We start from the raw sequence: 72089 nt of genomic DNA, 5'->3' as shown, positions 1-72089 counted from the left end.
CAAGAGGAAGAAGAAGAAGAAGAAGAAAATATCAATTCATTTCCTCAAGGCCCTAAAAGGCTGGAACCCATCAAACCTAGATTACCAAGAGACCACCAACTAAGCTTGCATGGAGCGTCAATACAAACACAGTGGTGAAGACCAAACAAATGAAGCATTGCATTTATTAAGAATCCACTTTACAGATAAATAAACTAAGTGAAACTGATTATGTGCTACACTGAATTATTAAAAAGAAAGAGGAGGGCATACAAGGGAACCAATCAGATTCCATAATCTGTAAATAAATACAAGGTGAATGTCTAACCAGATAGATGGCGAAGTCCACTACTTCCAACTTCAGTATCAGACAACTCCAAGCATTTGAGATGCCGAAGGCCTAAAATCAAAGCAATTTATATGCATATTTAAGCATTATTTATGATAAGGTGGGAAAATAAGAAAAGCAGGAAAGAGGGAAAAAGAAAAGAAAAGGGAACAACTAGAATAATATATCCAAATGAACATATAAAAGAGTACATATCCTAGACTACTCCTAACTTTAAATTCTTCTATAAAGCGATGAAAAAGCTTTCTTATGATTGCAACTCATCAGTTGGTATATACTGAGTGAAACTAGGATTCTGATGCAAAATACGGCTCTCATGTCTATAAAAACCAGAACCACACCATCAAGCTATGCTAAAAATGATATAAATTAGAGCTTGCCCTCAGATTGCCACACTCTTTCTGTGCTTCCCTGAAGAAAAGTTAATAATTTGATTCCATAAATTTACTCATGCTAACTGGATGAAAAGATGAATCCACAACCTCAACTAAATTAGGACCTTTTGTAACAGGATTTTTTTTTTTTAACATGAGTAATGAAATCTGATAAAGGGGTGCAATCCAAGTACAGAGGAAGAGCATAATAGACACCCCAAGCAAAATAGTGAGAGAGTTACAAGTTAAATCCTAGAATTAACAAAAGCATTAAAAAGATAAATCTTATATATATAGCACTTAAAAATAACATCATCTGTAAACCCTATAAAGAAGGGAGAAATATTTACAGAGCAGATGTGAAAATTGTAACAAAATGAATTTCTCACATTAATTTCCATAATAAAATCCCATTTTTCATTGAGGGAAACACAAGAGATACTAACAATTAGTGACCCAAACTCAACATGCTGATTTTTTTCCCTGATTTTAGCAAGCCACTAGAGAATAACCCCAAATCAATTTTCATAGAACTTAGGCTAGTTTATATTCTGTGTTGGTTAGTTTTTTAAAATTTCATCAAAACGATGTTCTGATTTCATTGCCTCTAATGAATTAGAACTATCATGTGTAATATAAAATTTCACAACATAAAATATTTGTTACATGGAACAAACCATATGTGCTCAAAAGAAAACCCTCATTACTAGGACTGCTTACTTCAACTCAAAAAAGTTGCAACCATAGCCAGCTGAGCAGCTCTGGTATTAGGTCACATGGCAAACACGAAAGCTGCCATTATACCATTTCCAGAGGGAAATGACAGAAATACAAAGAATCAAATATTTGTTGTTGTTATCTGAAAAGCTTTTCTCATAAATATGATCTCTAGTACTAGAAGACACCTTTCTACTAAACCTCTTTGATTAGAACAGAAACATTGCAAATCAATACACAGATTTAGAATTAAAACAGAAAATTAGGGAAACCATTTTAACACCAACCTGTCAAGTTAACCAGCCCTTCATCACCAATCCTACATGAGTCCAAGTTCAAGCTTTCCAAATTTGTAAGACCTGCTTGAAGCAAGATCAAAATTTATGTAAGAAATATATTGTTCAAAATGTAACACAAACACATGAAGATATACCAAGACATTAGTAACTTGTTCAGGATATCTCACATATCTTTTAAAAAATATTTACTTATACGGAAACTTGTTAAGTTATAAACTCCATGAACTAGCCATAGAAGCCCTCAGCTCAAAGCAGTCGCACATGTAAATACTTTAGGTAGCAATGACACAATTACTTGTACAGAAAAGTCACATTGCTGAAGCTTAGTTGTTGACAAGAAATTTTTTTTTTTGATAAGTAGTTGTTGACAAGAAAATTAATACATCTATATAATAAATACAAAATGAAAGCATTTGGTTTTTTGGGTGACCCTTTCATATGTTGCCACATAAGCTTTTGAAAGTCCACACTTTTCCACATCAACATTATAAATATAGTTTGTTTTGTGTCACATTAATTAGAACCTATTAGAACTCATAAGTTATAGAATAATCAACCCAACACTAAACAAGATTTGATTAAATTACGTTTGGTCTGCTTTAATTTAATTATAATTTAACTAAAATGCATATTTTCTACCTATCAAAAAAGAAAAATGCATATTTCCTACAAATTAACTGATTTGGCTTTTTTTTATTACTGGATAGATATTTAAGTATGCATTACTTACAAATATTTTTCCATAAAAATTTTCCTATGCATCACACAGGTTTGCAACTAGTTATTGATAAACACACAGAAAATCAAGCTAAGTTGTGCTCAAAGGAATGTGGAAGATCTCAAACCCCAACTACCTATACAAACACAGTGTATTCTGTACATATTTAACAGACACAGATTGCTTCCTACATTCTATAAGGTTCAACTCTTTATCCTTGAACCATTTTCCATTGTTGCAAAGGGAAAACAAAACAGAAATTGTAAATCAAAATTTTGAACTTGTGTAGATATGAGAGTGAAAGACACCCACCTTTCAAGTGCACCAAGCATGCATCTGTGATCTCATTGAACCCTAAATTTAATACTTTTAAGTTCCTAAATCCTGCAGAAACCAAGATATATGCAATAAGTTCAACACAAGGTTCTTCCAATAAAATAAAATATATAAAAAAAAAAAAAGTAAACCCCAGAAGCATTACAGTAGAAATATAGTCGATTACAACAGACCAAGTAATGTATTTATGCCAAATGCAACTTACTGGAAAAGTTCTTGCATCCATCATCAGGCAGATTACATCTGTTAAGATTTAAATATAACAAGGTAGCAAGAGCTGGCACAAAAACAACGCGAGTTAGATTTCAAGCCAAACAAAAGTATTGAACAACACATTGAGTACATGTAATTTGAAAAGTGAAGGAAATTTTATTTTTCCTACTTTTAATAGATAAGTGTACAATTCATCAAGAATTAAATTTTGTTTTAATCTTCACTCCAAATGTCATCAACAAAATATCAATGCATATATCATGTGGAGTTTCCACTACACACGAATAGAAACCCAAGTGGCCATAAAATCCCTGAGTTACCCAGCAAAAAATAAAAAATAAAAAATTCAATTCTAGAAGCATAACAGAAATTAGCTGTAGAGCCATAACTGTTTGTACAATCTAAAACCACCAATTTTGCACGTGCGCGTGCACAAAGATTGAGAAAAGACATTTGTCATTAGTATCTATTAGCCATGGTGCACACAATTAATGTGCACATAAATATAACAAATATTACCAATGAAAATGAGTGGTTTTGATGCCAACATCTTATCCTGTATTACATAGTTGACATCCGTAGTGCAAAATTAGGGATGAAGAGCTTATTTAGGTAATTTCTGTTAATATATTCCCAATGGAAATGAGTGGGTTTGCTTTAATACATGGATTTATATATGCAAAACATGAAAATGTTGCAGACAGATCTGCAAATATATCATATAAACAACTTTAGAAAAAAAATCATTCATGGTAAATTTTTATGAAAAATCTAATGAACCATTATGTAGTACAGGCCTGATCCTAATGGGAATGAGAATATAATAATTGGACGAAAAGCCAAGACTTGAAGAGAATCAAAACCTGAAAGAGAGTCCAAGCATGCAGCAGTAACTCGGCATCCCTCCAAGTTCAACAGAGAGAGTTTGTGCAGCCCTGAGACAAAGAAGTAATATGCACATAAATCAACATAGAGGGAAAAGAAGGAAACTGACTAGGAAAAGAGATGAAATCCAAAATCTTTGATTAAAAGTTGTTTAGAAGAGTCACCATTCAGAATATGCTGAAATAAAACAAAACAATATCAGAATCAGTAAAGGTGGAACCTAATGATTAAAGTATTGCTATCATTTTCTTCATTAAGTTCAGCCAAATAACCAAAGAAATCCTAGAGAAGATCAAAATAAATAAATAAATGAAAGGCTCAGCCAGGAGGGCTTTCCTAAAATCAATGATAAATTGCATGAATTAAATAGCTACTCCGACTTCACTGCATACACCCTGAAGTTGGAGTGCAACCAGATTCACAATATCCAATATAGTAGAGGAGATGAGTTCTTTCTTTGTTTATGGGTATTGACATTACAAAGAATTGCTGATATGTAGATTTAAAAACATTGTTGGGGTTCTTTTTTTTTTTTTTACTGGTAAGAATAACAATATTGTTTATTAACAATCACTCTTTCTGAAATGTAATTAATAAAATACCAATTTTGTTTTTGCTTTTTTAAAATGGTTCTAGGACCAAATAGCATTTCCTCACCCCACAAAGAGGAGAGCAAGGACAAGATCCAAAACGTTATGTGGATGCATGAGCCTTCAGCTACCAAAAGTTTGACTTGAAACTTCCAAAACTACTGAGCTTTACCCTAACCCAGTTGGATCCCCACACACAAAAACGTCAGCAGGATTAAAGGAATAGGTGGAACAGCAATTTTTTTAATCTGCTTCGAATGAGAGAATGATGGTCCAGATAACTTTCTTTTTAATTTTTGCTAGCCCTGGTTCAGCCAACAGTGTCATACCTCGTGTTAAATAGATACTGAACCTCCCACTTTATTTTTCTTTTTCTTGATTTATCCTTATAACAACAAAGATGGAAAACAAAGTAACACTAGAAATAGAAATAGAAAATATAGATTACCTTTTAGAAAAAAATTACCTTTCAAGAAAGTAGTGCCATCAACAATGGAAACAGATTAACAACAAAAATAGAAATCTTAGATTACTTGCTAGAAAATAAAGTACCTTTCAAGAAAGTAATGCCAAAATCTGTAACCCTGCTGCATGAAATTTGTAAAGCCTTCAAGTTTGTAAGCCCTGAAATTTTATTGAACATGTAATTCCTCACAATTTTCTATACCACACAATTGCAACTAAACAGTAATCACAACTTAAATAACATGCCAAGACATACATATGCTCAAAGGAACAAATCAAAATGATTTTGCGGTTTGTGGTCTATGTGACATCAAACTCCTAACCTGTTTTCCAGTCCAGCATGACGAGCACAACTGGACAAAGATTTACTTCTATTTTCCATAAAACCTTAATTCTTTAATTCTTTTATATGTAAAAACTAATATTTTTTATAAGGAAACAAATGGAAAATGTCTTCTTGGGTACTTTATCCAAGTACCTTACATTCTTAAGAGAGCTTTTTTATTTTTATTTATAAATTCAATAGCTACCATGGGGGAGTGGGGATTTGAATCCTGTACATCTCTATTGGAAACAGAATGTGTCAATTGAGCTACAAGGCTCTTGGCAAGTTCTTAAGAGAACTTGTAAGCCAAAAGCTAAAATTTATTGATAACAGTTAGTAAAATTGTCACAATGGCTTACTAGGCTTCAAATTATAAGAAGAAAAACCCTTAACAAATGTAACCATGGCCCTTATTTTAAGCTAACCCTATCCATGCCTTTCATCAGCTTAAACAAAAAGACAAAAATATCAATAAAAACCTTAGCTATACTAGCACAAACATCACTGTCAAAAGACTGTTAGTCAGCTACAGTGCTTGTGAACAGAACACCACTTTATCCCTGTACCCTTTTTTTCCAGCAAATTTTTCCCTGAATTCATGAATCCCATTTTTAGTATCTCCTAACAAATAATTATTCAATGAGAAATTAAGAGCATGGATTTTCTGCAAGTAGAACTACCTAGAAGGCATCCTTAATGTTCCAAAATTAACAATATTTTAATGTTCAAAAAATTCCAGAATAAAGGATGCACTCATGAAAAAATTCATCACCAGGTGCAAATGAAAAAGGAAGAATGAATTCTGAATATTTATACAACTAGCAAATACAGAGTGCATGTTGTAGAGAGAGAGAGAGAGTAGACATACAATTTCAACAAAAAAGAAAACCATGCTTGAAATTTTGAACCATCATTGGGAGAAAAAATAAATAAAAGCACAGAAAGATGTAAATTACCAGAGAGAGGCTTCATGTCATCATCCGTAATGCAATTACAGCACTTGAGATTGAGAGACTCCAATTTTGATAAACCTGAAAAAAGAAATATGCTACATCAATGGTGAGCAGAGTTACTTGCCTACTCCATGCAATGTTCATGTTGTTTTATCTTCATTATTCAATGGGAAGACTGGAGCTACTGCAAGTCCCATTCCTTGGTAAATATATGTTGGTTTGCATTTTCCAATTATACCCCCACTACAAAGTACTCCTTTTGTTAAAAACCCGCTATTTTTATAAATATTACCATCACATTTCTATTAAATACCTAATATAACAACCACAATGCACACCTTAGTTTAAGCATATAATTTGACATAGGTCATCTATCAATTTACAAATTTTTTGCCACGTAAAGTTTTCATATGTAATTTTGCTAAAATTACATGCAATGAATACAAAAAGGTAGTGGAAATGTCTATGGAAAAGGAAAAAGGAAATGTATATGGTATTCTAAAATTTAAATTATCATTAGGGAAATCCTTCCTACAGTTGTTAATATTTATCAAGTGCAGCCCACAAGGGGATAAATTATAAGGTTCCTTGTTGGTTAAGAAATCCAATTTTAGAAGAGTGACATGGAGGTGCAAGAATTCCTAATAGGAGAATTAGTCCCACGTTGCTAAGAAGAGAAGTACGGAAGTGTGATAGTTCCTACAAAAATATTGGTAGGTAGCTGTAAAAGTGAAAGCAACCCTTTGGGCACATTGAGGAGTTAGGATAGTTTATGTTTGTGAGTGTTTGAGATAGTAGATTTTGGTTGGCATTACAAGCTGATGTACGCATCAGGTTTGTCAAACCACATTAATTTGTGTTTTGCGGTGTTTGCCTTAAATTGTTTGGAGTGTTTTTCACAACAATTTCAATTTCTTAAGTAGCCTTAGCAGGTTGTATGTCTATATTTCAAAAACTAATGAGTTAAAGAAGTGCAGTAATACTGAATTTTTTTTTTTTTTTTTTTTTTAAATTCCCTCCAACGGTTCACTAAACAATAAAATCTTGAGAAGTGCCCTGTGCCCCACTGCCTCAATAACCAAATATTAGATTAAAATTGTATCCCCCACCTTGGTTCACATCTCAGGTGTATCCTCAGCTATTTCTGTGTTCAGCCAATAAGGAGGCCTATATTTCGGAGGTGTTAAGCCCTCCTATGAATGATAATGACAGAGTGTGGAGTTTAAGATTTTATAGGGAATTCAATGATTGGGAGTTAGCGGCTTCCTACTCCCTTCTTCGTTTCATTCAAACCCGAACTCCTAGGGGTGGAGGGTGTGATAGGCTTAGTTGGGATCTTAATGAAAGTGGGAAGTTTGATACTTGGTCTTTTTATCATAAGATTCGAAATGTAGCTCCTTCCACTTTTCCTTGGAAGGGCATTTGGAAAGTTAAAATTCCTAAAAGGGTGGCTTTTTTCATGTGGACAGCAGCTCATGGTCAGATTCTAACCTTGGATAACCTTATGTTTCGTGGTCGTCATTTGGCGAATCGTTGTTGTATGTGCTGTTGTAATGCGGAATCTGTGAACCACCTGTTACTTTTTTGCCCGATAGCTCATTCTTTGTGGATGTATATGCTTCGGTTGTTTGGGATTGTTTGGGTCATGCCTGGTTCAATTGTGGACTTATTATTTAGTTGGAATCATTGGCTTGGGAAGAATAGTTCTGATATTTGGAATTTGGTCCCAGGTTGTTTAATGTGGACTATTTGGACTGAACGGAATCTGCGGTCTTTTGAGGATGAGGGGAAAACGGTGGTTCAGTTATTAGAGTCTTGCCAGCAGACCCTCTTCGATTGGTCTCGATGTTGGGGTTTCTCGGATTGTTCTACCCTTGTGGATTTTCTTTCTTCTATCAGAATAAATTAGGGGCTGCTTAAGTCTTTTTGTTTCCTTTTTCCTCTGTTCACTACCGTGAACTCTTTGTATTGTTCTCGCTATTCGCATATTAATAATATTCTCATCTTTACTTATCAAAAAAAAGGTGTATCACAACTGATATATGTGGTATTCCATAATCTACTTGACCTCTAAGGCTGCGTTTGTTTGGACTGAAAACAGTTTCAGGAAATCATTTTACGCGTTTCCTTCTGTTTGGCAGCCACGGAAAATTCGGTCAACGGAAAATCGTTTCCAGTTTGACTGGAAAATCAGCCCTTTCTAACGGAAAATCGTTTCCACTTTGATTTTACCTTCAAACGATTTCCGGAAATCACACCTGAAGAGAGAGAGCTCAGCACACTCCTCACACAGTCCAAAACTCATCTCCAAGCTCACCTCAGCCAAACTCCGGCCAGCCCAGCCAAGCTCCAGCCAGCCCAAACGCCGCGCAATCTCGCCGTCCGAGCCGTGCCTCGCACCGCCGATCAAGCAAAGATCGATCCAACGCCGCACGATCAAGCAAAGATCGATCCCCACCGCGCGATCAAGCAGAGATCGAAGCCTCCACCGCGCGATCGAACCTTCGCCGTCCACCGCGCGATCTCGCCTTCGCCGTCCATCGCGCGATCGAAGCCTCTGCCGCCGTCCATCGCGCGATCGAAGCCTCCGCCGCCGTCGATCGCGCGATCGAAGCCTCAGCCGCGCGACGATCGCGCGATCGAAGCCTCCGCCGCGCGACGATCGCGCGATCGAAGCCTCCGCCGCGCGACGATCGCGCGATCGAAGCCTCCGCCGCGCGATCGAATCCTTCGATCGCACGATCTCTCCTCTCTCTCTCTTCCTTCTTCTCTCCCAAAGTTGATGATTTTTTTTTTTTGGCTTTGATTGTTCTGTGTTTATCTGAGAAAAGATTTTTATATATTGATTGGAAGCTAAGAAAATGTGAGAAAATGTGAGCAACAAATACAAAATGCATTTTCTATAATATTTTCAAGATGACAACCAAACATCTGAAAAAAAATTTCAAAGTATTTTTTCAAATGTTACCAAACACCTAAAAATATTTTCTTTTCCCGAAAATGTTTTCAGCTGAAATCATTTTACACCCGGAAACTATTTACTGCCGAAACAAACGCATCCTAAAAGAAAATCTCCACACTAAAAATATTTTACTTAACTAAATCAGAACTCACAGTACTCCATATTTTACCTGGATCTTTTTTACCAAAAGAATTTTGGCAAGCAAAAGATATTTTACTTAAATAAATCTTAACTCACAACATATAAGTACGTCACAAACTGCCAATCTATAATTTTCTATTATATTAAAATTAGTGTAGCTGGGTAGCACCTCTCCCTTTAGTCAAGGGAGATCTTGAATTTTTAACCTTACAGGAGGAAATGTATTTGGTAAGGGAGAGGCTACGCCCAATATTTAGACTCCTATCGCCATTAATTAAAAAGATAATAATAATAATAAAAACAACAACGAATGAGCTAACAATATCATTTATTTAATAAATCCCTAATCATAATTCATAAAGGCCTTTGTAATCTTTTTCTTGGGCAAATTTATTTCTAAACCCTAAATTTGGGGTTGGTTTCTAATTGAACCCTAAATTTTAAAAAGCTTCAATTGAGACATTGATTTTTTTTTTAAAGAACATTTCAGTCCATCTCCTACACCTATCTTTTTCTTTAATACCGTTTACTAAGCACGTGTGCCTAAAGGGGAAAAATCCTTCTTTCCTCTCAAAAATTCACTCCCAACTCTCTCTCTCTCTCTCTCTCTCTCTCTCTCTCTCTCTAACACACACATCAAGTTTCTAATGACATGTTAGAAGGCAGCCATGGGGGGAGAGAGCACAAATAATGTGCTGCTGAGGAGGAAAGGTTAAGCCTATGAAGAAAAATAGTGGTAGAATTACAAAGATTAGGGATGGAGGAGGATGGTTATTGGAAAATCATCCTTTATACGGCTGAGTGAAATTAAAATGACAACAATTCAAAAATCAGAGGAGAAGAAATAGAGGGGGTAAACAGAGGGTTAATGTGAAGAGAAGCGGAGGGAGGAAGGGTAAAGTGGAGTAGGGAAAGTGAAATTTGGTGAAGGTTTATTGGAGGTGGAGATTGAGAATGGTGAAGGAAGTGGTGGTTTTGTTTCTTTGAAAAATAGAGAGAGAAGTGGGGGTGAAGAGGGTGAATTACATTGGATAGAATGTGATGGTGATGATTGGAAGTTTTATTGAAGAAGTGTGGGAGGAACTGTTATGGTAGTCTCAACTTGGAAGTTTGAGCGAGTCAAGTCCAGTGGCGCCTTTTTGTGGTCCATGAAGTGTGTCAAATTTTTTAATATGCCAGCATTTTGCCCCAGACATTGTCTAGATGGCATTAGCAAGAGCTGTCAAAGGGGCAAACTGAAACGATTTCAAAAATTCAAGGTTTTAATTTAAGATTTTTGAAGTTCAGGGTTTAATTTGAAATTGACCCCAAACTTTAGGGCTTAAAATGTAATTTTCCCCCTTTTTTTTTTTTTCTTTTTTTGGGGGGAGGGGGGGGGTTGTGTTCAAGATGAAAGTACATGTAGAGAATACGTACCTTCAAGATTAACTAGCCCACCATGAATCTCAGGACATCTCTCCAGGTCCAACTTAACCAAGTTAACTAAATTGGCAAAGGCACTCATTCCCTTAGCAGTAATTGCATTGTTTCTTCTAAAACTCAAACTTGTCAAGTTCAAGAGGCCTGAAACATTCATAATGGTCATACAATATCCATATAAGAACTGCTTCAAGAAAACCAAGGACCGACCAATGCCAATTCACATCAATCTCAAGTATGAGGAAAAGATTGAGCATTAACGACACTAAAAGAATAATAAAATAGAATACGCCCAAAAATGAATAACTTACTGGAATCTAACAGAATTATTTTATAATAAAAAAAAAAAGTCCTTGCAGGCACATAAAGTAGACAAACTCCAAATTTATGTCCAGCAAACTATTTTAAAAATTCAATGCGCCAAAGAGAACAAAAAATTAACATGAAAACAATCTCATATGATTAGGAGTATCTGTTGTCCTCGGCTCTCTCAACCATGTGGAGGTTGAGCATATAGTTTAGTCTTCAGAGAGCCCCTATGACTCTGAGAATCTATGATGATTTCCGAAATGCCTGTCTTAACTTTTTGGGAATAAAAATACTCACTTGTATCATGAGATCATCATTAATTTTAAGTCTCCTTTTCAACCCCCACCACCCCCCCCCCCCATCATTTTTGTTTTCTCTTGCTTCCAATTTTTGTTCTTTTTGGAGACATAAATCCTCCCCTTATTTGTCCCTATTTAATATTTTTTCCTATTAAAGTAGCAGTTTTTCATTTAAAAAGGAATTAAATAATTAATTGAAAATAGTAAATGACAAGAAGCAACATTGTAATTGAACAGGCATAAGAAAGACTACCACTTATGAGTTCCAGCCCACGGTCAGAAATTTGGTCACAATAATCAAAATTTAAGGCTAGAAGATTTGTGCAATCTTTGAGATGAAGCAGTCCTGTATCAGTAACTTCAGAGCCCGATAGATCAACAGAGAGTAAAGATGACCCCTGTGAAGAGATTACATCCATCCAACTATCATTCACCCCAGGGTATTCTCCCAAGTAAAGATCCTGTCAAACACATGACACGAACCTTAAAGAAGAGCATGACAGATTGAAAACAAATGAGAAACATACACCAACAAAGAAAGTAAAGCCAACTTTTTATATCATTCATGATGATACCTGGATAGCACAATCTCGGAAGGCTTTGAGAGAAACATCAGTTAGACGTTGGGAATATACCAATTCATTAAAGATCTGCTGGCTAATATCCCTCGGGAGCATAGAAAAGGTGTTATATCTATCAATGTCCTGTTACAAAAAGGAGGAAAAGTGATAATCCGAGATACAAAAAAGGCAGGCTCTTTACCTAAGTATGATATAGCATACAAAATACCTCGCATATTTTACGTATGCACAAGTCCATAAGTGGTGGGCAATTCCCTCTTCCTAGTTGAATATCTATAGCAGGTCTAGAAAATGAGGTTGCCAACCACTTAGAACTCCCACTTTTACAATACTTTCCAGATACCCCTCTGTGCAAAATGTCTTCATTGTCGCGTTGGTCACTCTTCCTAGAACAAGCTCCCCCCATCGAGGAAATATCTTGTAATCAATAAATTGCACAAAAACTGCACCAGAACGCTACTTAATCCATTGAATTACCACAAAATGAGAATATGCATTCTACTTCAACCTGCAAAAATGAACAGAAAGAGCATGGTAGAATAAGTATTCATCACAAGCAATCAGTTGATCATCTAGAAAGTGTCTAATGTCTTGCAAAGCATTTTTTTTTTTTTTCTATTTTGACATATTTGGCAAAAGCATACAACCAGATTTGTTGGTTTCAACACTATGGAAGGTAGGCACCAAAAAGTGAAATGTACCCATATCATGTGGCAGCTGTCACAAGCCAGCTGCCACATGATATGTTTAAAGCAGCTAAACTTGGCAAATCCAGAAAGAAAATGAGATAAAGAGTAGGAAAGAAGAAGAATATACGGTGGCTATTGTTTTGCATAAGATTGAGAGATAGAGAGAACTAATGAGGGTTAAGGTGTATAAAATCTTCCATAACATTGGGAATCTTTGTAGTTATATAATCAAATAGGGACACTTTTACTCTGCCACATTGCCATCTCAAGGAATAAGCAACACCAACTGCGATCTATGAATCTCTAAATATTTATTTTCACATATTTTTCCTCACTTTTCTCTTTAAGAAAAAAATTTTCTTGACAATATAAAGACTATAGTAGGAAACTAGATATGCCAAATCACATTAAAAAAAAATTTCATGACTCTAGGTATTGTCAAAAATTCCCACTATGCGCAGACTGCACATATATACAACTATAGAGTGCTTGTGTATCAGTTGGATTTTATAGTATTTCATCTCTGGATTAATCAGATATAATTTACAGCAAATAAGAGCCCTCAATCATCGATACCAGACAAACAACAAATGGCCATGCAAACACTTGTTAATCAAATCCACCGACTCGACATGACTGACACAGTAAATGACAGAATCACAATAAAAAGTTCATATAAATACTAAAATAATTAAATAAATGTACGTAGTTGTTCTGCTAAATTATGCAGTCCACCAAAATAAACTCAATCTGGCTTCCATGTAAAATTGACACAAAACCCATGTCCAAATTCTTTTAAATTAAACAACCCAATAATTTTTTTTTTTAAACATTTATTAAACAAACCGTTTTTATTTTTTTTATAATTATTCTAAAGAGAGACACATACAAAACAGAGGTACAGTAATACATACGAAACAATTCAACTTTTTTGACAAAATAATAATTTATAATAAAAATAAAAAACAAATATTTATTTCTGAAACCTATGAATTTTTAATTTCGAGTTCCCTAGTGGGAAAAACTCACCAAGAAAAAGTTGTGTTTTTACTTTTTTTTTTCTTCCCCACAGCCACAAGACAAGAACAATAACCGTTGCTAATTGTTTTTTTTTTTTTTTAAAGATCGAAACCATTTTCTTTCCTAAACTTTCTCAGCAACCAAACAGAGACCAATCATAACATAATAGATGAAAAACAAAAGGCCACAAAACTGACGCAAAAAAATCACAAAGAATTCACCATTTCCTAACCGCTTAACCTTTCGGTACCAGATCAAACGAAACAAGATGACAAACCACGATCGCATAGCACACAACCCACAACACCGTTCATTTCCCGAGAAAACTTGCACCGCCGAAATTTTCCCGAGAAAATTTTAAAAAAAATAACCGTAAGAAGAAAACTTTCATTTCTCGACATGAAAAAGCGACAAACTTACTCGATATATCAATTCACATGAAGAGACCTTCATATAAAGAGTCATCATTTTCCAACCAAAAAACTTTCCAGGAAAACAATTTCCAAGGAAACAAACAAGTACGAAACCAGAAAAAAGAAACAGAGAAACCGTTGGACATAGATATACCTCATCATCATCATCATCACGATCAACGACCGGTGATGGAAAAAAATCTGTCAGTGAATTTTCTAGAGAGAGAGAGAAAGAGAGGGGGTTTTAGAGAGAGAGAGAGAGAGGCAGAAGCTAGAGAATGAGTGGGGAGGGGACTGAAAAAGTGAAAGGTGGCGTAAAGCCGAGCCTGAGTCCGAGCCTACGGATGGGCGACACGTGGAGAATGATTGTGTTGGCTCGGACGTTAGGTTTGTCTGGTTTAGGATAAGAAATGTGAATGTGGGTCCTTTGATTATATTGAGGCTTTTCTTGTCTCTGAGTTTATCCACTGGATTTATTTCGGGACCCACTCGGTGGCTTTGGGAGTTTGTGCACGCAATGTTCTTTGCTTTTCTCTAATCTTTTAATTATTTTTTACTTTACTTTAATCATTACATTCATTTGCCATTAACTACCCCAATTATTTTATTATTATTATCATTGCTGTGGTAGGTAATGTTGATCTTTTCGGCTGCAATAGATTGTGAGAATTAATTTCATTAGATTTTAATTAGTACAGATAGCGGTTTTGAACTTGATTAAAAATATATATAAGAATTTTTTAATTCATTGGAAAATAATAATAATAGTAATAATAATAATAATCAATTGTACTTTAATGGATCAAATTGAGTTTTGATAGGTCTTTTTAAATATATATCACTGTTAGTTTCTTTAAATTGAATTCAAACTACTTAACATTCTAAAAAAATAAATAAATAAATAAATTTTAGCCTTTTAGGAGGAAAAAAAATGGTTTTAGCTTTTCTTTTTTTTTTCTTTCACAATTTCACACCCTCAAAAGCTTTGTTACTCTTACTCGTTTTTAAAAACAATCTATTGGATTTAAAACCATAAAAATAATAGGTCCCACTAAAACATTTTTTTTGCTTGACAAACTATTTTCACATAATTGTTTTGCAAAAACTATTTTCGAAATCATTGTGCAAAACAGCATTAAGAAAACACCCAAATCTTCATTTTTCTCAATTCAAATTTACGGTTTCCACAAAATAATAATATAGTTGTCATGAAATATATTCCTCCAATTTTCAGTCTTTTCTCTTTCTTTACATATGTTGGCGATGGTTGTTAATTGTGTGTGCGCATGAGTTGCCATTACCATTAAGTCATCGTTAATGGTCTAGGCTATGTGGGCTATAGTTATGGGTCTAAACATTTACTCAATCTCACCTTACATAGGTTGGGTCGATTAATGGTCATTAAAGTTTGGTCAATTGCTGAGAAATGACCTAATGCAACCTAGGTAAATGTTTAGACCTCCAATTTTAATTATGGTTTATAATCATTTAGGGCTTATTTAAAGTTGGGACTTGATCATTTGATAATAGGCTAGGGAATGAGTAAACTTATTTATTGATTTGGGAATCCATTTGAATTTCAATTGAGGTTGAACCAAGGTTAAATCTAAGGCATCAAACATAAAATTACTTAATCTTGAATTTGAAACACCACCAATTCATTGGCGAAGCTAAACTATTTTCTCAAGGGGGCCTATGTGTAAAAATTAATATATAATTTTTATTTTTCGTAGAAATTGAAAGGAGGAGGAGGGGTTTTTTCAAAACCCTTTGGGGCCACAAAACCCAGGGGGGCCATGGCCCCCCTCCCTCCACCAATGACCACCATGCTTGTTTAGAGCATTAATATATGCATTTGAATCGCTCACAAATACCACTTGTGAGAAATTTCATTAAGAGACAGCCCAAAGTAGGGGTGTGTATGGGTCGGGTTAGGGGGATTTTTCGACCCAACCCACCATGGTGGGTTAAAAAAAAGTCCAACTTAACCCAATCCATCACAAGGGTTCAGCCCAACCTAATCCAACCCACATGGATCGGGTTGGGTCGAGTTGAACCCATGAGTTGGACAATTTTTTTATTATTACTACTATTATTAAATTAAGCAAAAAAATATATCTCAACTGCCACCTAAGTTAATAAAAAAATATATATGAACTAGTATTGCAACTTAGTTATAAACACAATATATTCAACTGAGTTGATAAACAAAATATACATAAACTAGTATCCCAACTCAGTTATAAACAAATAAGAGTAGAGTGAGAGAGTGGGAGTGGGAGGCGGGAGAGAGAGAAATAAGATTGTTAGGGTTTACGAGGTAATTGGGTTTTATTTTATATAGGAAGAGTTGAATAGGGGGAAAAATTAAATAAAAAAAATTATTAATTATATAATATAGTTTTAAATAGGATAGTGAATTAAAAAAATCTGACCATCTCCAATTCGTCTATAATGTCGTCTGTTGACACCCCATTTTGCAACCCACATTTAACCTCACATAGAGGATAAAAGGGTAATTTTGCCTTGAAAATAGGCATCTTGATTCTGATCTTTAATCTCATTTCACCAAAATGATCTTGATGTTATAACGAGCAAATCGACTGGTCATAAGCCCTAATCAGACCATCAGATTGAAATTTATCATCAAATCAAGTTTTAATGACCGAGATGCACTATCACAAATTGAGTCCGACCATTTGTGATTATGAACAATTAATTCCAATTGGTTATAATTATAATCAATTTGAGATTAATGATGTGTCATAATTTGATTGGTTAGGACTACATTTTATGGTAAGGTTGCATACACCTAATTAATTAGATAGTTAAACATTAATTATTCAATAAGTAATTTGTACAATTATCTTTTAATTAGGGTAAATGTGGAACTAATTAAGTCTGAAATGGGAGTAATTGGAGCCTATTAATGTTAATTGAGAGCTAATTTGGGACCTATTAATGCTAATTGTGCTGAAATTGTTTTCTAACAAATGACCTCTGCTCACCATTTCATTGATATCTCTAAAAATATATTGAATCTGTGAATGAGGTTAATTTTCCTAGAAACTAGATATTCGGGGTTTCAATTTGAGTACAAGAATGAGACAATTCCGATCAGAGTTGAGTAAGATATGAGTTTTTGAAGTTGGCTATACAGACTGTTACAGTTGCTGCGGGAAAACCGAATTTTGATTACTACTCACTCCCATCAATCTCTACATTTAATGCACCAGATTTCCCCAAAGGCTAAAATGAGGTCTAGGTTCATGATTCTTTGTCAACCCTCATTAAATGACCTTCCATTTATTTCCTCAACCACTACTATATAAACCCTCCCTCTCTTCCATTCCAAGGGACACTGAAAAACCCCATCTCTTCTCCCCTCTTGAGTTCTAGGAAGTTGAGTAGTATTGTCATATCTTGGTCTTCTTGAGACTCGAGGTATTGAGTAAGAGTCACTCTTCCTCTCCTAACTCTTCTTTTCCTCCACCCTAGGACCTCCCTCAAGAGTCTCCTTGTCCACCATATGAGTCTCCTTGTCCACCATATGAATCTTGCATAAAGGTATAATCCCTTTCCATAATTGTTTTTTTGTGTTGCCATGATGAGAGTTTAAGATTAAAGAATGATAATAATCATTTAAATTTCTTTGAATATGTTTGAATATTCTTAATTATTCTTATATGTTCTTCACATGTTCTTGGTTGTTTATCACATGTTCATGCATAACACTAATTTCAATATTAAATCTACATCAAAAGCATGAAAAATATGTTTGTTTAATAATTCTTTTAAATTCCTGAATCTAGGTTATCACCATCCACACATATTCACTAAAATTTATTTTTCAATTCAAATGAAATGCTTAATAAATTGAATTAGGGTTTATCACATGCACACACTTTAAATTCAACATGCAAATTGATTGATAACATATTGGATGATGTGATATGAATGTTGGCCACCATAGTCTAGAAGACCGGTTTCACCGAGCAAGGTGGGTGCCTAACACCTTCCCACCTTGTAACATAGCCTCCGAACTTAGATCAAGGGTTGATAGACCAATATTTATCCTTGTAATTTTCAATTTTTAGATTGTAACTAGGAAACAAAGTTATGTACTTTATCTTAGATTGTATTTAGGACCAAAATCATGTAATTTTCCTATGATCAATGTAAATTCAATTGAAAATTAATAAAATGAGGAATTTTTTAATTTTGATTTTCTTATTTATCCCAATAATTAAATAAGTGGCGACTCTATTGTAAAACTCTTAATCTAAAGGGGAAAATATAACTAGTCAAACCTCAATTTTGACGTGGGTTTGGTCCAACACATATAAAACGGGCCGAGGGTGCGGTCTCTCACATGTCTAGAGGCAAAAATATTAACCCAGCGTGAGAAGGTCGTCCACACTCAGGAGATCGTACATGGGTATGAAGGTCGTCCATCAGGGAAGCTCCTAATGGACGACCCCTCAACACTTTGAGATTTTCAGAATAAGTTTATATCTAAAAACTTATAATCTAGACTACATTCTACTATTCTGAATTATGAGCAAAATTCTCACTTATCTCTCTAACCTCTCACTATGTTCTTAACTTCCAATAACAGTTATAGAAGATAAGGTTAAGCCTTCTAACTTCTATAGCAATTATAGAAAATAAGACTGAACTTCTTAACTTCTATAGCAGTTGTGGAAGTTAAGTCTGAATCTTCTAACTCCCACCAATATTGGGGAAGTTACTAAACAAGTAACCACTCCAAAACTCACTATATAAGGACTCATCCAAATAAAATGAAAGTAAGTTTTCACTACTCCTAAAAAGTTGAAATTTTTAAGTTCTAGAGAAAAAACTAACTTAAGCATCAGAGGGTTCTTGGCCGGTTCACCCCAGTCTCCTTTGATCTTGTGTCTTTTTCTTTTTAGGTCTTCCAAGCAATCACTAGCCCGTTGAAGCCCGGAGCATTCAACCTACTAATTTTTTGTGCATCATCAGTTGGCGTCATTTGTGGGAAATTTTAATTTGTACTCAACAAATTGTCTTTCTTAGACAAAAGGCTGTATGGTTCAGACAAGGTCAATGGCTACTAGTCCAAGCCATCAGGAGAGTGGAAAAGCTTCTAGTCATCCTAACCGTGATCATCAGTCAATGTCTATCATGCAACCACTTTCCATCCAATAAATGCAGTCCATGGCAGTCGTCATGGCGAAGTTAACCCGACAGAATCAGAAGTTAACTAGGGAGACTAATCTAAGACAACGTCATGAAAGATGCGAAGAAGGACAAGCCCAAAGTCAAGGAGTTAGGGAAGAAGAATATGCTGAGCATGAGAGCCACTCAAGGGGTACCACTTCACGAAGGACAAGCCCAAAGTCTGTCACGCAACCGCTTTCCATCCAATAAATGCAGTCCATGGTAGTCGTCATGGCGAAGTTAACCCGACAGAATCAGAAGTTAACTAGGGAGACTAATCTAAGACAACGTCATGAAAGATGCGAAGAAGGACAAGCCCAAAGTCAAAGAGTTAAGGAAGAAGAATATGCTAAGCATGAGAGCCACTCAAGGGGTACCACTTCACGAAGGGTGCAACACTTGGAGAGGAAAATAGATCAAATGAGGAAGGCCATGGACGAGATGAGGGAGAATATGAGAAGAGCGAATCTTGTAGAAGACTTGGTTCATCGAACTAATTCCCCCTTTATAACTTCCATCAGCAGTCATCCTTTGCCTTCCAAGTTTAAGATGCCTTCTTTGGAGTCTTATGATGGAACACGCGATCCGTGTGACCACATTGCAACTTTTAAGACCATAATGCATCTTCAAGGAGTTCCTGATGAGATAATGTGTAGGGCCTTCCTAACCACTCTTAAGGGGCCAGCACAAGTGTGGTTCAGCAAAATACCTCCAAATACTGTTGGTTCTTTTAAAAAGTTGAGTAAGTTGTTCGTCAACAACTTTATCGGAGGACAAAAGCATAAATGCTCCTCGTCCAGCCTATTGACTATAGTGCAAGGGGACAATGAAAGCTTGTGGTCCTTCATTACTCGTTTCAACAGGGAGGCCTTGATGGTAGACGAGATGGATGACAAGTTGTTAGCAGCCTTTTACAATGGAGTTAGTGCAGATTTATTCATTCACAAGCTTTATGAACAAGAACCACAGACCATGGCTGAACTTGTCCATTCAACCCAAAGCTTCATGAATGCAGAAGACGCGATCATCGCCAAAAAGAGGAAGAAAGCAGAATGAATGGAAGCGGAGTTCCCTTATCTGGAACAAGGCCCTCGTCCAAAGAAGGTCAGGATGGGAGAGGAAAAAGATCGAGATAACAGGAAGGTGGGATCATCTTCAGGAAGGAATCAGCATTATACGCCCCTGAATGCGCCACTTGATCAAGTGTTTATGCAAATCAAGGATGATCCAATCTTGAAGTGGCTAGAGAAGATGAAGAGAGACCCTAATAAGCGCAATAAAAACAAGTATTGATGCTTCCATAGAGATCATGGGCACGACACGAATGAGTGCTATAACTTGAAGCAGCAAATAAAGAATCTTATTAGACAAGGAAAGCTGAGACATTTTGTTGGACGGGACCATAAAGACGAGAAGTTGAAAGGAAAGGTAGAGGAGCCATCACGACCTCCACTTGGAGAAATAAGAGTTATTGTAGGTGGAACTTCAACAGGGCAGTCTTCCAAGTCAAGGAATACTTACTTGAAAGTGGTGTAGAATGTCCAACTCTCTAGACGAGTTCCAAGAAGGAAAGGGGCAGATGAGCAGACTATTACTTTCACAAACGAAGATGCTGGAAGGGTCTATCATCCACATGACGATGCAATCGTCATTACTTTGCTCATTACAGATTACATGACTAGAAGGGTGTTGGTAGATAATGGGAGTTCAGCAGATATCCTGTATTACCCCTCCTTCCAGCAGATGAGGCTTGGACGAGATCAACTTCATCCGATGAATTCACCCTTAGTTGGATTTGGAGGAATGAAGGTACAACCTATAGGCACAACCTATAGGCACTATTACATTGCCTATAGTGGTGGGAGCATATCCACAACATATAATCAAGGAAGTGAATTTCCTCGTGGTGAACTGTTCGTCTTCTTATAATGCCATCATTAGAAGACCAATTTTAAACAGTTGGAAGGCAATAACATCTACCTACCACCTATCTGTCAAATTCCCAACAGACTATGGGATAAGACAAGTGCAAGGAGATTAGTTAGCCGCTAGAGAATGCTACCTAGTCATGTTGGCTATGGACGAGCATATGCAGACCATGAGCATAGAGGAGAGAAGAGTTGTTGCAGAGCCTACCGAAGTTTTGGAAGACATCCTTCTAGAAGAAGGTAATCTTGAGAAGTTCACTAAAATTGGAACAAGTATGAAGGAGAAGACGAAGCAAGATCTTGTCTAGTTCTTAAAGATGAGCATTGATGTTTTTGCATGGAGTCATAAGACATGCCAGGAATTGATCCAAATGTTATTACCCATCGATTAAATGTGCACCCGTCTTCCAAGCCTGTTCGTTAGAAGAAGAGGGTCTTCGCTCCAGAACGAGACAATGCTATTAAGGAAGAGGTCCAGAAGTTAACCACGGAAAAATTTATTCGGGGAGTTTATTACCTGAATTGGTTAGCTAATGTGGTGATGGTTAAGAATGCAAATGGCAAGTGGATGATGTGTGTAAATTTCACTGATTTGAACAAGGCTTGCCCCAAGGATAGTTATCCTTTGCCACGCATTGATCAGTTGGTGGATTCGATAGTAGGTCATCAGTTAGTAAGCTTTATGGACGTCTTCTCAGGGTATAATAAGATAAAGATGGACGAAGCAGATCAAAAAAAGACATCCTTCATTACCAGTCAAGGTTTATTTTACTATAAGGTGATGCCCTTTGGTTTAAAGAATGCGGGGGCAACGTATCAGAGGTTAGTCAATCACATGTTCCGTCCACAGATTGGGCGGAATGTAGAGGTTTATGTGGATGATATGCTGGTGAAGAGCTTGGACAAGGAAAAACATCTTGACGACCTACATGCGACCTTTGACACACTTAGACGATACAATATGAAGCTAAATCCAAGTAAGTGTGCCTTCAGAGTTTCATTAGGAAAGTTTCTAGGATTTATGGTTTCATAAAGGGGAATTAAAGCAAATCCATATAAGATCCAAGCCATACTGAACATGAAACCACCAAAGAATATCAAGGAAGTCCAGTCCCTCACTAAACAAGTTGCAGCTCTAAACAGGTTTGTTTCAAAAGTTATAGATAAATGTTTACCCTTTTTCAAAGTTCTTAGGAAGACATTTGAATGGACAGACGAGTGCCAAAAGGCCTTCCAGGATCTTAAAGTCTATCTTACCACCGCTCCTTTGCTAAGTCCATCCATACCAAGTGAGGAGTTATATTTATACTTAGTAGTATCCCCACATGCAATAAGTTTGGCATTAATCAGAGAATAGGGGAAGGTGCAAAAGCCTGTGTGCCGAGTACTGAGGGGAGCAGAAGGACGATATCCGTTGATGGAAAAGTTGGTTTTTGCATTAATAACAATTTCCAAAAAGTTGAGACATTACTTTTAGGCTCATGTCATTAATGTCATGACAAATCATTCGCTTAAAAATGCGATGAATAAGTTGGAAGCCGCAAGACGACTGATCCAATGGGCCATTAAGCTTAGTGAGTTTGATATCAGGTGCCAACCAAGAAATGCAATTAAAGCTTAAGCTCTAGCAGATTTCATTGCAGAATTCACTCCAAGTCACGATGGTTTAGACAGGGAGGAAAATGTTAAAAAATGGGTTGTCCAGGATAGGTCGTCTACACTATATGCAGGAGGAATAGGAGTTGTGTTGCAGTCTCCAGAAGAAGAAAAGTTAAAGTATAAGGTTTGCCTACAACATCAAGCCCTTCTTAAGGGGCTAGAATTGACTAAGTCCTTAGAGACAAAGTCAATAATCGTCCAGGGAGACTCTTAGTTGGTTATAGGTCAAGTGAATGGAACGTGTGAAGCTAAAGAAGAACGGATGAAGAAATATCTTAATAAGGTGAGATGCCTTGTTAAGAAATTTAAAGACGCTAGTTTCATTCAAGTCCCAAGGGAAGAAAACATGGAAGCATATGCCTTAGCCAAGGAAGCATACTCCTTAGCCAAGGAAGCATGAGCAGATGGAACGGTGGACGAGTTTGATGAAGTTCAATACATGCCAAACATAGATCTTCCAGAGGTACAACAGATAGAAGGTGAAGGAAATTGGATGACCCCAATAGTCACCTACCTAAAAGATGGAAGGCTTCTAGAAAAAAGGGACGAAGCTAGAAAGCTAAGGATCAGATCAGTAAAGTACGTCCTTATAGACGAAGTGCTATACAAAAGAGGCTTCTCTCAACCTTACCTAAAGTGTTTAGCTCCAGACGAAGCAAATTATGTATTAAGAGAAGTCCATGAAGGAGCATGTGGCAACCATTCGGGAGCTAGAGCACTCGTCCACAAGGTCGTCTGTGCAGGTTATTACTAGCCAACCATTTAAGAAGACACTAAGGCTTATGTGAAGGTGTGCGATCAATGTCAGAGATTCAGTAACGTCCCTAGAAAATCGTCGGAGTACCTTACCCTAATGATGGCCCCATGACCCTTTGCACAATAAGGATTGGATATTTTGGGTCCTTTTCCAATTGGAACCAGGCAAATGAAGTTTTTGATGATAAGGATTGATTATTTCACTAAGTGGGTGGAAGTTAAACCCTTGGCAAAAATCACACAACAAAATGTCAAAATTTTTGTCTAGAAGAGCATTGTATGCAGGTTTGGGGTACCTAAAGTGCTAGTTTTAGACAATGGACAATAGTTTGATAACACACTCTTTAAAGACTTTTGCGAGCAGCTAGGAATCAAGAATCATTATTCCTCACCCTCCCATCCACAAGCAAATGGATAAGCCGAAGTAGCAAACTGATCCTTTTTGAAAATCATCAAGACTCGGCTTGAGGGGGCAAAGAGAGTATAGCCAGACGAACTACCAGGTGTACTATGGGCTTACAGGACTACCGTGAGAACCCTTATAGGAGAAACTTCTTTCAAGCTAGCCTATGGAAGTGAAGCAGTCATACCAGCAGAAGTGCACATAGCCGACCACAGGGTTATGAGGTATTAGGACGAGGAGAATAAAGAACAACTTTGTCTTAACCTCGATCTTATAGATGAGGTAAGGACGAACGCAGAGTAAAGGATAGCAAGATACAAGAGTCTTATGGCTAGGAAATATGATGCAATGGTAAAACCCAAACGCTTTAACATTGGGGACCTCGTCCTTAACAAGGTCTCCTTAGCAACCAAAAATCCAGCCCACGGAAAGCTAGGGCCTAATTAGGAAGGACTTTATAGGGTAATCAACTGCAAAAAGCATGGGTCATACTACTTGGAAGCCCTAAATAGGCAGAAGCTAGAACACCTTTAGAACGTTGAGCATGTGAGAAGATACTATCAATGAAAGGTTAGCCTGGATGAGCATCACCATAGACGAGTATCATGGACGAAGTTGAAGTTATGTGTTGTTTTCCTCATAATTGCTTATGTTTATTACTACTACTACTACGTGTTTTTAAATATTTTAATTTCCTAAAAGTGCATAAGTTTCTAACTTTTGCGCTATTTATAAACGAATTTGTAATGGATGAAGTCATGTACTTAGTCTATCTGTTTGTATGTAAGTATTTTTCATTCTCTAAGGCACTAGCTTCTAAGCATGTGCCACACTTATGGACGATGTTTATGTTATGTATATTCAGTTTAGATTCCCAATGTATATAATGTTGTGTGAATTTTTAATTCTCATGTTATCTTCATTCAAACTAGTCCATAAGATGGCTAAAGGCCCAAGGCGAGTAAAATCTTTGGACGTAGGGATGTAACGTCTATAAGCTTTCCTTAACATAAGGAGGAAGCAAAGAAAAACAACCAAGGTATATTCATCTAAGCACTGGACAAGGTAAAACCTAAGGCATATTCATCTAACTAATGGACGAGAAAAAATGTGCACGTGAAAATATTTCAAAGTCCATGGATAAGCTTAACCAGCCAAACAGTCCAATCTTTGGACGAGTAAATGCTGGAAACATTTTGACCAAAAGACGAATAAAGGATCGTCCAACTTATGGACAAAGAATAATGCAGGCTATAAGTTAGATATATGGACGAATAAAGCTGCAAAAGGAACACTATTCATAGACGAGTTATACTTGTGAAATTTAAAGAATGGTAGAAGTGTTGAACATAAAAATTTTATTCTAACATGGATGAGCTAAATGTCTTCATGAGTGGAAGGACCACACTTAAAAACCATAGAAATAAAATGGACAATATAAACAAAATTCGTTCATAAAGCATATAACATGTTCAACAACAAGTGATAAATAAAAGCAAACATTCATTTATTAAATTAAAAAAGAGTAGACGAACACTGTCCAAAAACCTTTGAGTTATATAAAGCCAATGAAGACAATTGTATTTGTTCCTCATCCATAAACTTGGACGAGGGAATTATACTTAAATAATTTTGAAATAAAGCCCAAAACAACGGGCATCCTCAACAAACGAAATAAATAAATTTTCTAAAAAAGAAATGAATTACTGGGATAAACCATTAGGAGCATCACCCCCAGACTTCAGGTCGTCCTTGTTGGCAGCAGAGGCATCCTTGGCAGGCTTCGTTGAGGCGTCGTCTACAATATTGACATCCTTAGAGCTCGTTGAAAGTAGAGAACTCTTAGTGGCAGTGGGAATCTTCAAGGAGTCAAAATCCATTTCAGGGTAAGTCTCCTTGGCATCAGCACGAAAGTCCTCATAGCTAGTAGCATAGTAGAGGTCTAGACGAGTGGTAAAATCGTCTGACCTCATGAAGGCTACAATGGCTTCCTCCTTAGCCTTCTTCAGAGACGAGGTAAGCTCTTGGACTTTCACCTCAAGATGACCTATACGAGACTCTTTCTCAACACAATCTGCCTTGAGATCTTCCGCCTAGTTCTTTAGTTTCGTCTCAACTTCCATAAGACGAGTAACCTCCTTTGTCTACTTGATTACCTCCCCTTTCTTCAAGAGGATCTCGTTAGATAGCTTCTTATTCTTCTCCTTAGCAGTCTTAGGTTCAGCACAAAGCTCCTTGGCTTGGGAGGACCAATGTAAAATTGCGACATGGCCTGGAAAGTGGATAGACGAGGGAGAGTTAGAAACTTTCTCTAAATTTCTTAGAAAAGGAACTAGAGATATTGAAAAGCTACTTACCTTAAAAAGGTCATGGATGGCAGAACGTTCAAAGTTCTTCACTGACATGTTGTAACAAGAATTCACCTCATTTTCAATGACAAGTATTTTGAATGACCTCTATGCATAATCCTCGTCCAACACCAAGTTAGGAGCTTGGTTGGTTCTGAAGGATGAGTCCTATAGGAGCTTTGGCTAAAGGAGGAAGGTCTTCAGACTGGATGGGTGGAGCGGTTTGGACGGGCACCATGTTCACTGTCGGGTTGTTTAGGTCTACCATTAAGGGAGTAAACTTTGGAACCTTGGGAGGAGGAGTCTTGTGAGACTTTTGCTTCTTGGAGCCTCAATGACTTGGAAGGTCACCAAGTCCACTGAGCTAGATATGCACTTCCTCTTCCCCACCTAGACGATAGGCTTCTAGATGGCAGGAGTAGTATTGTCCTAAACCTAGACGTCCTCATCACCCCTTGTAACAGCCTTCTCTTTGTTCTCCTTCATGATAGCCAACCCTATGATGAAGAAAACAAAATTAGTTAAAAAAGAAAAAAGAAAAAAAGGAGAGGATGGACGATACTTTCTTCGACGAGTGGTCTCCTCGTGTGCAAGGTTCTCTGCAAAGAGCTCAGGACCAAGCCCCCGAGCAGCTAGATGACTGAAAGTCACTAAGCTGTGGAAGGATCTATCAGGGAAGGCATGAACTTAGTCAATACGGTTCAAATAGAATTTGTCCAAATGTGGACAAGCAACAGCTGCACCAATACAAAAAGAAGGTTAGACGAGTAAAAAAGAGTTAGAAAAAGTAAAATAAAAAAATGGAAGGAAGACATACCCTCAAGACGGAGACGATCTAGGGGGCTGGTAAAAGGAGGAAAGGGGGCACTATTCACCTCAACTAGGTCCCAAGCCCAATTTCCAAAAAATAAAAAATTATTTCTTCCAAAGCCTGTTAGAATAACTACGACCCTTAATCAAACTAAATTGGGGACCCTTGGATGAGAACTAATAAAAACCAGCAGATTGTTTAATCTCTGAGGGCTTATAGCAATAAAGGAACTCATCCACTGTGATTGGATGATTCCCTTCAAGTGCCTCACGCCATAAAACTTGCATGGCTACTATTGTCCTCCATTCATTAGGATTGAGCTGGTTTGGTCCAATACCCAACCTATGGAGAAGACCTATACAAAAAGAATTTAAAGGAAACCTAAGACCTGCTAGGAGATAGGAGGTATAAACACCAAAACCAGAAGAAGGAGAACAACACCATTCCCCCTCTTCTGGTAGACGAGGTCTAAATTCACTAGGAATTTGGTATCTACCTACAAGGGTCTTTAACCTACTCTCGTCCAGAGTAGACGCTACCTCGAGAGCACAACTATAAATTACATTTTCTTCCTCCTCTTCTTCCTCCTCTTCGTCTTAAGGAGGACTAGGAAATCTTCTGGACGAGTTAGCCCCTGTCCCAAAAGCCATCCTACGTTGCATTTCCTAGAATTCCTTTAAAGAAAAACTAGGAACCCCAAATGAATAATGCTTGTCTGAGGAACTACTATTGCTGGTACTACCCTCACCACTCTCATAACTATTACCACCACTTCCACGGGACACGTCCTGGTACTCATCTATCTCTCTTTCTAGACTACTACTAGACGCAGACATAATTAGAAGAAAGAATAAAGATGAAAGCCTAAGGAAGAGGGGAACGAAATACTTGACGAAATTAGAAGACGAGGACTAGACGAGGCTCTTGGACGAGATGACAAAAAAGAAATTATGAGAAAAGTGAAGGGTAAGAGAAAGAATGCACGTATTTATAGGGCCTAATGATGAGGTCAGCAAAACAACGTGGACCAAACAGAAAATGACATGTGGCATTTTCTCGAAAAGTTGAATCGACGCGACAAGTCAACCAATGAGATTACGACACGTGGCACGATCTGGAACGATAAAATTCGACCAAAAGTAATGACGATGCGTGGCAGGACATTTAACCATTAAGGTATTGACACATGTCATAAGTCAACAATAAATGCTACAGTGTTCTAGACAACCCATGAACAAAGGGGGCAACTGATAGTGAACCAAAAAATTTTGACCATCTCCAATTCGTCCATAGTGTCGTCCAGAAGCAAAAATATTAACCTAGCATGAAAAGGTCATTCACACTCAAGAGGTCGTCCATGGGTATGAAGGTCGTCCATCAGGGAAGCACCTAATGGACGCCCCCTCAACACTTAGAGATTTTCAGAAAAAGTTTATATCTAAAAACTTATAATCTAGACCACATTCTACTATTCCGAATTATGAGCGAAATTCTCACTTATCGTTCTAACCTCTCTTACTGTGTTAGCAGTTATAAAGGATAAGGTTGAGCCTTCTAACTTCTATAGCAGTTATAGAAGATAAGACTGAACTTCTTAACTTTTATAGCAGTTGTGGAAGTTAAGTCTGAACCTTCTAATTTCCACCAATATTGGAAAAGTTATTAAACAAGTAACCACTCTTAAACTCACTATATAAGGACTCATCCACATCAAATGAAAGTAAGTTTTCATTACTCCTAAAAAGTTGGAATTCTTGAGTTCTAGAGAAAAAACTAACTTAGGCATCATAGGGTTCTTGGCCGGTTCACCCTGGTCTCCTTTGATCTTGTGTCTTCTTCTTTTTAGGCATTCCAAGCAATTACTAGCTCGTTGAAGCCTGAAGTATTCAACTTACTGATTTTCTGTGCATCATCAAAATATATATCAAATATATATAATTTAAAATTGAAATATATAGGTGGGTCGGGTTGGGTTAGACGGGTTATGATTGTTATGACCCAAACCCAACCCAACCCAATATTAAAAAAAAATTTCATAACCCAACTCGGCGGGTTGAGTCAAGTCAAGTCGATTTTGGCGGGTTGGTGGGTTGGCTACACACCCCTAGCCTAAAGAATAGCTTTGACTTCAACTTTGATTGGGATATTGGTTTTCATTTTCCTTGAAATTGCAAATACCATGCTCTATCTCCAATCTCTAGCTAAATATAAGCTTCAACCTTTTCCTAGTGCTTGTTGGAAAAAGTGGTTTTAGCAAGTGTTTGGTTGGCTATCCTTCAGCCAAAATTAAAGTGGGACCCACACATCCTTTAAGATAGATTTGAATTGGAATGTGTTATCCACCGTGAGGACATTAATGTCATGTGGTCACTTGCTCAAAACCATTTAAGGAGGGGATGAGAAATTGACTGCTAAATTGCCTAATTGAAGAGTTTTTAAATTGATAGAAATCTATGAGTCCTCTATAAGATGAGATTGAACTTTTATAAATATATATACCTATGGGCCTGGATTCGCGTGGGCTGTACAAATATTAAATTGTTATTTATTATTAATTTTAAATTTAAGATTACTACATAATATTTACTTTTATTATGGAATAGTGTGTTTGTACATCTGGCATTGTTATAAATAGAGAATCCCTTATATATCATGTACGTTAGTTTTATTTTTTGTAGTTAATGTTCATAGTCAAAGAGAGAGAAAGAGTCAGTTTTATTCTATATGCACGAAGATTGTACTTGATCATTGTATCATAGATTCATAGGAGACAAACATTCATGAGTCTCAAAGGATTATTGATGAAAAAGTGTGAGAGAGACAAAATCTGTCTTAAGGAGATGGTATCAAACACAAGCCTAATGCTTCGTTTGTTTTAAAGTAAAATATTTTCATCATTTTATGGTGTTTTTTTGTTGTAAAATATTGGTCAACTATAAAAAATTTTTGGTCACAATTGTAAAACGAAAGTAAAACCCAAGCCAAAAGATGTAAAATGTTGTACAAAAAAAAACAACCGTAAAATGTTTTACCAAAATATGAGGAACACTCCCTTCATTCTCTTAAAACCTTCTCTCTCTCTCTCTCTCTCTCTCAGACAACAAACTTTGGTAGTCGGCTAGGGTTGTCGTCACTGATGCCGCCATTGTTCACCACACTTTGATCTTCGCCAATCTCGACGATCGTGTTGCTCCATTGCTCATTGTTGCTCCAATCTCATCGATCTCGTGAGTTGAAAGCCTCCTCTTCTCAAAAAAATTTTCCCTTTGTTTTTTCTTCCCGATTTGGGTTTTCAAGTAGTGGCTCACAATGGCATTGGTTTTGGTAGTGTTAGAGGTGGTAGTTTGGTGGTGTTGTGGGGTGTTGATGGTTCAATGAATTTGACTGTGTTAAGATAAATGCCTTATGTAAGGTCACAATTTGTACCTCGACCCAACAGTGTGAAGGGAACCGGCCCAAAATGCCCAATACAATGAAATATATAGAGAGTGGGCTTGAAACCTAGGTTTTATGTATATGGGATAACACCAATGATAAGCTAGATCCGTAATTCACATGCAACAAGATGTTTACATAGTAGAAAGTCTCCTCGAACGTATGCCGATGATGATTTGTATTGCTTTTCTTTGTTCTAAAGATAGATTACAATTTAGGGTGATGGTTATAGTGTTTTTCTCTTTCTTTTTTCCGATCCCTCTCTGGAATGCCTTTCTTTTCCTTTTATATCATTCTCCTTCTTTCCTCCATCTTCCACGTATGGATCAAATCCATGACCCAGATACTTGTCCCATCTACCGCCCTCTTGAAGTCTTCAAACAATAGCTGTAAGGCTGATCACCACTGTTTAGATGTCATTTCCCCATTAATGCGGCCAGAGAGGTAGGTGCAGAGTCTTAAATGCAGTGGTAGCAGTTTTTTATAAGATATTTCTCATTTTTTCTCCCTCTCTATGCCCTTGGGAAATACCTCTTTATCCATGAGACTTTTTAGTATGTTACTCTTATCACCATGCTGTACCTTTTGACCTTCACTTCACTTAGCCGAGGAGTTACCCCTCCTCAGACTATTTCCTTCAGCTGTTCCCGCCACAGTTTGCCTGTGGACTTTTAAGTTCGATACCGTTACTTCCAATGAACCCTCCTCGGACAAATTAATACCCTCGGATCAGGCCCAAGGCCCAAAAATATATTCTAACCCTTCTGCCCCCACACCTTAGATGCAAACATAATTAAAGATAATGGCAACTAGCTCTCTACAACTCACATTGCCTTTACAGATCACATTCGAAATCAAAGTTTCAATTCAAATGCTTCCACAATTTTTAGATAAATTTCCAGAGGATTTGGTTCTAACTGTTGTATTTTATTTGAATTCAAATGCCTCATCCTTATCTTTTATCCTTAGCTTCTATCTATAACTTTCAGTTTAAATCATATAGCTACTGTCTAGTTCTCTCTACTGTAATCTAATAGTAGTTGTTTTCTCTTGTACGTATGTATATAAAATTCTAATACAACTCATAGGTTGAAAATTAACCCAACACCAGTTAGTCACTTTTATTTCAAGTTGTGGTGTTGGATTTGCTAGATTGCTAGGTTCCCCCCCCCCCCCCACCCTTAGAGCTAGGTTTTTTTAGCCAATTTAAGTTTATGTTTGATTATTGTATTTATGATTGAAGGAATTTGATTTCAGTTTAGTTTGGTGAGAATTTTGAGTTTAGGTCCTTTCTAATTAAATGAATTTTATTTAAAATGTTAGAAGGAACTAAACACAGGAAAATGATTTTATAGGATTTTTAATAACGCAACCAAACACAGTTAAATATTTTACAATGAAACATTTTACTAAAAATATTTTCAATGTAAAATATTTAGTTAGGCCTTTGATTCATTATTGTCACTCCATCAAATTTCTCTATTGTTCTGACTAGGTTCCATGGGATTGAAAGAAAGGGATTTGATGTTGGGTTTAGGATTAAGCCTGTGATCATGTATATTTAGAGGTTGGAGTGGGTATGGAGAAAGAGGGTTAAAGTTAATAGAGTTGTTGAAGTGTTTGTTATAGCTAGGATATGCAAGGGTCATGAGGTGACGTAATTTTTTGGATAATATTTCTTGTACAATGGAGATATTTGATTTAAGGAGAGAGTCTCAATTCCTAACTCTTTATAAGCATAAGAATGGAAAGATTGCATCCCATCTCTAATTAGTGGTTTCAACGATGGACTAGCAAAATGATTACAATTCATAAGGTTACGTTTAACGGCTATGGAATGGGTATAGAGTTGAATTGGTATGCATGGTGCAAATACCCCGACTCATTGCTTGGAAGGTTAGAAAAAAGAAGGTTGGGTCTTCAAAGCAAATAGGTGTCGGGATAAGAGGGTGAAAATAATTGTATTGTAGATACACATTAGATATGCTCACGAATTGTATGATACACAAATGTGTATCAGTGAGAGATCTCGCTCTTAGGCCTAAACCTTTCAAATGTAGGTTTTGTCTATGTCCCACATAAATAGGGAGGAGTTGTGTTAGTGCCTCTCAAGAGAAAATTGGGGGTATCTTACTACTGTTATTCTCTCTCTTAGGTTAAGCATATTACAATGGAGTCGCCACTTATTTTAATAGATAAAATAAGAAACTAAAAAAATTGAAAAGTGCATCATTCTTATTAATGAATTGAAAATTGTACTTCTCTTTGATAATAAATAAAAATTACATCATTTTGATCCTAGATTCAATCTAAGACAAAAGTACAAAACTTTGATTCCTAGTTACAATCTAGAAAGAGAAAATTAAAAGGATAAGCCTAATTTACTAACCCTTGATCTAAGTTCGAATGCTAGATTACTGGATTATGAAGGTGTTAGGCACCTAGTATGCCTAGTGAAACCAATCTTTTAGACTTTGGTGGCCAATGATCATATCACATCATTCAAACAATTGTATCATCCAAAACATGTGATTGCAAAGATTGAAATAAACATTGATAAGCACGATGAAACCCTATTCTAGGCATGCAAATAGTTGATGTTGCAGACATGGTGAATATGTGTGTGATGTGATAAAATCATAATCTAAAACTTGTGGACATGTTATTTGAATTGAAAACCCTAATTCTAAGAGCATGTGGACATGTTATTTGAATTAAAACCCTTAATTCTAAGAGCATGTGAACATATTATTTTGAATTGAAATCACTAATCATGCAAAGACTAAGAACATCCTGGGTATAACATGTTAACATACAAGAACATGTGAAAGAAAAAACAAGCTTGAATCTAAAAACTAAAAGCATAAAAAGAAAAGGAAGGTTTAGAAACCTTACCTACATGCACAACACTCCGCACTACCCTCAATAGATAGACAAATTTTGAAATTTCAAAGAATTTCCATGTTTTTTGAGGGGATTTTCTAGTGTTTTGAAATAGAGTTTTTGTTGTTGTTGTTGTTGTTGTTGAAAATACTAAGTATTTTAACACACACACACACACACAAGGGGAGATGGAAGAAGGTTTTAATGGAGATATTTATACTAAGAGTGGGGGAGCTTGGGTTAGGTTTCTAGGCAATGTGGGACTCAAGAAAATTAGGGTTTATGAGTCAAAAACGTAGGATTCAAGGTCAACTTGTGTGGAGAGCAAGCTGAACTAAAAAAGGGAAGAAAATATAGAGGCTCTAACCTAAGTGCCAATTGGCACTTGGTCCATAGATCCTCTAAATCTTTCCTATTTCGTTTCATCAAATTCCATTCCCAATTCATACATGTTTTCTTCCGAATGTTGACTTTATTTTCTAATTTTCTTGATCCTAAAATTTAGAAAATCAATCCCAAATATGTCTAATTAATTAATTATTCAATCAAATTTTACCTATTTTGAAAGGATTCAATAAATGTTTTGACCTGGATTAGATTCGGTGCATGCAACCTTATTATAAACCCTTCTCTTAGCTAATAGGACCATGACACATCACCTAATTTAAATACTAGAATTAAGAGATTATAATCACTTAAGGTTGGAATTTGATTTATGCAAGTGAATTTTACCATTAAAATTGTTTGTTTGATATCTTTTAATCTAGCGTTCCGATTAATGCTCATGAACTATCGTTTTGATTGTTATGACCTCAAGATTTGTTTTATGAACAGTATTTGGAGATCAAATGGCCAGAATTATAGTTTATAGTATCATATGAATCGTATTGTATTGTAAAGAGATTAAATTCTGTAAGGATGTAGTATAAAACCCATGTTTTACCTCTCCAATCCCAACATGCCACATCATTTTTTCACATATTTAAGAATAAACACAACCACACCCTACTAATTCTAATACCTATATATAAAACCAGCCAAATTGGGAGTTTATTGAGATTTTATTAGGTGTGGTAGGATGTATTGAATTTTAAGTAAAATGCTGATGTAACAAATGCTGATGTGACAATTACTTATTAGGTGGTGTAAAATATGAGTTTTATACCCTATCTTTACCAAATTCGGACTTTATTGTAAAATATATAGACATGCGAATTTAAATTGGATTTTTTTTTGGGTTAAAATTTGTGCTTTGATTTTTTTTCCCAACAAAGTTAGACTTGTTTTTAATACAAAATTATTAGGTTATTTGATTGAGCCCAATAAAAAAACATGTTCATGACTTTTTTTTCCCTATAAAATTTGGACTACAAACTTGACACTTTACTATACCACCACTAGTGTGGATTTCCTGTTCTGTGGATGAGAGAAAAGACAGTTCTACTTGGGTTGAATCCCAGAGAACCCAAATACCACCATAAAATCCAAAATTGTTAGCATAAAAGGCCCCATCAAAGGGGAGTTTATCAGAAATATCCTTGGCTCTAGAACCACTGACTTTTGTTTAAGTTAGAATCAAAATGGCAGGGTGGTGACTCTGTGCCAAATCACAAACAATACTATGAAAGGAGGGGCTTAGAGCACCTCGACAATTCCAGATAAACATATTCATAATTAAAAATGCTTTAATAACTAGGACAATAAATAAAATCATACGAAGGCAGAGGCATCACCTTCATCCTCAATCATCCCATCTGGGTCACAGTCACCATCCACCAGGGGAGGTTCAAAGAATTCCTCCTCTTGCATCGTTGGAGTGCCATCTTTCCTGGGGCTAACACTTGCAGCATAACTTTGGGTGTCAAGTTTGTATAGAGAAGTGTCAAGTTTGTACCACCACTAGTGTTGCAGCAAAACTTTGGGCGTTGAGAGATAGTCTAAACCTCTGCATTTTGCTAAACCTTCAAGCCGTGGAAATTGAACTTGATGCAAAGCTTGTTGTTGATCTTATTAGCAAAGAGGGAAGTCAGCCTAACAACAGTGATGTAATAGTTGCAGACTATAGAGAGGGACTCAAGAAAATTCTCAGAGTGAGAGTTCTTCATTGTTATAGAGAAGCCAACAAATGTGTGGATGCCCTTGCTCGCAGAGGGGCCCTCCTTTCCCAAGACTTTGTTATTTTTTCTTTTCCCTCTTTTGATGTATCACTACTGGTCAGTCTTGATGCATCAGGGGCAATGTATGAGCGAGTTCGCTCCAATTGTATTGCTGCTTAGTTAATGATATTTTCCTTTTCTACCAAAAAAAAAAAAGTATTATGATGATGTCGAAAATATCACCAATAAGTTGCGTGCACTCTCCAACTCGAATCAAACCTGCAAACAGAAAACAAAGAGACCTAAGAGAGAGCACCGGAGTGGTGCTGGCCAAAAACCCTCCGAAGGTCAAGTTAGAATTTCTTTTCAACCCTAAAGTGCTAGAGTTGAGTCAAATGTGCGTACCTTGCTTTGTGAGGGTTTTGGAGTATATATAGTAGCGTAGGGCCGAGATTCTTGCCTTGGTCAAGTAATCCTTTCATTCTAGGAGAGTGACTCGTGAAAATCTGTATCTCTTAGAGTTCTTTTCCTTATATGAATTTTCAATCAAGGCCTAACGTGTAGCGCAAGAGTTCTTCATATACACGTTGGCGTGAATTACAATCAAGGCCACGTCAGCCCTAATCATATAATATGACTTGAGGCAGCCCGGAGACGGACGGGGGAAATTATGTGCATCCATTCTACCTGTCCGTCCACAGCGCATCCGTCCACATTGGTCATATCACCCGTCATGTTTGTTTTATCCCCATCAGTTGCCCCCTCATTCCATGATACCGTCATCTCTCCAAAGCGGTCTCATAGAATGACGGTTATAATTTTTGACGGACAGGCTGGAATGCTGTCATAAATGCTCAAGGACACATGGAGGAATTCTAATGGTTGTTTGCTAGAATCGAGGCGTCCCTTCGTTTACCGTGCCGTTCCCCTTATATATATACCACCCACCGTATTCACTTTTACACTTTTTAGAGAATTTTCTGATCAGAGCGCAACCGTCAACCCTTTTCAGAGAGCAACCGTCTCCTTTGGAAGCCAAAAAACAACGTGGTGATAACTTCTCCGTCGTGCGCGTCTCGCCGTCTACTTGTAAGTTTTTCTCATCGTCTGCTTGTAAGCTATTCTTATACAGCGTTTCATTCCTTATTTCCCTTGTTGGTCCCGTCGTCGGTATAAATCTAGAGCCTTAGGCTTCCTTTACCCGTCATATGTAGGTGTCAGATGTCTAGTGAGGCGTCAAGTAGTCAATCTTATGCCCGCGAGGGAGCGGGTTACGAAGAGGTGTTCCCGTCAGGTCAAGCAGACCAAGACACCTCCAGCGGGGAGAGGGAACCGTCAGCTAGCTCTCCTTCCCATGGGGAAGATGAAGGGCAAGATATGGATAGGTCAGAGTATGACTCGACTGACAACCTGGACGGTGTCGACCCCCCGGTTCAATCCGTCATTGGTCCTGACGGCTTCAGGGAGTTCGTCCTGCTCCCTTTGTGGATGGTGAATGACTTTGTGTCAACCATCAAGCCAGCGCACTTCAACACGTTGAGGCAAAAATACCAAATACCCGACACCATATCCATCCGTCTACCATTCAAATCAGAAAAATGCTATTACTACGGTCTTGAAGATGTCGGTGTCTACGAGCAGATGCTAAAAGCGGGTCTCTGATTTCCCCTAAGTGCATTGCACCGTCGTCTCCTCCAGTACCTGGGTCTGGCCGTCACCCAGATATCTCCGAACGCATGGAAGGTTTTCCTGAGCGTCGAGGTACTGTACGGCGTTATGTTTGACGGAGCTAGACGGTTGACAGTGGAAGAATTCTTTCATTGTTACCGTCCGTCCGAAATTACAAAGTCAAGGGGGATGTACAGCTTTGTGCCGAGGAGTCCGGCACTTAGGCTAGTATCCGAGACCCCAGACTCCAACCGTAACTGGAAGGGTCGTTACTTCTTCCTTCGAGGAGATAACTGGATGTGTCGTCCAGGCGACGACGACTACATGCCGGTTGATAAAACGTGGGGTATAATGCCCCCGTCTGGTACGAGTCCGTCTACTCATTAACCGTCATTCATTTTCATGGATTCTCTCTTAACTTTTTTTTTTTTTTTTTTTTTTTTACAGCGAGGGACCGTCCACCTATCTTAATTGAACAGTTCGGTTTTCTGGAGAAAATTTTCCAAAAGACAAAGTTGTCTGAACGGACCTGGTCGAAGCTCGTCACATTGGATACGTTACATTGGTATTGTGACGGTCCTGAACCTACATCCGTCGCCAGACGATACGACGCAGGTGTACGCAAACGTAAGTTCTGGAATCCTTCCGTCGATAATCTGTCTATGTTATTCCTTTGTTGACCGTCTTCTTTTGTAGAAATGGATGATGCCAGGAGATGGGCTATCATCAAACAGCAAGCAGCAAAAATGAAGCAGGGGGGCGATGCCTCAAAGGTGGATCCGTCACAGACGGCTCCTAAAAGGCCATCTTCTGAGAGGTGGGACCGTCACTCTAAGAAGCAAAAACTTGTGACAGGTTTACCTGCCGGTCAGGGGTCCGGCACGACAAAACCAGCTCCCAAGCTAGGAATTCGCAAGGGTAAGGGTTTGATGACCAACCCGGACCCCGTGAAGGAGAAGCCCCCCGTCCTGCTTCGTGAAGACCCCCAATACGCTCTCCGTCGTATTGGCTCCATCATAACCGATGAAGATTATGAAGACCTGGGGAACCATGCCACCGAGACCATGGGGGAGACATGTCTGTACAGCTTAGCCCAGGTTAGTTACCGTCATAGGCCCATTCCGTCATTTTAGCTTCGTTTCATTCTTATCCGTCCTGAATTTATTTCTATCCGAACCGTTGCAGGGTGTATTAATGGCTAAGGGCCTGTCAGACCATTGCCTGGCCCAGGAAAGAGCCCTTGAACGGGTACGTGCTAAGGCAAAGGCGATGGCGGAAGAACTGGACGAGTTGAAGCTATGGAGGGTCCGTCATGAGAAGAAGCTAGCGCTCTCCGAGCAGGCTCGCAAGAACTTAGAGAAGGATGTGGAGCTGCTCAGGAAGACGGTGAAAGCCCATGACGACAATATTCTTCAAGCAAAAATTGATGCCGTCAGAGAGTACCGAGATTCCGACACCCTTCTGACGGAGCTTGGTTCCTCCTTTAGCGACGGGTTCGATGACTACATCCGTCAGGTGAAGGCGTCATTCCCTGACTTGGACTTAGCTCACATAACCATAGATGCTGAGGCCCGAACCCCTGCTCACCCCGTCGACTCTGAAGGGACGAAGGAACTCTTTGGCGAGGTTCTAGGTGATGACGGGGTCACTAAAGCTACAGAAGAAACGACCGTCGCTGACTCTTTTCAGCCGTTGCCTGAAGGCCCTGATGAACCCGTCACAATTAAAGATTAATGTAATTTGTAGCGATAGGGGACAATTTCACTTTCTGTATTTGTTCAACTTTTTGTTATTGAACTGCACTATATTATTGATACTTCTTGGGTAATCCGTTTATATTTTAGCTCGTCGTTTTATGCTTTGCATGATATCTTCAGTATGTCTATCCGTTCACTTTGATTAAATTTTGCTTTTTATTTTGCTTATTTATTTAGCTCTTCAGTGGATCCGTCCACTGTATGGACAAAAGGTTTTTGTCCTTCTGTATGTCCCGTTCACTTTGTAGAATTTGTTGGGATGGTCTGTCCACTTTGTGGACTTGTATGTTTTTATTCTTTTAATTATCCGTCCACTTTGGTGGATGTAGGTTTTTCATCCTTTGGATGATCCGTCCACTTTATGGACTTGTAGGCTTCTCACCCTTTGGATGATCTGTCCACTTTGTGGACTTGTAGATTTCTCATCCTTTGGATGATCCGTCCACTTTGTGGACTTGTAGGTTTTTCATCCTTTGGATGATCCGTTCACTTTATGGACTTGTAGGTTTCTCATCCTTTGGATGATCCGTCCACTTTGTGGACTTGTAGGTTTCTCATCCTTTGGATGATCCGTCCACTTTGTGGGCCTGTAGGTTTCTCATCCTTTGGATGATCCGTCCACTTTGTGGACTTGTAGGTTTCTCACCCTTTGGATGATCCGTCCACTTTGTGGACTTGTAGAATTTTCAGCAGCATGCATTCCATATTTTCTAAATAAAAATTCCTCTCATAAGTTCAACAAACCAAATTGTCAATGGAAAAGAAAACATGAGTTAAAAAGTAAAAGCTATGACTGTCTAAAAATTAAACTAAAAATAAGGCAGTAGGTATCGTCTTATGACTGCTGCACTACTGGTAGTACTTCTTCAGGTGCTCCGTGTTCCAGGGATGGCCCAACTTCCTTCCGTCTAATGTCTCCAGGTAGTACGTTCCTTTCCTGTGCCATGAGATGATTCTGTACGGGCCTTCCCAGTTAGGACCCAGCTTTCCTAGGGATGCATCCTTCGTAACGCCAAGCACTTTTCGTAACACTAGATCTCCAACCTTTAAATCTCGGTGCCAGACCTTGGAGTTGTAGTGTTTCGCCATCATGTCTTGGTACCGCGCCAGTCTCTGGGCTGCTGCTGCCCTGACTTCATCAACAAGGTCAAGCTCTAGACGTAATGCTTCAATATTCTTGCTCTCGTCATAGCTTTCCACGCGGTAGCTCATCAATCCCACTTCTGCCGGTATGAGGGCCTCCGCACCAAAGGCCAATCGAAACGGTGTCTCTCCCGTTGGCGTTCTTGCCGTTGTTCTATACGCCCATAGGACACTTGGTAGTTCGTCCGGCCATATGCCCTTTGCCCCCTCGAGCCGGGTCTTGATAATCTTTAACAAGGACCGGTTCGTGACTTCAACTTGTCCGTTGGCTTGTGGGTGGGCGGGTGACGAGTAGTGATTCTTGATTCCCAGCTGAGAACAAAAATCTCGGAATGCATCGTTGTCGAATTGCTTCCCGTTGTCTAAAATGAGTACTCTCGGGATCCCATATCGGCAAATAATACTTCTCCACACAAAGTTGCGAATGTTTTTCTCCGTGATAGTAGCGAGAGCTTCTGCTTCCACCCACTTGGTGAAGTAGTCGATTCCAACCACCAAGAACTTCAGTTGTCTTGCCGCTATCGGAAATGGACCCATGATGTCTAACCCCCATTGCGCGAATGGCCATGGGGCCGTCATGGGTGTGAGTTCCTCCGTTGGCTGTCTAATAAGATTGCCAAATCGTTGACACTTATCGCAGGCTCTAACGTACATATGGGCATCCTTCTGCATTGTCGACCAGTAGTATCCTGCTCGGAGTAGCTTGTGCACCAGAGACCTTGATCCCGAGTGGTTTCCACAAATTCCTTCGTGAACTTCCCTCATCACGTAGTCTGCTTCGTTATGGCCAAGGCATCTTAGATACGGTCGGGAGAATCCTCTTTTGTAGAGGATGCCTTTAATCAGTATGAATCGGGCAGCCCTGACCTTCAATTTCCTTGCGTCGACCTTGCTGTCTGGCAGCTTGCCGTCCTTGAGGTACGCCACGATTGGAATCGTCCAATCGTCCTTAGTGCTTAATTCTTGCATTCGAACGTTATCTAGTAGCGATGAACGTTGGACGAAGGACAATACCTATTCTGGAGCGATCATGGGTTCGGCCGAAGCAGCCTTGGCGAGTCGGTCCGCCTCTTGATTCTCTTCTCTTGGGATCTGAGCTATCGTGAATTGGAGGTCGCTCGTTAGACCCTTCACTTCTCCTAGGTACCTTTTCATTCGTTCATTCCTACAATCATAGCTCTCATTAACTTGGCTGGCTACGATTTGAGAGTCGGAGTAGACTACTGCCTTCCTAGCCCCAACCGCTATCGCAAGTTCCAATCCTGCCACCAGGGCCTCATACTCCACTTCGTTATTTGTAGTGGGGAACTCCAGACGGATCATGCATTCAACCTTATCTCCTTCCGGGGTGTGGAGTACAACTCCGACTCCTCCTGCATGCCTATTGGAGGATCTGTCTATGTGAATTCTCCATGTGGGCGTCTCTTCTGCCCCCTGCTCGTCAGGTGTAGTGAATTTCGCGATGAAGTCTGCCAGTATTTGTCCTTTCACAGCTGCTGTTCGTGGCTGGTATTGGATATCGTACTCACTCAGCTCGATAGCCCACAAAGCCATCCGTCCGGCAGTTTCAGGATTGTTCATTGCTCTCCGCAGGGGCTGATCCGTCAGGACTATTATTGTATGTGCTTGAAAATAGGGCTTCAGTTTTCGAGCTGCAGTTACGAGTGCGAAGGCAAGTTTCTCCATCCGTGGGTATCTCTCCTCTGCGCCTCTTAGCGCCCGGCTTACAAAGTACACGGGATTTTGTATCTTCCCTTCCTCTCAGATGAGAGCTGCACTTACCGCTGCTGATGAGACGGCAAGATACAGGAACAATTCCTCCCCCGGCATGGACGGACTAAGCAATGGCGGGGCAGAGAGATATGCTTTTAACTCTTCAAATGCCCTTTGGCATTCGTCCGTCCATTCAAAAGATCTCCTTAGTGTTCTGAAGAAAGGTAGACACTTGTTCGTTGCTCTTGATACGAACCTGTTTAGGGCTGCTATCTTTTCTGTCAAGCTTTGCACTTCCTTCACCGTCCTCGGAGGAGATAGCTCCATAATTGCTTTCACTTTCTCAGGGTTGACCTCAATGCCCCGCTGGGACACCATGAATCCTAGGAATTTTCCAGCGGTCACTCCAAATGCGCATTTGCTTGGATTCAGCTTCATTTTATACGTACGAAGAGTGTTGAAAGTCTCCTGGAGGTCCCCCAGATGATCCGACACCTTTGCGCTTTTCACCAACATATCATCTACGTAGACTTGGACGTTCTGGCCAATTTGGTGTGCGAACATTTTGTTCATTAATCGCTGGTATGTGGCTCCTGCATTCTTGAGCCCGAATGACATCACTTTGTAGCAAAAAAGCCCTTGGCTTGTCACAAATGATGTTTTCTCTTGATCTGTTTTCTCCAACTTAATCTAATTATACCCTGAGAAGGCGTCCATGAAGCTCAACAACTCATGTCTTGCGGTGGAGTCCACTAAGGCATCAATGCGTGGGAGCAGGTAACTGTCTTTAGGGCACGCTCTATTCAGATCCGTGAAGTCAACGCACATTCTCCACTTCCCATTTGACTTTTTGACCATTACCACATTTGCCAGCCAGTCTGGGTAGTACACCTCACGTATGAAGTTCGCTTCCCGTAGCTTCCGCACTTCCTCTGCTGCGGTTCAATCCCTTTCGGGGGCAAACACGCGCTTCTTTTGTCGAACTGGAGAGAATGAGGGTGACACGTTCAATTTATGGACTATGACTGACGGATCTATCCCTGGCATGTCGTCATGGCTCCATGCAAACACGTCTTGGTTCTCTTTGAGAAACAGTAGGAGTGCATGTCGAACCGTTTGGTCGACCGAGGTTCCTATCTTGGTGGTCCGGTCGAGCCTCGAATCGTCCAGTTGTACCTCTTCCAATTTCTCCACGGGTTCTGCCACTGCTCTCTGTTCTTCGATGTTCATTGCCTGTACATGGTCATCCATCTCCATCATGGCCACGTAACATTCCCGTGCAGCCACCTGATTTCCGCGCAGTTCTCCAACTCCATGTTCAGTGGGAAACTTGATCATCAGATGGTAGGTAGAAGTGACGGCCTTCCATGCGTTGAGAGTGGGTCGTCCGAGTATGGCATTATACGTTGAGGAGCAATCAACCACTAGAAAGGAAACATCCTTGGTTATTTGCTGCGGGTAGTCTCCTACTGTCACCGCCAATGTGACAGATCCTAAAGGATGGACTCGGGTTCCCCCAAAGCCAACGAGGGGTGTGCATGCCGGGATCAGGCGCTCTTTTGCAATCCCCATCTGCTGGAACGCAGGGTAGTAGAGGATGTCTGCTGAGCTCCCGTTGTCCACTAGAACTCGGTGGACGTTGAAGTCTACTACCTGTATACTAACCACAAGCGCGTCGTCATGGGGGTGGTGAAGGCACCGGGCCTCTTCTTCAGAAAACTCGATACTGGAGCCGTTCCGTCGTATTCTTTCTAGTGAAGAGCCCGTCGACTGGACACTTTGCACCGTCCGTAAATAGGTCTTTCTGGCCTTTTTAGACGACCCCGTTGAAGTACTGCCCCTATTATCATCCGTATGTCTGCTACCGGTGGTCTGGGTCGTTCGTTTTCCCGTCTAGGATTCTGCTCCTGGGGTTGATCCGTTCTCTCCTTCCTCACGAACCTCTGCAACCTTCCTTGCCTGATAAGGGCTTCGATCTGTTGCTTCAGGTCATAACAGTTCGTCGTATCATGGCCGTGGTCACGATGAAAACGGCAGTATCTATCTCTTGGCCTCTTGTTTGGATCTCCCTTTAACTTGCCCGGGAACGTCAAGGTTCCTTCATCTTTGATTTGCATTAACACCTGGTCAATTGGGGCTGTGAGGGGGGTGAAAATTGTAAACCTCCCCGAAGGTGGTTTGGATCTCCGGTCTTCTCGTCGATCTCTGGTTCTTGCCATTTTTCGTCCATTATCTGGTTTTGTATCTCCCTGTCTTTCCCTTTTTCTTGGTTTATAGTCGTCTCTGGCCAGCAAGGCATCCTCCGCGTTCATATACTTCGTTGCCCTGTAATATACATCGGACATAGTCTTTGGGTCATTCTTGCATAGAGAGAACAAAAACTTACCCTCTTGTAGCCCGTTCGTGAATGCTGCCACAAGTATCTTGTCATCTGCTTCGTCTATCGAGAGGGATTCCTTGTTAAAGCGGGCTATATAAGACCTTAACGTCTCGTCTTCTCATTGCTTAATGCCCAGTATACACGCAATAGACCTCTTGTGTCGATGACTTCCAATAAAGTGTGATACGAACTGTGCGCCCAGTTCCTTAAAAGTGCCGATAGAATTAGGCATCAGCCTGCTGTACCAATCCCTCGCAGGCCCCTTCAAGGTGGTGAAAAAAGCCCTGCACATGATTTCATCTGGTACACCCTGAAGATGCATTAGGGTTCTAAAAGACTCCAGGTGATCCAACGGGTCTTTGGATCCGTCGTAGTTTTCCACATGGGGCATGCGAAACTTTGGAGGAACGGGGCATGAATTTACCAACCCTGTGAAAGGCGAATTCGTTCTATGGACTAGGTCGTCCAGGTTACTGGATACCCATCCTCTAAGGGCGTTTATCATCACATCCATGTGTTCCCTCATCTCCTGCATCTTGGCTGTGATATGCGGTGGTAGGGAGTCCGAGGCAGATGGCGGGTTTGTCTCCGGTCTCTCCGGTGCGGTGCTACCTTCAGGCCTGATGGCATTCCTCCCCTCCGGGCTCGCGACTTCCTGGTCCTCCCCTGGTGCACTTTGGTGCGCAGTCATCTGCCGTAGTTGCTCTTCTAAATCGTGATTTTGTTTAGTGAGGCGCTCAACAGCAGCAGCAAGCTTCTGAACTTGCCTTTCTAGCACTGTAGCATGCGGTTCTTCGCCTTGATTGTTGATTGTTGCCATTGATCTGGTGAGTACCATGCAACTTTTTGTCCTTGGAATAGAGCAAAGGCTGAATTAGTTTTCCCTTTACTCTCGAGTTTCCCACAGACGGCACCAACTGATGATGTCGAAAATATCACCAATAAGTTGCGTGCACTCTCCAACTCGAATCAAACCTGCAAACAGAAAACAAAGAGACCTAAGAGAGAGCACCGGTGTGGTGCCGGCCAAAAACCCTCCGAAGGTCAAGTTAGAATTTCTTTTCAACCCTAAAGTGCTAGAGTTGAGTCAAATGTGTGTACCTTGCTTTGTGAGGGTTTTGGAGTATATATAGTAGCGTAGGGCCGAGATTCTTGCCTTGGTCAAGTAATCCTTTCCTTCTAGGAGAGTGACTCGTGAAAATCTGTATCTCTTAGAGTTCTTTTCCTTATATGAATTTTCAATCAAGGCCTAACGTGTAGCGCAAGAGTTCTTCATATACAAGTTGGCGTGAATTACAATCAAGGCCACGTCAGCCCTAATCATATAATATGACTTGAGGTAGCCCGGAGAAGGACGGGGGAAATTATGTGCATCCATTCTACCTGTCCGTCCACAGCGCATCCGTCCACCTTGGTCATATCACCCGTCATGTTTGTTTTATCCCCATCATATTAAATGACAATATAATTACATTTTATATTATTTCAATTCTAGTCAACAGAGTGGGATACTTCTTATTTCTGCTACCTTTTCATCATCAAATAGTTGGGACAACATGTTTCTAGGATTGGGTTTGAAGTGTCAGGCAACCATGGAGTTGAGATTGAACCTACAAACAAGAGTACCACTTACAAGAATGGAATGTTGCGCACTAAGGATATCACCAAGAGTCACTCTGTTGAGAGCTTGAGATACTCATTGGCGTTGCATTGAACTGCCCATGCTCCAAATAGTGCCAATAAATTAAATTGAAAGTAAGCCAAGCTAAAGAACACAATCAAAATCCGCAACCTCTTGGAGCTTGAGAAAATAAATATTGAATAATTAAACAAACTGTTAAGTCAAAATATGTTGGGAAATTATTGTGTATTTCCGATGTATCATAAATACGTACTCTCTTTTCTCACATGAATAGTAGGTCTCACTAATTAAATTCATGGTGTGACCTACCATTTATGTGAGAGGGAGGACTACATTTATGGTACTCCGGAAGTATCTAATAATTTTCCACAAATGTTAATCAACTATAATATTTTAACCAAATATTCTAAAAATTATATATATCTTAAATGCACTTTAATTTTGTGTCCAAGTATATTCCTCCCTTCAAACCTATTTTTGACCCATTTGAAATTGTATTTAATCCTATTGGAAACTAATCTGAACTCTATAACTCGAGTTCAATTTCCTAAACATGCAGATTTTAATAACACTATATGAGTCCGTTTGGATAGAACTTATTGCTGAAAACTAAAAACTGAAAACTGAAAACACTGTACAAAAATAATTTTTTAATGTGTAAAAATTACTGTTTATCCCAAAAAGTACTGTTCATTGGCCTAAAATCACTGTTCATAGCCAATGAACAGTAACATATGCGCGTGGAAAAAAAAAAAAAAAAAACGTGGATGCAGCTGGAAAACGCTGCATCCAAACGTATTCTATATGTAATAACTGATTATTATGTTTAAACCCAAAAAGAAAAAAAAGATACTTTTTACCATATTTTTCGACAAGCTAAACCAAAAATAGAGAGGGAAAAAAAAAAAAAAAAATCTTTCAAATGAGAATGACACTAGTGTCCACAAGTACGTGTCTGATTCTGATATTATTTCAATTCAATACCTACTATAGAATTTGTGATAGGCAGATAAACCCTTCACTCTCTTTCTTTCTGTGCAGTGTGCAGGAATCCTAAAACCCCCCAGAACCCAAAAAAGCACTACAAATTTCTACAACAAAACCATCATCATCAAATATCATATTCATGGCTTCATCAATATCAATAACGGCAGACATAGCCAGCACCTTCCTGAGCCTCAGCTCTCGCGCAGGCGCAGGCGCAGGCCACCGCACCCGACTCTCCCAGGTCCGAGCCACTGTTCTTCCTTTCTTACTCTCTCCAAATAATAAGACCTTTCAATCCCACTCCCACTCTCTACGCGTCAGCTTCAGTTCGCTGTCGTTTAATTCCAGCATCATTGTCGCCAAGCCCAAAAGGGGCCTCCGCCGCTTCACCACGGCGGCCACCGCCACAACAACCACCACGCCGCAGAGCGAAGGCTCTGATCTCTCCTCCAAAATCCCTGCCGATCATCGCATTCCCGCCACTATTATCACCGGATTCCTTGGCTCTGGAAAGGTATATTTACTCTTCTTTTTTTTTTTAATGTGTGTATTTCATGTCTCACTTGAATAACACTAGTAGAAGTAGTAAAACATGACCTGTTAAAAAGTAATTGAATACATGTGGATGTGGCCGACCCCAATTAGTTTGTTGAAGATATATAACCGACCCATCGTTTTCCTGAAGTAATAGTTAAATTTGGAAGTGGGTTGTAATTATTTTTTTTTGAAAAGTAGTGAAATTGTGTTTGAAATGAATGTTAGCGTAGTAAATTATTGTAAAATTCAAGAGGGTATAGTTGCTTGCGAATGAAAGAGAATTAGTGGGTTGATTTTTGCAAGCCTTTGTTACTGCCATTGCAAATCTTGCTTGTGACTTATCGGGTTTGCTAATGATTTTCATATGCAAAGAATTATGATATTGTAAAATTTGAGTTGATGGAGATTTTAACTTTGGTTTTTTTAGTTGTGGGTGTGTGTGTGTAAGTGCTTATGTTGTTATGTTTTATTTTGAAATGAGCAGACAACTTTACTTAACCATATCTTGACTGCGGAGCATGGGAAGCGAATTGCAGTGATTGAGAATGAGGTATGAGGTTAACTTTGCTTCTCTTGTAGTGCTTATGTGTGTGGTGTGCATCCCATGTTGGTAAAAGATCATTGAAGTTAGTTTTTAAATTTGAAATTTGTTGTGTTCTTTTCTTGATTTTGTAGTATGGGGAAGTAGACATTGATGGCTCTTTGGTTGCTGCGAAAACTACTGGGGCTGAAGATATTGTCATGTTAAATAATGGCTGTCTTTGCTGCACTGTGAGGGGCGATCTTGTGAGGATGATTGCAGAATTGGTCAATAAGAAGAAAGGGAAATTTGATCATATTGTAATAGAGACTACAGGTAGGGATTACGGTTGTTGCTTATGTTCATGATTATTATTTTATATGTGCACTAGATGTACATGGTTGGCTTCCACTTATTTTTGATACTTTGTAAAACTTTATGCAATTTGTCTGGAACTCTGCAGGATTGGCGAATCCGGCACCTATCATTCAGACATTTTATGCGGAGGACCAGGTTTTCAACGATGTCAAGTTGGATGGTGTTGTCACTTTGGTTGATGCTAAACATGCTGGTTTTCACCTGGACGAGGTTAAGCCAAAAGGGATAGTCAATGAGGCTGTAGAACAAATTGCTTATGCTGACCGTATCATTGTGAATAAGGTATGCATGATTATATTCTTTTTGCTCATGTACACATGATTACTGTATTCTTTTTGCACACTATGTGTGAATGCTATATTCTTTTTGCACACTGGACTTAGAGCTTAGTCATCTAAAATTGAGACTTCAGGATTCTTGACAATGTTAGCCAATCCATATGCTTTTCTTGATTTGAGTTTCAATCCCTTTCCCAGTTTGTTGCTGGCTTGTGCAACAGCCTCATTCAGTATGGCCTGACAGTCTCAGACTTTAGAAATCTACCAGCTAACTAGTTTACTTATATATATTTACACAAATGGAAGTTGATTGACATCTTAGACATGGAAAATTTTGGCTTTATATATATCTTATGTTGGAGTGCTTCCTCGTGTTTGTGGTGCTGGGGTTATTAGAACCACTGTAATTGAGAAGTATATATCAAAATTTATTTTAGGATGATGGATATAATTTTAATCGAGAAATTTGATTAATTTGCACTTACTGATTGGTTATTGTTGTTGTCACTAGACTGACCTTGTTGGTGAGCCAGAAATTGCTACTTTGGTGCAGCGAATAAGGGTTTGTATCACGCCTCTCCTTTAATTTAACTTAAATACTTTTTTTTTTTTTTTTTCCTTCTAATCTTGTTATCGTCTTTTGGTTTTCTCATTATTTGATTCATCTCCAGTATTGAGTTGATCTTGATGTTTTGTGTCTGAGAGCAGAATATAAATCGAATGGCTAACTTAAAGCGGACAGAGTATGGAAAAGTTGACTTGGATTATGTTCTTGGGATTGGTGGCTTTGATTTGGAGAGGTAATCATTGATTCCCATTTCTGTGTTGTGGGGTTTTAATAGTTCTATTATTTACAAAAGAAGATCCAAGTCTCATTGCTGTATATTTAGGACATTCCCTGCTCTTTTCTCTAAAAACTAGTTTCTTTATAATATGACTTTAATTACATTATCATTTTATGCATGTATCACCATCCAATAAATTGAGATTGGTTTTGATATTGGAAGTTTGCTTCTTTGTACTCCGATTTGGCAACTACATGAAGTTGTCTCAAATTTGTGATGACCAGTTTTAATTTCACTGTTGCAAAGTAGCTATGCTCCAGGCCTACTAGAGGCATCTGTTCCATTGGTGACTTATGACATTGAGATTCCAATTCTGGATATTTACTCTAATTATCTCATTCTGATGTTAGATCTTGGGCCCTGGAACGTTAATGCTTCCTTGACCAAAATAGAAATGGTAAAATGGAACAAAAAGAAGAGAATATTGTTATTTGAAGCAGGTACTATGTAATTTGCTCTTTGGTTTGTTGGTTGCTTCACTCACAAAACATTAATGTTCTCATTGTGAGAAAAATTCAGTAAAAGGTAGCACTCAATTTTTTGCCATTCACCAACCACTGTGTCCAAATTACTATTGAAGCTCCAAAAGAATGTTTTATCTTAATCTTTAATTTTTATATAAATCAATCTGCACGTTTGTTTTCATATAAAGAGATTCCCATATTAGTTGCTGGTGCCATCTTTAACTTAATGCTTGATTTGTTTCTTTTAAGACTGCTTCTGAGTCTAGTTCTTTAGCTCTTAGAAAAAGTTTTTTAAAGTTCAGAAAAAAAAGGACAAGGTCTTTGAAGTTCTTGCAATGATGGTAGGCTAAGTATTGACTTGTCCTCTACAATCGTCCCAGAAAAGGTAAAAAAAATAGCCAATGAGCTCTAGCTCAAATGGCACTTCCTTGTTTTGAAATAATGAGATGGAGTTGAGGTTGTAATAATGGCACATCCTCTTTTTTTTTTTTTTTGGAACTATTCTCTTACTTATCAAAAAAGAAAAAAGAAAAGAGAAAGATCCACTTTGTGTGTGTAACTTACCAATAACAAGAAGGGTTACACAATACACATTCATTGGGGTGCAATGGGGAACAACTTGGTTTGTCTATTTCCTTTGTGACATAGCATTGCTATGACGTTATCAAAGGGACCTATTATTACTCTGATGCTTTTAGTCTTTATATATGCTGGGATGCTTTGCATTTTTTCCATATTTCTTTGCTATTCCCCTGCTTCAGCTTGCATTTGCATTTGTAGGCTAACATTGCTGGAATATTTCCAGGATTGAGAGTGTTGTAAATGCTGAAGGTGCAAAGGAAGATGACCATGATCATGATCATGATCATGACCATGACCATGAACATGATCACCACCACCACCATCATCATGATGAACATGACCACGCACATGGTAACTCAATCATAATAGCATTTATTGACTTTGTTTGTGCCTAAAATGTTATCTTCTTTTGATATTGTGTACAACAATAAATATCTGTTGTTAGAATTTGTGGTGTGTTAATGGTGGTTTTATCAATTTCTTCTTGTAAAATTAAGACTGCATAGTTCATCAAATTTATTAGATATTCTGAGCTACTTTTAGTAGATACTTGCTGTAACCTTTGCTTTCAAAATTTTTTATCTTTTAAAGAAAATCCTCCCTCTTCCCCTTTTAATTTTCTGTTATAGCATGGTCACATGGTTGTAGTTGGGAAGGCACAAAATACATAAGCTTAGTGAATCCACCAGAGTTTTTTGCAGATTCTCTAGTATGGGACTTAACTATTATACAATAAATTGCAATCCTTGGTGAATCATCATATATATTACCTTGGAGATTCTCAAGCACAAGTCTTATTGGGTTTTATTTGGTGATCACTAGAGTTCTAGCATATGTTGTCTTTGTGAGAATTACTAATGTGATATTTAAATTGAAACTTCATTGATTAAATAATTATATAGAGTTAGAATACGTTTGGATCCAGCGTTTTAGCTGCGTCCACGTTTTTTTTTTTTTTTCAACGCGTGTTTGTTACTGTTCATTGGCCATGAACAGTGATTTTAGGCCAATGAACAGTAAATTTTGGAATGAACAGTGTTTTTGCCCCTTTTAAAAATTATTTTGCTACAGTATTTTCAGTTTTCAGCCATAAATTCTATCCAAAAGGACCCTTAATTTCAAAAAAAAAAAAAAGTTTATATTTCATCCAAAAAATATGTTCATTATTTCAAAAATAAAGTTCAAGGGTATTTTCTTCATTTGAAAAGTCCTCCATAATGGTAAAAAAATTAATTATATAGCTATGAGATTAGTATGTATAAGACCATTCTTAGCAATCAAACTTATATTTTTAAATATAGTGTAGTCTAAAATACGATATTTATCCAAATTCTAAGCATATTTGGAATAATAATATGTCAATGCTTTTGAATATTCTAGTTCTTGTGAGTTTAAACTCTATAGAATCAGTTCTCTTAAGATTTGAAATTCTTAGCAACTGAACATATCTTATCGATTCCAAAGAAATCTAGAACAACAAAAGAAATTACGTGGTTCGGCAATTTGTCTATGTACATAGAGTTGCAGAGATTTACTATTTCTAGGGAAAAATAAAAGATGAGGCAGTACAATGTTTCTCTCTCAAAACAAAACACAAACCCTAATCTGAAACAACGGTATATATATCCTACACAGAGGATCCACAATGGACTAAGCCTCAGAAAATCTCCTATTAAAACTGTAGCACTTTTATCAGGTCGGGTTATAATCCGAATTAAACACAAACTAGGCCCAATTTAATAGGTAATAATATTATGACCATATTACAGTGATTATCACTCATCAAGTTATTCAAATGCCATGTGGCTCAAGTGGGAAAATGGACGGTTATCTTCATTAGGAGACTTAATGTGGCCCACATATAATTTATCCTAATTAATTAATTATTACATATTTAGATTTATTTATTTTTTAATAACAAGAGTGATAGATAAAGACTATCTTTTAGGAGTATTTGTGAAAATCACTTAAAAATGTTATTGGGTGAATAGACGTTATTTTGTGAATAAACACTTTAAAGTAACTCTTAATTGGTGAATAAAATTTTTGAAGTAGCTTTCAATTGAATTCTTGATGAAAGGAGTCTTAAAGAGAACAAATGTTAAGTTGAAGGGGTCCCTAGTCTAGCCTTTAAATAACTTTTATTCTCCATCAAAGTGTTTTATAAAGTGTAGGCAAAATAACTTGTATTTTCCATCAAAGGGTTATATAAAGTGTAGGCCACAGACTAGAAGAACTCCATATATTCATTACATTGCAATGGGGTTTTTCCTTGAAACTCACTTGAACATTAGCAGTATGAGGTATGTTTAATTTCTTCCATGAAATTAATTTACTTGAGCTAGGTAGTAGCAGGAAATGAGGATTGTTTATTTTGGACTCCAGATGGAAGGAAAGTTAGTGTTTGATTCTGCTACGCATGTTTGAGACATGCGACTGCAGCTAGGATCCCTTGGAAAGGTGTATGGGGGTAGTAAGGTCCCAAGTAAAGTGGCTTTCATTGTGTGGACAGCAACCTTAAGTTCCATATTGACCATGGATAATCCTATCAAATGTAAGATGGTGGTTAATAGATGTATAATGAGTAAGTGCAGCTGCGAAACCATGAGCTTTGGTCTTTTGTACTCAAAGCTTTCAGGGTTTTATGGGTGATGCCAAGGCAGGTGATGGATTTGTTGATTGTATGGAGAGGAGTGTTTGGCCATCACAAAAACAAGGTGGTGGGGCAAGCTACGTTGCATTGTCTTATGTGGATGATATATAGAGAGAGGAATTATCGGAATGTTGAGAAACGAGGAAGTATTTTTGGAGGAAGCTAAGAAGAGTTTTCTGAGATCTTTTTTTTTTTTTTTTTGGAATATTTTCCTTTGAGCGGGGGTTGTCATGTAGTTCCATTGTTGATGTTTTGGATCATATGAATGTTCGTTTGTAATTCCTTAAGGACCCCCTTTTTTAAGGGCTACTTTTTGATAAAATATCTTATAAAAAAGTTGCGTTTAGATTCTTCCATTGTTCTAGATTTCTTACACTGCATGGATTGTCGACATCTCTCTCTGTCACACACACACACACGCACTTTATCTCTTTATTTGTCACTTTGTATTGGATATATGCTTGTTAGTTGCCGGAGCAGATGTGTCTGAGTATTTGTTTTATGGCCCTGGCCATCCAGTAAAGACCAAAATTTACAAAATGCTGTTGCTCTTCTACATATAGTGTTATGATAAAATCCCAATGCAGTAATCCTAGAAACCAATAACAATGTTTGTCCCTCCTTATCTGCAGAACATCATGATGGTCACAATTCTCATGATCACAGCCACGATCCTGGTGTGTCTTCTGTCAGCATAGTTTGTGAAGGGAATTTAGATCTTGAGAAGGTTGGTTCTGTACATATTATTTGCACTTTTGTGACAGTTATCTTTATGATTGATGAGTATTTATACCTTTTTGCTCAATCATGTATTCCTAATTTCAGATAGTTTAATGGCCTGGAAAAGGTAAAATACTGACATTTTGAACTGATGACCAATCATTTTATTTCAGGCAAACATGTGGCTTGGCACATTGTTGTTGGAACGTAGTGAGGACATCTATCGGATGAAAGGTCTCCTATCTGTTCAAGGCATGAATGAAAGATTTGTTTTTCAGGTGAGAGTTTCTGAAATGCCACTGGCCTTTGTATATATTTTTCTTAATTATATGTAATTTTGATTGGTATATATCTATTGTAAAAGTTTTTATTTACATCTTTAAAGATAATTCCTTGGGGTACCATAATTGGTTGGGGACAATGTCTAATGAAATGGAGGTCACTAGTTTGAATCGCTCCCTTTCTCTTCCATTGGGGCTAAAACTCACTCAACGTATTTCATTTTTCAAAGAAGCTCTCAGGATTTTTTGAGTTGATATTTCTCCTTTTGCTCATAGAATGGTGGGTCTTAGGACATCCAAGTAGAGTTACCAAATTATACTCAGCTAATAGTTACTTAGAGAGGACCTACCTTCCTTTCTGTTGGTTGCACAAATTTTCAGCATCTTATTCAATCAATGACCACGTCTCTTGTCAATTTTGAAGGTATGAGTTTATGTGTCTGGTTCAAAGTCGAAACTTGGAAGGACATTACTCTTTATTATATGTGTGTTAGAAAGATCAATCATGCCTGATAACAAATTTCTTTTGGGAAGTGAAATGAGATCTTGCACATTTATGTCTGCTCTCTCTCTCTCTCTCTCTCCATATTGGACTTTTCCCCCTGATTGATTCCTTATTTGATGTATTCTTGCATATTGAGTTCAATGAGAGCCGGGTTTATCTGTTATTATTTTTAAGTTGGTGTTGCACAATTTTTGTTGCATTTCTGAGCATTTTTATCTCTGCCTTTCCTGCTTAATTGTGGTATTCTTGTGTGGTAGGGAGTCCATGACATATTCCAAGGTTCACCTGATCGGTTGTGGGGCCAGGACGAACCAAGGACAAACAAGATTGTGTTCATAGGCAAGAATTTGGATGCACAGGAATTAGAAAAGGGTTTTAAAGCCTGCTTACTGTGATACTAACAGGAGGTTTTATCCATTTTGAGTCTCTCTGTCTGTCGCTAGACAGATGGTGCTTGAACAACGTTAAGTTGGTAACTTGGTTGTCTAATGGTGCATATGAGAAGTATGTGAAACAGTCAATTAAAATTTGCCATATAGAAATTTAATTCTGATCCCTTGAGTTGTCTGGTGTTGTCAACAATAGGATCTCTTGACTTTTGTCACACGACTGACTGTCATACTCTGCATATTCAAGCGATGATCTCTTAACAAAATTCTGGTCATTTTTCTTTCCCACTTAGAATATGTCGTTCACATCTTGTTCCTACAATTAGGTTTAGCCCAATTTTAACTCTTAAGAAAGCCTTTAAGGTTGAACTTTTCATAGCACAAGACCAAGAATCCTAAACCTGGGATGTCAATGGAAAAAAGTCACAATTAAAATTACTTACTAATATCATACAAGGCTTAATAGGGTGGAGGGTGACGTGTTAGGTTCAAAACTTGTTGGATGTGTATAACTAATAGATAAAAATTGTTTAATTTACCAATAAAAAAAATTATACCCGTTTTAATTACCAAAGTTCCGCCTTCAAATTACAGGAAACTATTTTTTATGGCTAAAATGCTGCTGTCACTACATGTGCAGCAGATTGAGACTTCAAAATTCATGGAAACCAATGATTTAGCATGTAACGTGTAGCTTCACACGTTGACCTCAGCGATGGTGTCTACCTTCTTTTATATTATTGTGTCTGAGTAGAGATTTTGTAGGTGGAATACAAGGGTATGACAATTAACTCTTTGGTGAATAAAATTCCTTGTTCGTTATGAGAAGAAATTGCAAATTTCATCAGTTAATATTTCAAATTAAACAATTGTTTTTTAAGTTCCAATATAGGTTGGACGCCATAGTTTCTATTGGAGTGATTGAAGAACAATGAGGTTATTAGTCAATGATTTTACACTCTAAACAAAGAAGCAAATAACAATTGTCAACAGTAAACTGCTGTCAACCTTTTTAATTTTTTGGTAAGTAAACTTCATTAATAGACCAAAAAAAGAAAAAGAAAAAGAAAAAGAAAAAGAAAAAAGAGCAATACAACACAACACATATAGGCACCATGATATGGAGTCGGGGGGGGACAAGGATTGCAAGTCCATACCATCAATGTTTACTTGGAATTTATATTTTTTAAATTTATTTTACGAAGAAAAAGTTTTTAAATGGAGACCATTCTAGGCTTTTATCTTCTCCCATCCACTTAAGAACATTTAGAGGTGGATATTATCTTTTTGTCTTGTAAAATGTGTACATTAGCCCATCAATAGCATTTCCAATAAGCTTTTTAAACTCATTTTTTGAGAGTGAACTCACAAAAAATCAGCTATAATTATCTTTCTAAAATGCAACTTTTTTTGAGTTGCTGTGGTAGCTCTCTTGACCAAGTGAGCACTGTAGCAACTCCAAATATTTCTCTCTTAATATAATCCTTAGCTAAATAAAAGATATATTATTTATCTTTCCTCCATTTCTCTTTGTTCATTCTCTCTCCCTTCTCAACTGAACTTATTTCACTCTCTCAAATGCATCTAAAGGGCAACACACAATCAAAATACAACATAATATTGTTTTCATAAAACCAATTTAATTAGAATAACAAAGCTAAAATCGAAACAACAAAATATCAACAATAGGGAAAAAAAGAAGACAAAGAAGCTAATTTGTCCCAATCCCAGTTGCATGCACTTGATAGTAGGGAGGAGGACAAGCAGTGATGGATGGTGAAAGCCGATCTAACTTGGTTGATTTGATCTAGCGACTCTTCTCTCTCTCAGGATTTGGTCAATCTCCACTAGCCTTCGCAAAGGTCCTTAGCTTGAGTGAGGCAAGTCTTCCTCGAGGGTATGGTGGCAATGTGGTGGAGTAGGGCAACAATTTTAGAGAGAGAGAGAGAGAGAGAGAGAGAAGAATGGTTAGAGAAAAAATGATCTGTATTGTCCAACTAAAATGTATGGACTTGTTTTTAATGATAAGTTTTTATTTAATTAAAAATTAATGGTAAGTTTTTTTTAAGGAAAATTAATTATAAGTTAATAATAAATAATAATCGCTTCAATTAAGATTAGATAGGTTTTTCTTCAAATAAAATAGAAAGGGTAATTGATAAGTTAGTGGGTATTAATAATTAAAAGATAAAAACTAGGCAAAATTTAATTAATAAATTCATTCCAAATTATATAGATTTGATAAATTTTAAATTACATAGATTTTTTAAAGGGCTTGCACAAAACTAACATTGATTTGATAAAGACCTACAAACAAATAATTTAAGTGTGAAAAATAAAACTAGATTGTTAACAAAAAAGATCGATAAATTTTGAAAATATTACCATTGGAAAATTAAAAAAAACAGAGGTATTGAAAATTTGAAAAATATAGTTGTTAGGAATGAATAAAGGAAGAATAAAAAAAATAAAAAAAAAGAATAAAGAATGAACGAAGAAATAATATTTAAATGAGATAAAAAAAGCTAGAAAGTTAAAAAGTATATTTAAAAAAGTAAGTAGATAAAAGGAAAAAGTATCTATTCATGCTTTAAATAGTACAAAAATTTGAAGAAACTGCTGAAAATATGTGGTGGATAAAACAATAGATGTAAAATGGGAATAAGAGAATTTTCTACTCCATTCCCGGAGATGCCTCACCATTAAGAGTGGATGTACCAAAGGTCTAAATGCCATTGCCTTTTGCTTTATATGTAATAAAGCTTTAAAAACCATAATTCCGCCTTCAAACTACCAGAAGCTGTTTCCCATTGCCAAAATGCTGCAATCACTATAGTTGCAGCAAATTGAAACTTCAAACTTCTTGGAATCAATGATTTGCCTTAAATGTTCAAACATTTTTAATTGGGCAAATAACATTTTCCTCTTTTTCAAGTTTGAGGCACTGACATCCCAAATTTAGAGGGAAAAAAAGCTTTCCCCCGTTGACATTCATTTAATTAAACTCTGTTAAATTGATGTTAAAAATATTGTGTACTAACTTGACCTTTGGTTAAAAGCAGATTTCTAAAATTACCTTCCACTTATTCTTAGAAAGTTAAAAAGTTTTACTAAACCCAAAATGTTTTTGGTGTAATGTTGACAACTTTGATCTAAGTCAATTTGCTGTAGAAATTTTCACAAATTTATTGGCTTTAGGATATGCTTGTCCTTTAACTGCTTTCCTAATTTAGCATTAGTCGGTGAAGAATAAGCTGTTATGAGTTTCTTTAGCATTCAGCCAAATTGAATCTGAAAGTTGATAAGTTACTCTAAAAGTTTCAAACTCATTTTTCAACAATAAAGCAACATGTTTTATCTAATAAATTTTGATGCATAGAGTTCGTGAGAGCGGCAGTTAAAAAAAAAAAAAAATCAAGTATCATCAAAGTGATCAAACTTAAACCAATCAACCAAATTGACTCTGAAAGATTTTTATTTTGGTAAGTTACCCTAAAAATTTCAAACTCATTTTTCAACAATAAAAGCTTGAAAGCTTTAGCAACATGTTTTATCTCATAAATTTTGATGCAAAGTGTTGGTGGGAGGTGCAATTAAAAAATCTAAGAGTCATCAAAGTTAAATAGTTTCAGTTGCCAGTTGGTAAGGTGCAATTAAAAGTGACTAAAAAAATCCATTTCAACATGTTTTATAATTTGCTCTTTTTATTATATATATATATATATATATATATATATATATATTTATGTAAATGTTTTTTTTACTAACCATGGTTAAATTTTAGTAAAAAAAAAAAACTTATAAAAATTTGGAATATTCCATTACTAATATTAATGGAAAGAGGGGAGTTTTTTTTTTCTTCAAATTGCAAAGGAGATGAGTGTTTTTTCCTTCCAAGTTTAAGGGCAAGTGTCATTCACCCAAACCATGAGAGATGGAGAGTGTAATTTGCCCTTTATATTTTGTAACTTTGCACATTGACCTTGGCTACAACCTATAGTGCTCACTTTCTCTTATAGCCATACTATTAGTTTATTTTACAAAAGAAACTTATATTTTCGAAAGTCCAACATAGATTTTACTCAATAGATTATAATCCGGTGATTGAAGAATAAAGAGCTTATCAATCAATGATTTTAATAACATCTAAGTAAAATAACAATTTTCAACCCTATATTTGCAAGTACCCAGGTTGAGTTTCAATGAGAAATACAACACTACAAATGTAAGCAAGCAAACAAGAAAACTAGCTAGTACAAAACCTCACTAACATTAAAACCAAACCACGACAAATATCAAACAAGTTCCACCAAAGGCACTTATCACCACAGTTAATTTCGCTTTCCCAATTCAAATAAGTGCAAGGTAATGACTCGTAAAGAATTCAAACAAAGATCAGTACTGGATCTGTACTTAATTAAATGCCTTCAATAATGTTCTAAACTTGATATTTACTCATAATATGGGATCAAAAAAGAAAAAAGGAATTAAAGAAAATATTGGATCGAGGTTCAAATTAGTATTAGTAATTCTTGAAATGATTCCATATCATGCTGAAGCAACATCTATCTCTACTCTTCTTCTTGGGTGGCTTCAGTGGCAGCGCCACGTTGGACTTAGGGTGTTCCCAGGAACATCCTGACTTGAAAAAAAAAAATTTTTATATATAATAATTAAAATTTTTTATATGTTTACCCTTTGAAAAAAAAATTAGGAACACCCTCAAATAAAAAAAAAAAAAATTATTTGTTCTACTTTCAAGCCCAAAAAAAATTTAAAACTAAAATTGGAAGAAAAAAAATTTGTAATAGAGCAAGCCTACAAAAAAGCCCAACATCAATCCTAAATGCAGAGGAAACCCATGTTAAACAAAAAACAACCCAAGAGATGGTACACAGATAAGGCAAACCCACGGATTCTCAAAAAAAAAAAAAAAACCCCAATATACGCTGCAAATCACTAAATCAAAAAACCTCAAATCATTAAATCAGAAATCACTAAAGCAAACCTAAAGACAAAAACTTCAACAGAGCAATGCAGCCAACGCTGCAACACAAGCCAACAGACGGATCAGGCATCGTCGCATCGGATATCGGTCAGCTAACACAACTCGAGCTCCAGTCCAGAGCACATCGCATCGGGATTTGGGCATCGGAGATCGCTCATTGGATCAGATCGGAGATCGCCGATTGGTCACATCGCTTGCTCCGTCGCTTGTCACTTGGCTCAGTCACGTCGCTCGCTTAATCACTTGTCGCTCTGCTTGATCAAGTCGCTCACTCTGTCGCTCGGCTTGCTCTGGGGCTCCCTCAACCTCAACCTCAAGGTATTTCATAACTTCTCTCTCTCTCTCTCTCTCTCTCTCTCTCTCTGAAAATGAAAATGAAAGTGAAATCTGAAATGAAATGAACGAGTCTCTCTCTCTTTATTCTTTAAGACTTTAACAGTTTAACTTTAATACTTTATCTGATTTTTTTGAACAACTGTGATTGGTTCAGCTTAGCTTTAACTTTATTAATATTTTGGCCCTGTTGTTGACTTTATCTTTTTGGCTTTATCCATTGGTATTGGTGTGTGTTGGTGAGACTTGGTGAGATACAATTAATTGTCTTGTGATTGTAAATTTTTTATTGTAATTTGTGATTGTGAAATTTTCTGATTGGCAGTTGACTCTTGTGATTGGGGGGCTTGTCTCATTGTCTGTTAAATGGGGTGGGGTGAGGGTGGATGGGCACATGGGACATGGGGACGAGTGAGGTATTTGAATTGGGGAAAGTAAATGCACATAAGATGTGTGTTAGTGCCACTTGGCCCGATCAATTTGGGTTTGGAATCTTGCCAACCAGGTCTTCAACCGCCATGGCTTCACAGGTTTGTGGTCAAAAGACTCAAAACCACTGGGTCCGGTTAGAGCTATTACTTCCGGTGGAAATTTGATGAATCTCGCTGTTTTTAGTTGAGATCTTATTGGATCTAGTTAAGACATTACTATAACTTGGCCGGAATTGCACCACATTGGTAGAGAAGCCAACATATATCAGCGGGACACTATAACCTATGGCAGGATTTTCTTGCAAAGACCGCCACTTGACCTACCATTGTTTGATTTTGAAGGAGAAAATCCAACATTGATTGATGCATTGATTGGATTGGTCAATTTCTAGTTCAGGTTTGGTTGGATCCATTAGATTTGTTACGTACCGGTTACAGATTGATAATCCAATCTCAATGATTGTGAAAAAAGTTATGGATTTTATTGTGGCTTTAGACTTCTTGTATTCAAATGTGACAAACGATTGGTCTTGAACTACATTATTGGCTTCCTTCCTACCGGTAAAAGGAGTAGGTCAACGTTTATATAGTAAAATGCAGTTGGTTTTCACTAGTCGTTGTATCATGATGCCATGTTAATATTGTTTGTTTGGAGAATGTCAACACTGTTTTTGAAACAAGTTCAGTAGGGTTGGAAAAATAGCATAGAGTGAATAAGAAATTGATATTTCTATGTTCACTTGAAGATGTTATTAAAAGTGGTAAAAATCATAAGTTCCACATAGGAAATGAAAGACATAATATATGACTTTATATACTCATGAGTTGGATATTAGGTTGAGCTTTTGGCATATGTGGACTGGGCGTACTTGTTCAAATAATAATAGTTTATTATTTTAATTTTTTTGAGTCAGTTAGCCTGTGCACAACAATTATTACGGAAACAGAGTGCCTATTCAGTAATGTATAATTTTACATAGTCCCTCATTCATAAAAAAACTATTTTTTTTTCTTCAGAAAACTCTCCTTGTAAGAAAATTTTTTGCATTCATTTTGTGTCAAAGAGAGGTTACGAGACATTGAGTAGTTCGCAAAGCACAACCTTGTGTGCTTCGTTTTTGTGCTGTAAATCATTTTATCCTGGGAGGCAGACGTCTGTGAGTCTCAAAGTACCACAGTGATTGTGTAAGGGGCGAAATCTGCTTTAAGGAGATTGTGTCAAATACAAGACTTGATTTGAATTGTTCATCATTCACGCATTTAATTGGTCTGTGAGTTTTTAATTATTTGCAGATTTCTTTTTATATATATATTCATTATTTGTTTATTACTGTTGTCTTGTACATCTATTTGTGTTATTACTTATTTTTTAAATTTGTGTATTGTTCTTTTTGTTTTATCACAAAAATAAATTGTTGAAATATACCCAACAAGTAGTTCTACCGATAAATGATCTTTGGAATATATTGTGTTTTTTCTTTCTTTGTTTTTCTTTCACTATTTTCGTTGCTGTTTGTATTTGGATTTTTAATTCAATAGACAATGAGGAGGGGATAGAAGAAAGAGTTATACAGGGCAGAAGCTGTGCAACAGCCCCAACGTACGGTTACTCAATTGCACATGTAGGATAGGATATACGACTCGTAATTTAGTCTATTATATCATAACACTAGTCAGCAATTGAAGCATTTGATTATCTCATAAATTTTCTTTTTATTGATTTTATACATGTTGAACCTTTAAATGTCTTTATTGAAAAAAATAGAAAGCGTTAGTTAATCTAAAGGTCGTGGACCATAAATTTTCTGTTATTAATACACATAAAATAGTCAAGAAACTTGTAACTTAACTAAAGAGTACTTTCTAATGATTTCAAAATATTCTGAATTCAAATCTCTCCTCATCCATTTAAATACACATAAAATAGAACACTAATTTATTTTTATACGTACACCAAATGCATATGAACATAAGTTAATGTCTCTTCTCGCAGTTGGTGTAGCAAATCTCCACAAAGCCCTTAATTTCATTACCATCTGTCACATAATAAAAAAAATCTTATAATTAAAAGGAATAGAAGTAAACCATCCAATCGCAAGCATAAACAATATAAAAAGGACAACAAGTAAATAGTAGCAAAAGAGTAAACCAAAACCTCCGACCTAAATTATGCAAATGAAGAAAAGAAAAAACCCAGAAGGTGAGCAAATGTTATGTAATTGAGCAAAATTTCTATTTCTCCTATAATTTTTGTGGCGTAGAAATGACAAACTTCAAAACCTAAAATGAAAACATAATACAAACTGGGGGCCTTAGTTTTAAAATAATGATATAATTAATTATTTTATCCCATATAAAAAGAAGACTGATTCTTGATGACATAATATCTTCCATGATTGTTTCCAAAAAAATATATATATATATATCTTCCATGATTCCCATCAATAAATATATATATATATATATATATATATATATATATATATATATATATGTGTGTGTGTGTATCATTATTAATTATTTTATCCCATATAAAAAGAAGAGTGATTCTTGATGACATAATATCTTCCATGATTGTTTCAAAAAAAAAAAAAAATCTTCCATGATTCCCATCAATATATATATTCCACAATAAATGTCTTAACTAAGATGTTAAGATCTATTCTAATAATTTTATTCAATTATTATACTCTCATACATGGAGAGATTGTAATAATGTTGCTCATAATCTAGTAAGATATGCGATTGACATTCTAAAGTTTAGATGGATGCTGTTCTACCACAATTTACTGTTGTTTTACAAGCTGATTTAACCGGCCTAATTTAATGCATTTCAAGTTTTCCCCCTCCAAAAAAAAAAAAAAAAACAAAACAAAACATAGAAGTATAGAACAAATTAAAGGGTTTTTCGTTTCAAAAGATGATTTTTAAAATGAGGAGTAGGACCTTGTCTTCAATTTGTTTCCTATAAAGCCTAAATAAAATTAAGAAAAATAGTTGATAATAAATGTGGCTCTTGGATAAAAGATAAATTTTATGGTTTCACAACAAATCTTAGGTGATAAGTTATTATTGGTTTTAATTTAAACCTACTACTGAAATAACTTTTTTGTCCATTAACAACAACTATTAAAAATCTGTTATTTGTTATGAAAATGTTGTGGATATAACATTTCTCATAAAAGATAAACCATAGTTTCATTATATTGTTTCTTAATACAACGTATACTAATTATTGTTGCTAAGATTTTTTTTGAGTAAACAGTACTACTAATTAGAACACATACGAAAATAGTAATACTAGTGTTTTAAACCGAGTTAATAATACATTACATAACCAAAGTATAATTACAAAAGTGCTTAACTAAGATGCTAAGATCTATTCTAATAATTTTATTCAATTATTATACTCTTATACAGGAGAGATTGTAATAATGTTGCTCATAATCCGGTAAGATATGCGATTGACATTCTAAATTTTAGATGGATGATGTTCGCCGCAATTTACCGTTGTTTTACAAGCTGATTTAACCGGCCTAATCTAATGCATTTCAAGTTTTCCCCCTCCAATAAAAAAAAAAAAAAACAAAACATAGAAGTATAGAACAAATTAAAGGGTTTTTCGTTTCAAAAGATGATTTTTAAAATGAGGAGTAGGACATTGTCTTCAATTTGTTTCCTATAAAGCCTACATAAAATTAAGAAAAATAGTTGATAATAAATGTGGCTCTTGGATAAAAGATAAATTTTATGGTTTCACAACAAATCTTAGGTGATAAGTTATTATTGGTTTTAATTTAAACCTACTACTGAAATAACTTTTTTGTCCATTAACAACAACTATTAAAAATCTGTTATTTGTTATAAAAATGTTGTTGATATAACATTTCTCATAAAAGATAAACCATAATTTCATTATATTGTTTCTTAATACAACGTACATACTAATTATTGTTGCTAAGATTTTTTTTGAGTAAACAGTACTACTTATTAGAACTCATACGAAAATAGTAATACTAGTATTTTAAACCGAGTTAATAATACATTACATAATCAAAGTATAATTACAAAAGTGCTTAACTAAGATGCTAAGATCTATTCTAATAATTTTATTCAATTATTATACTCTTATACAGGGAGAGATTGTAATAATGTTGCTCATAATCTGGTAAGATATGCGATTGACATTCTAAATTTTAGATGGATGATGTTCTGCCGCAATTTACCGTTGTTTTACAAGCTGATTTAACCGGCCTAATCTAATGCATTTCAAGTTTTCCCCCTCCAATAAAAAAAAAAAAAAACAAAACATAGAAGTATAGAACAAATTAAAGGGTTTTTCGTTTCAAAAGATGATTTTTAAAATGAGGAGTAGGACATTGTCTTCAATTTGTTTCCTATAAAGCCTACATAAAATTAAGAAAAATAGTTGATAATAAATGTGGCTCTTGGATAAAAGATAAATTTTATGGTTTCACAACAAATCTTAGGTGATAAGTTATTATTGGTTTTAATTTAAACCTACTACTGAAATAACTTTTTTGTCCATTAACAACAACTATTAAAAATCTGTTATTTGTTATAAAAATGTTGTTGATATAACATTTCTCATAAAAGATAAACCATAATTTCATTATATTGTTTCTTAATACAACGTACATACTAATTATTGTTGCTAAGATTTTTTTTGAGTAAACAGTACTACTTATTAGAACTCATACGAAAATAGTAATACTAGTATTTTAAACCGAGTTAATAATACATTACATAATCAAAGTATAATTACAAAAGTGCTTAACTAAGATGCTAAGATCTATTCTAATAATTTTATTCAATTATTATACTCTTATACAGGGAGAGATTGTAATAATGTTGCTCATAATCTGGTAAGATATGCGATTGACATTCTAAATTTTAGATGGATGATGTTCTGCCGCAATTTACTGTTGTTTTACAAGCTGATTTAACCGGCCTAATCTAATGCATTTCAAGTTTTCCCCCTCCAATAAAAAAAAAAAAAAACAAAACATAGAAGTATAGAACAAATTAAAGGGTTTTTCGTTTCAAAAGATGATTTTTAAAATGAGGAGTAGGACATTGTCTTCAATTTGTTTCCTATAAAGCCTACATAAAATTAAGAAAAATAGTTGATAATAAATGTGGCTCTTGGATAAAAGATAAATTTTATGGTTTCACAACAAATCTTAGGTGATAAGTTATTATTGGTTTTAATTTAAACCTACTACTGAAATAACTTTTTTGTCCATTAACAACAACTATTAAAAATCTGTTATTTGTTATGAAAATGTTGTGGATATAACATTTCTCATAAAAGATAAACCATAGTTTCATTATATTGTTTCTTAATACAACGTACATACTAATTATTGTTGCTAAGATTTTTTTTGAGTAAACAGTACTACTAATTAGAACACATACGAAAATAGTAATACTAGTGTTTTAAACCGAGTTAATAATACATTACATAACCAAAGTATAATTACAAAAGTGCCTAACTTTCGTAGTTGTAGACTGAGGTTATAAACAACGAACACTAGACTTTTATCTATTGTTTATTTCAAATTTGTTAAGATCTAAATGAACTTTTTCTAAGGTTTAAAATGAACAAATTTATACCTTGGGACAATTACAGATTACCCACTTGTGGTTTAGCCCAAATTTAACTTATCCACCCGTGGTTTCATTTTTAATACTTTACTCACTTGAGGTTACTTTCGTTTAGTCTCTATTACCCACCCCTGTTAAAAATGATGGGTAAATAAGTCTTTTTACACCCATTTTATGTCTCTTTCCTCCCAAAACAAGAAAAAAAAAAGCAAAAGAAAAACAAGATTAAAATATGGTATTAGTTTCTCACAATTCACAAACATGAAGAACATACACCTAGAAAACTAATACAAATCAAATCAAGTAATACCATCAAAGTACAATAGACTCAAATCTTTGTACCTATAAAATAAATAAATAAATATTCTGATTTCAATGGCAAATAAAAAACCCACAAAAAATCCAAGCACCACGGTGATTCCACCCTTCATTCCAACTTTTAAATTCCCATAACAATAGGCTTGAATCATCCGTGACCCAATCCAAGACATCCACTATAATAATGACATCAAATTTTGTTCATAGCAACGTGGAAACTGGATGTAAGAAGACATGATCTTCAATGGTTGGTTCATTGAATGGGTTCATGGGTGTTGCTCACTTCATTTCTAAGAAAATGATATGCTTATCATGGATCTGGGTTTGAGCAAAGGAATGGAGCCATCACTAGCAACACCGATGATCCACCACACCCATGATGACACCGCAACCAAGCTGCGTCCACTGTAACAACCCAAAATCTCAGATCGACCACCACCAAAACCCAAATCGCAACCTACACGTCACGCTCCTCAAAACCTAGACCCAAATTAGTCATGCTCCTCCTCCACAAATCAAAACCCAAACCCATACAAAGCTACCACCTATCTAAACGAGAGAGAGAGAGAGAGAGAGAGAGAGAGAGAGAGAGAGAGAGAGAGAGAGAATCAAATAAGAAGTAATGGAAAGAGTAGTAAGTGATTTTTGCCTTTAATGATGATTCTCAGACTAATAAATCAAGTGGGTGCCATTGTAGCATCTAAGATCTCAGGTGGGTGAGCAAGCGTGAGAGAGTGCATGGGAAAGGAGTGTTTGATCTGATTTCTTGTTTAATTTTTTGATAAAACTTATTAGAGTAACGGAAAAATTAGAGGTGGGTTACGGAGCATAAACGGAATGAACCAAAGATGGATAAATTAAAGTGTCAAAAATGAAACCACGGGTGGGTAAATTAAATTCGGGTTAAACCATAGGTGGGTAATTTTTAATTATCCCTTATACTTTTGTTGTTGGGTGTACTATTTTTTCTCTCGATCAAATTAGTTTGTTGTTAGGCTTTTTTTTTTTTTGTTTAAAAAATCCAAGATATTTTTAAGAGGATTCTATTTAAGCTTATTTTAGCTAGGTTTAAAAAAAATGTAGGTTAATGGTGATCAAAATTTTATTTTAGGAGAGTCAAATAATTTTTTTTTTTTATTTTAATTTTGCCCAGATTAGGGGGTTCATTTGAACCCCTAGAATGTACCTAAAGCCACCTTTTTTAAAATTATTTATTTATTTATTATTATTGAGAAATTGACCTGGAAATTTAGACATGGATTTTATTAATTGAATAAACAAAAACTTGAACAACATTAGCAAGAACCAAGGGGACTAAAATCTCCAAGAATGTCTTCTAACCAAACTTAAAAAAATCTAAACCAGCTCGAGACTTTTAGCCAGAGCATCAACAACTTTATTACAATTTCATTTAACATGTCAGAAATAAAAAAGAAAACCCTAAATTGGGATGCTTGGTAAAGCCACCTTGTTGATAATGATCTTTTGCTTACAAACAAAAGGGAAAGACAAGAAACAAATGTAAAATAATAATAAACATGCATCCTTGGGCATATGCATTTGCGTCTATGGGGCAAATATTAGCAAAGGGGCGTGGTTAGTAGTTGTCCTTAATGAGACTTATTAATGAACTATTTTAAGAAATTTTTTATACCACTTTTATAGGAAATATAAAAAAACTGTAAAAAGAAAAAGAAAATTTTTTTCCTTTCCTATAAAAATTTTTAAAAATATTTTCTAAACGAATGCTCAACCCGATGGGTCTGGAATCTGGATGTTTTGGGCCCAAGCTAAGTCCAAAATTAAATACCTGTCCTAAAATTCAATTTTTGACGCAGGTGATAAAACAAATTCCAAAACATTGCATTTTTGGCCTTATTTCTTTTGTGACATTTTCTCCTTTGAAAGCATTCATAAAAGCAGGGACGGTCAAATGCAATCAGAGGCTTAGTGGAAGATAGAAGACGATGGGGAAGTGGAGGTTGAAGGTGAGGGAAAGAGGGATGGTGATAGCAATTTGCTTGCACTAAAACTGAAGTAATCAGGAGAAAATGGGATTTTGCTCCTTTCGCCTAAAACAAGTAACAAAATACCCCTGTTCTGAAATTATTTAGCAAAATGCTATTGTTTTGAAACTCAATTTTTAGAAAATTGAGTTTCAATGAAAAACTCGATTTGGCGAAAATCGAGTTACTTGAAAAAAACTACATGGAACTCGAGTTTCATGTATTTTTTATTTTTTAAGTTTGATTGCCTATAATTCTATTTTCTAAAAATCGAGTTTTTCCATTGAAACTTGATTTTTAGAAAATCGAGTTTAAAACAAGGACATTTTCCTAGATAGTTTCAAAATATGGGCATTTTGCTACATGTTTTGCGCGAAAATGATGATTGTGCTTATTATGATTCATGATAAGCACAATCATCATCCCCTTAACTCTCTTACTCCCTATCACTGCTCTTCTCACTCTCTTCAAATGTTATGTAAATTCATTCAAGAGTGCCTTACAATTCTCCAATTTATACGGTATATATAAACCCCTTAATCTTCTACAACTATTGGAGAATTTCCAAAGAAAGATTTATTTTTAGCAGGATGAAAATATTTCACTAAGACATAGAGCCTATTAGTACTAATTATGACTTTTGGCAAAGTAGGGGAGCCTTAATTTTAGATAATTACTAGAACTTCAAATAAAAAAAATAATGTATCTTTGCTGGGGGTCAAATTAATGCTTGTAATAGTTGATAGAGTGTACTACGAATCTTATGAAAACATATAGCGTAATCTTCAAGATGTATTGGGAAGAACACGTAATTGTTAATGGAATAGAAGTGTAAAAGACAGTATTAGTTCAATAGGAGTGATGCAAAAGACAATATATAATCAACATAAAAATGCACTTCATAAACATGAAGAGAGATGATCCCCCATCACCATGTTAATTTAGTTTGCCCTTACAAAGAGATAAAGATGTGGTAAAAAAAATAAAGATAAAAAGATAAATATAATATATATAATATTTTATTTATTTATAAAAAAGAAAAAGAAATAGATGCAATATATATATATATATATATATATATATATTTTTTTTTTGAGACTGAGCTCAAGGCAGTTATTATGGTCTTTCACAGCAATTGAAATTCAAGTTTCCCATATCGTGACACTTTTAAGCTCAAATCAAGTTCATCTTCCACATAACATTTAAACTCAAAGTAGTGATTTAAAATTAATATATATATATATATTATAAAGGCTATGGCCTTTGACAACAATTGAAGTTCAAGTTTCCCATATCACGACACTTAAGTTTAAATTAATTCATCTTTTACATAAAATTTAAACTCAAACTAGTCATTGAAACTTAAAAATAATTTATTTATAAAAACATTACTTATGTCATGACTTGAAGAAAGTGATAGCTACATTTGTACTTACACCCCTAAAAGGACTAGCCAAATTACAAGTGAGGCTTTTCGCAATCACTTATAATCATAAAATCCACCTTTACCAGGCTTATTTTGATACCATTTGTAAAAAATTGGGGAAAGTGTTAGCCACATCTGGCCTTACACCACAGAAAGACAAATCAAGTTGCAATAACATATAAGCCCAAGATCCACATAGTAAACACTAAATGTGGGCTTTTGTAACGAGCTAAGGAAAAACATTAGCTATACTTGCACTATACCCTAAAATGAATAGTTTAGTCATCACCATTGAGGCTCTTTGGAGTTGTTTATAAAGCCCAGATTAACTTAGTATATGCCTGATGTGGAACTTAAAATACACCCATATAAGACACACTCAATTAATATTCAATCAAGCTGGGGCAACATAAACTCCCCCATTTTGTGGGGCTGTGTCATTGAGCTCATATAAGGTTATCAGGTCGGCTCTGATATTGTTTATGATGACCCAAGAAAAAGTGCTAGTCACATCTACTCTGTACACCCAAAAGGAAAGTCTAGTCACAACTGCGGTTCCTTGTAAATATTTATAAAGCCTAAATCAATAGTATATATGCCCGATGTGGGACTTAGAATCCACCCACACAACACACACTTAATAATATCCAATCAATATGGGATATCATAACTTACGTCTAATTTTCTCACAATACTTAATCAAGGAAGTACCGATATTGGCCTTTAAATTGATATCAGTATTCCTCTAAAATGTATCGATTAAAATATTGAGTTATATTAGTTTATTCAGAGATATTTCAAGTGTTTTGGCCAGTATAATAAAAAAATGAAAAAAAAACTTGTTAAAAAACATGATAAAAGGCTAATATATTGGGTTAATGTACTTAGACTAATATTTAGGTTTATAAAATATGTGGGTTTTAAATTTTATGTTGATAAATATAAAAATTAATAAATTAATGCTTACATAAATAAATAAATAAAAACATACGCACATAGATATATAAATAGTGGTATTCCCGAAACGGTATATCGGTATGAATTTGTATCGAAATATTTCGTTTTTTTGACCAAATCAAAACAGCCTCAAGTAAGAAATTGACTCTCTTGCACTAAATTCCTAATCTATCCACTAATTTTTTAATCAAAAAAGCCTTGAGTATGAAACCATTTTTGTCGCCAAAAAACAAATTTCGTTGCCAAAAGTCATAGACGATGAAGATCGGGACTTTTGGTGATTAAAAGTTTTTCACCAAAAATACATTTTGTTGTAGTGTCAATGTCTTGGTTCTTTCAAAGTTTTAAACTCTGAATTTTTTTTTCTATAAATTCAAATTTTAAATAATCAGAATAATAGAGAAATAAATTTGAATTCTACAATATTTTTTAAAAGCATTCAAGACAATGAGGCAATATACAACTTTCTAGGTATCTTGCTATACTTTTAACACTTTTACATTGATCTATTTTCTAACTTTGTTTTGAGTGATCAAATTACATGGTTTATACTTTATATACTTAGATTAATTTCTTGAATTTGTTTGAGATTAATTTTGCTTTCAATCTTCCCCCATTGAATTGAAATGACTCTATCACTAGGACACCGATTAGGTTTTATCTATGTAATTTTCTTTGAAAATCTTCTCCCTTAAATTGTAACTAGGAAATTAAGTGTTCTAATTTTATTTTTCCTTTGATAATATCTAATAAGACACAATACCATGTAAAAGTTTTTATTTTTGAAATATCTTAAAATATTTTCAAGTATTAATAAGATTTTGGGTTTCTTAATTTTTCTTATAGTGAATTAAAGGAAAAAATATAATTTACACTCTATAGTTTTGATCAATTGTCATCTTAGTCCCTTAATTTAAAAATTATCATTTTAGTCCAGTAACTTTAATAAAGCAACCACTTTAATTCTTCTATCCATTACCATT

General features: G+C 36.4%; 2 protein-coding genes across 3 annotated transcripts in view; one reads left to right on the top strand and one right to left on the bottom strand.

Moving 5' to 3' along the window:
- LOC142634131 (uncharacterized) overlaps positions 1-14311 on the bottom strand; it is an 18735-nt gene extending 4424 nt beyond the window's left edge. The window contains exons 1-12 of one of the 2 annotated variants that reach the window (XM_075808407.1): positions 14191-14311; positions 12123-12422; positions 11909-12037; positions 11587-11794; positions 10723-10869; positions 6207-6281; positions 5013-5084; positions 3849-3920; positions 2978-3049; positions 2749-2820; positions 1707-1778; positions 308-379 (exon numbers count right to left, since the gene is read on the bottom strand). In XM_075808407.1, coding sequence (XP_075664522.1) covers positions 308-379; positions 1707-1778; positions 2749-2820; positions 2978-3049; positions 3849-3920; positions 5013-5084; positions 6207-6281; positions 10723-10869; positions 11587-11794; positions 11909-12037; positions 12123-12320 — 1189 coding nt within the window. In that variant the 5' untranslated portion in view covers positions 12321-12422; positions 14191-14311. The other variant, XM_075808409.1, reaches the window with a different exon arrangement.
- Positions 14312-46809: 32498 nt separating this feature from the next.
- On the top strand, positions 46810-55166 carry LOC142636513 (uncharacterized). The gene is made up of 10 exons (XM_075810766.1): positions 46810-47361; positions 47869-47934; positions 48060-48240; positions 48368-48564; positions 49072-49122; positions 49269-49360; positions 50675-50802; positions 53737-53831; positions 53998-54102; positions 54868-55166. Exons 1-10 carry the CDS (start codon positions 46987-46989, stop codon positions 55003-55005), a joined length of 1428 nt encoding a protein of 475 aa, XP_075666881.1. The 5' UTR covers positions 46810-46986; the 3' UTR covers positions 55006-55166.
- The last annotated feature ends 16923 nt before the right edge of the window (positions 55167-72089 follow it).

Source organism: Castanea sativa, chromosome 5 (assembly GCF_040712315.1).
Source record: "Castanea sativa cultivar Marrone di Chiusa Pesio chromosome 5, ASM4071231v1".
Taxonomy (NCBI): Eukaryota; Viridiplantae; Streptophyta; class Magnoliopsida; order Fagales; family Fagaceae; genus Castanea; species Castanea sativa.
This window is presented reverse-complemented; position numbering and strand designations above follow the sequence as displayed.

What these genes read in the sequence shown, in the direction of transcription:
- LOC142636513 (XM_075810766.1), top strand. Translation starts at nt 46,987, where the DNA reads ATGGCTTCATCAATATCAATAACGGCAGACATAGCCAGCACCTTCCTG. An exon ending in TATTGTAATAGAGACTACAG is followed by an intron (nt 48,241 to 48,367) that starts GTAGGGATTACG and finishes GGAACTCTGCAG; the next exon opens with GATTGGCGAATCCGGCACCT. An exon ending in GGAATTTAGATCTTGAGAAG is followed by an intron (nt 53,832 to 53,997) that starts GTTGGTTCTGTA and finishes ATTTTATTTCAG; the next exon opens with GCAAACATGTGGCTTGGCAC.